The sequence below is a fragment of the Nicotiana tomentosiformis genome, chromosome 5 (assembly GCF_000390325.3).
Source record: "Nicotiana tomentosiformis chromosome 5, ASM39032v3, whole genome shotgun sequence".
Taxonomy (NCBI): Eukaryota; Viridiplantae; Streptophyta; class Magnoliopsida; order Solanales; family Solanaceae; genus Nicotiana; species Nicotiana tomentosiformis.
Window position 1 is genome coordinate 13,997,824 of NC_090816.1, and position 67,264 is coordinate 14,065,087.

General features: G+C 39.7%; 2 protein-coding genes, 1 long non-coding RNA gene and 1 other non-coding gene across 6 annotated transcripts; 1 reads left to right on the top strand and 3 right to left on the bottom strand.

Annotated features, from left to right (window-relative positions):
- Nucleotides 1–47,465: 47,465 nt before the first annotated feature.
- On the bottom strand, nt 47,466–48,357 carry LOC104098113 (uncharacterized). The gene is made up of 3 exons (XR_686698.4): nt 48,186–48,357; nt 47,982–48,021; nt 47,466–47,741 (listed from the first exon to the last, which is right to left on the bottom strand). It is a non-coding gene; the product is annotated as an uncharacterized lncRNA (long non-coding RNA).
- A 3,113-nt stretch (nt 48,358–51,470) lies between these two features.
- Nucleotides 51,471–53,747, bottom strand: LOC104098112 (protein MIZU-KUSSEI 1-like). The gene is made up of 2 exons (XM_009604775.4): nt 53,187–53,747; nt 51,471–52,041 (listed from the first exon to the last, which is right to left on the bottom strand). The coding sequence occupies exons 1-2, from the start codon at nt 53,595–53,597 to the stop codon at nt 51,697–51,699; spliced, it is 756 nt and encodes a 251-aa protein (XP_009603070.1). The 5' UTR covers nt 53,598–53,747; the 3' UTR covers nt 51,471–51,696.
- A 467-nt stretch (nt 53,748–54,214) lies between these two features.
- On the top strand, nt 54,215–54,286 carry TRNAW-CCA (transfer RNA tryptophan (anticodon CCA)). Its single transcript has one exon. It is a non-coding gene; the product is annotated as a tRNA-Trp (tRNA).
- A 1,018-nt stretch (nt 54,287–55,304) lies between these two features.
- LOC104098111 (uncharacterized) lies at nt 55,305–60,234 on the bottom strand. 3 transcript variants are annotated; one of them, XM_009604773.4, is made up of 5 exons: nt 59,873–60,232; nt 56,368–56,418; nt 55,974–56,107; nt 55,785–55,876; nt 55,305–55,686 (listed from the first exon to the last, which is right to left on the bottom strand). In XM_009604773.4, exons 1-5 carry the CDS (start codon nt 60,146–60,148, stop codon nt 55,637–55,639), a joined length of 603 nt encoding a protein of 200 aa, XP_009603068.1. In that variant the 5' UTR covers nt 60,149–60,232; the 3' UTR covers nt 55,305–55,636. The 3 variants fall into 3 exon arrangements, with proteins under 3 accessions (XP_009603068.1, XP_009603067.1, XP_070058108.1); XM_009604772.4 differs by having other exon boundaries at nt 55,305–55,697; XM_070202007.1 differs by lacking the exon at nt 56,368–56,418 and having other exon boundaries at nt 55,305–55,697; nt 59,873–60,234.
- Between the last annotated feature and the right edge of the window lie 7,030 nt (nt 60,235–67,264).

Here is a 67,264-nt window from a genome sequence, read left to right on the forward strand (position 1 = left end):
GAATTGGGGTGTAATTCGTGGTTTTAGCGTTGTTTGAGGTGATTTGAGGATTTGACTAAGTTCGTATGATGTTTTAGAACTTGTTGGTATATTTGGTTGAGGTCTCGAGGGCCTTGGGTGAGTTTCGGATGGTTAACGGATCAAAAATTGAACTAGAACAACTGCTGCAATTTCCTTCTGTTGGAAATTGCTTCTGCCCAGAAATCGAAGCCCAGATCGAGCTCAGGGTCGAGGGCCACGATCGAATCCCAGATCAAGCTCAGGGTCAGGGGCATGATCGAAGCTTAGATCGAGCTCTGGGTCGAGGGCCACGATCGAAGCCCAGATCGAGCTCATGGTCGAGGGGCATGATCGAGCCCAGAGTCGAGGGCCACGATCGAAGCCATGATCGAAGCCATGATCGAGCCCAGGATCGAGAACCAGGATCGAGGGGCAGGACCGAGGACCAGGATCGAGGACCTCGATCGAAGACCAAGATCGAGGGCCAAGATCGGGGCAGAACCGAGGATGTCTGGGCAGAATTATAAAAATAGGGACTTCGTCCCATTTGCCATTTTTGACAAATTGGAGCTTGGGGAGAGGCGATTTTTGATATATTTTCAAGGAAAACTTGAGGTAAGTCCCTTGTGATTATTTCTACTCCATAATATTGAATTATCATCGAGTAATCCGACTAGATTACATGATTTTGAGGTGTAAATCAGAAATTGAAACTTAGAAATTTGGAAATAAGATTTGTAGATTTGAGGGTCGAGTTGAGGTCGGATTTTGGTAAAATTGGTATGGGTAGACTCGTGGTTGGATGGGCTTTCGAATTTTGTAACTTTTGTCGGGTTTCGAGATGTGGGCCCAACAGGCAATTTTTGAGCCAATTTCGGGTTTTGGTCTAATTTTGAAGCTTTTCTTGTGGAATTCATTCCATTAGCGTATATTGATGGTATTATACTGATTATGAATAGATTTGGAGCATTTGGAGGTAGAGTCCAGAGGCAAGAGCATTGCGGGGTAGAGATTTGACCGGTTTGAGGTAAGTAACGATTGTAAATCTAGTCCTGAGGGTATGAAACCCCAGATTTCGTATCATTCTATTATTTTGAAGTGACGCACATGCTAGGTGACGGCCGTGTGGACGTGCACTGTTGGGGATTTGTGACTTGGTTCGTCCCGTAGCAACTGTAAAGTTGCATACTTTGTTGAAACCATTTGATACTTATATGTTTTAGAAAGAATTTCTATAAATTGGGCTGAATGCCATGTTTGGGCCTTGTGCCAATGCTATTTGGACCCTTAGGGGCTATTTCTTACCATCCTCTCACTGTTTTTGATTGAAAATCTATACTCAGTCATGTTTATATTTGTTTACCGCATAACTCAGTTTTATGACTCTATTTTGATGCATATAAATGTTTTGGGCCGAATGCCCTGTTTTACTAAAATGTTCCAAGGCCTGATTTGTGAGGATGAGTGTGGATCGGGGCTACCCGCTTGCAGCATGCTTTATGACTGAGTAAGGCCGAGGGCCTGATTTGTGAGGATGAGTGTGGATCGGGGCTGCCCGCCTGCAGCATACTTTATTATTATCGCACGTGAGTTTTCCGTGCAGATTATAGTGCTTGGGCTGAAGGAGCCCCTCCGGAGTCTGTACACACCCCCAATGAGCGCAGGTACCTACTGAGTGCGAGTGCCGAGTGCCGAGTGCTGAGTAAATGGGAGGCAAGAGTGATTTGTGAGGCATGCCCGAGTGGCAAGAGTGATTGTGAGGTATGCCCGAGTGGCAAGAGTGATTGTGAGGTATGCCCGAGTGGCACGAGTGACTGTGAGGTTTGCCCGAGGGGCTTTTTATGATTTCATTATTTTTGCTCACCTTTGCATTGAGCCTTTGTTTGAAAAACTGTTGGAAAAATGTCTTTGAATGATTTTTACTACAACTGGGTTTAAACGAGATGTTTGATTCAAATCCTGATTTTTTTAAGAGCATGTGGTATTTTACTGAGATTTCCTGATATGAACGTTATATGCTTTATTGCTCGTCACTACTGATCAGTCTTTATTTATTGTTGTTACTTACTGAGTTGGCGTGCTCACGTTACTCCCTGCACCTTATGTGCTGATCCAGGTGTAGCTGGACACGGTAGCGGTTATTGAGTGTTCTGGTTGCAGATGTTTTTGGAGATAGCAAGGTAGTTGTTTGGCGATCGCAGCCCCTGCTCTTCTCCCTCTTATCTTCCTCTAGTAGTATTTAGCTATTTTTCTAGGCTGAGTTAGCCTTGATATTGTTAGATAGATTATAGTAGATGTTTATGACTAGTGACACCCCGATGTCGGGCTTTTCTTTTCCGCACTTCTATTTTTTTTTATTTGAACTCTTTAATGGAGATTTTATGTTAAATAACCTTGAAATTATCTTTGAAATAAAAATATCATTTTGTTTTGGAAATGAGTCGGCTTGCCTAGTTCCACGACAGGCGCCATCACGACAGGAGGTTAGTTTTGGGTCGTGACAGATTGGTATCAGAGCCTAGGTTACATAGGTCTCACGAGTCATGAGCGGGTTTAGTAGAGTCTTGCGGATCGGTACGGAGACGTCTGTACTTATCTTCAGGAGGCTGCAGAACCTTTAGGAAACTCCACATTCTTGAATTCTTGTCGTGCGAATCTGTTGATTCTAGTAACTAAACATCTATTGTTTCATTCTCTCACAGATGGTGAGGACTCGTGCTACCGGTCAGGAGGGCCGGCTACCAGTACCACTAGCCAGGGCCGCGAGAGGCCGAGGCCGTGGTAGAGGCTGTGGTAGGGGCAGAGGTGCAGCCCGTACAACAGTTGGGGCAGTACCTACAGATCCACCGGTTGTCCCAGATCACGACCAAGTTCCAGTTATTGATGCACTAGTTCAAGCACCACTTGTGCCTATTATGATTCCAGGCCTTCAGGAGGCCCTAGCTCAGATTCTAACAGCATGTACTGGCCTTGCTTAGGCGGTCTCTATTTTGACGGCCGCAACCACTTCTCAGGCAAGGGGAGGCACTCAAACTCCCGTCGCTCGCATACCCGAGCAGGTTATTCAGGGACTTCATACACCAGAGGCACCACCAGCCCATCCGGTTGCTGTTGCTCGGGATTATGTGTTTCCTGCTATGCTTGAGGATGATCAGCGTAGGTTGGAGAGGTTCGGGAGACTTCAGCCACTACCTTTCAGTGGCACAGAGAGAGAGGATGCTCAGGACTTTTTGGACAGGTGTTAGAGAATACTCCATACTGGTGGTATTTTGGAGACTTGTGGGGTCTCATTCACTACCTTTCAGTTTTCTGGGCTGCACTCAGATGGTAGGAGACTTAGGAGAGGCGTAGGCCTGTTGGCGCAACACCCCTTACTTGGCACCGGTTCTCCGTGGTCTTTCTGGAGAAGTTTGTGCCTCGATCCCGCAGAGAGGAGCTGTGTAGACAGTTTGAGCGGCTACGCCAGGGTGATATGTCTGTGACGCAGTATGTGATGCGGTTCTCCGAGTTGGCCCGTCATGCTATCTGGTTGGTTCCCACGGACAGAGAGAGGATCATGAGGTTTATTGATGGCCTCACTTATCAGCTACAGTTGCTCATAACCAGGGAGCGAGTTTTGGGTGCTACCTTTGATGAGGTTGTCGACATTGCTCGGCATATTGAAATGGTTTGCGGTCAGGAGAGGGTTGATCAGGAGGCCAAGAGGCCTCGTGGTCAGGGTGGATTCAGCGGTTCTCCTTTTGGGGGTCAATTCCTGCACGGTAGAGGTTGTCATTTCAGACAGGCTCAGTCAGCTCGGCAATTTCATCGGGGTGCATCATCTGGCCATGGTTCTCACAGTTCTCATCAGGGCCACTCATCACTTAGTGCCCTTCCAGTTCAGAGTTTGTCCCGTGCTTCACCTGTTCAGGGCTCTTCCATGCCAGGTTCTTCTACCAGTTATCCTGGTGCTAGGGGTTCCTTTTAGTTTCCGCCGCCAGCACCAGGGAGTTGTTTTGAGTGTGGGGAGTTTGGGCATATGTGGAGGCAGTGTCCTCGTCATCATGGAGGTCTATCTTAGTAGAGGAGTCAGCCTCCGACTACAGCACCAGCTACCTCACCATCCGCCCAGTCAGCTCGGGGTGGAGGTCAGTCAGCTAGGGCGCCCTAGAGGGAGAGGCAGATCAGGGGGTGGTCAGGCCCGTTTCTATGCTCTCCCTTCCAGACCAGATGCTATTACTTCAGATGCTGTGATTACAGGTATTATCTCAGTTTGCAACAGAGATGCCTCAGTATTATTTGACCCTGGTTCCACGTATTCATATGCTTTCTCGTATTTCGCCCATTTTCTGGATACGCCCCGTAAGTCTTTAGTTTCATCTGTACATGTATCTACTCCTGTGGGCGATACTATTATTGTGGACCGCGTATATCGGTCATGTGTAGTGACTATTGGGGGTCTAGAGACCCGAGTAGATCTATTGTTGCTCAGTATGGTTGACTTTGATGTGATATTGGGTATGGATTGGTTATCTCCATGTCATGTTGTTCTAGATTGTCACGCTAAGATGGTGACGTTGGCTATGCCGGGAATTTCGAGGGTTGAGTGGAGCGGTTCTGTAGATTATGTACCAAGTAGGGTGATTTCATATTTGAAGGCTCAGCGCATGGTTGAGAAGGGTTGCCTAACTTATTTGGCTTTTGTGAGGGATGTTAGTACAGAGACTCCTGTCATTTATTCTGTTCCGGTGGTACGTGATTTTCCGGATGTGTTTCCTGCAGACTTACCGGGCATGCTGCCTGATAGGGATATTGACTTTGGTATTGATTTGGTGCCGGGCACTCAGCCCATTTCTATTCCACCATATCATATGGCACCGGTGGAGTTGAAGGAATTGAAAGAACAGCTTTAGGAACTCCTTGATAAGGGGTTTATTCGGCCTAGTGTGTCGCCTTGGGGTGCACAGGTTCTATTTGTGAAAAAGAAGGATGGTTCCATGAGAATGTGTATTGATTACAGGCAGTAGAACAAGGTCACAGTCAAGAACAAGTATCCTTTGCCTCGTATTGATGATTTATTCGACCAGCTTCAAGGAGCGAGGGTGTTCTCCAAGATTTATTTGAGGTCCGGTTATCACCAACTGAAGATTCGGGATTCAGATATTCTCAAGACAGCCTTCAGAACCCGATATAGCCATTATGAGTTTTTGGTGATGTCTTTTGGGTTGACCAATGCCCCAGCAGCGTTCATGCATCTGATGAACAGTGTATTCCATCCCTATTTGGACTCATTCGTCGTTGTATTCATTGACGACATCTTGGTGTACTCTCGTAGCCAGGAAGAGCACTCTCAGCATTTGAGGGCTGTATTGCAGAGATTGAAGGAGGAGAAGCTTTATGCAAAGTTCTCTAAATGTGAGTTTTGGCTCAGTTCAGTAACATTCTTGGGGCACATGGTGTCCAGTGAGGGTATTTAGGTGGATCCGAAGAAGATAGAGGCGGTGTAGAGTTGGCCCAGACTGTCCTCAGCCACGGAGATTAGGAGCTTTCTTGGTTTGGCGGGTTACTACTATCGCTTTGTGGAGGGATTTTCATCTATTGCATCGCCCTTGATCAAATTGACCCAAAAGGGTGCTCCATTCAGGTGGTCGGATGAATGTGAGGAGAGAGAAGCTCAAGACTACTTTGACAACAGCTCTAGTGTTAGTTTTGCCATTAGCTTCGGGTTTTTACACCGTGTATTGTAATGCCTCGAGGATAGGCACTGGTTTTGTTTTGATGCAGAAGGGTAGGGTGATTGCCTATGCCTCGCACCAGTTGAAGACCCATGAGAAGAACTATCCTATATATGATCTTGAGTTAGCAGCCATTGTTCATACCTTAAAGATTTGGCATCATTATTTGTATGGGGTTCATTTTGAGATCTATACTGATCACCAAAGTCTGCACTATCTGTTAAAGCAGAAGGATCTTAATTTGTGTCAACGGAGATGGTTGGAGCTTTTTAAGGACTATGATATCACTATCTTGTACCATCCGGGGAAGGCCAATATGGTGGCCGATGCTTTGAGTCGCCGGGCAGAAAGTTTGGGGAGTTTAGCCTATCTTCCAGCAGCAGAGAGACCTTTGGCATTAGATGTTCAGACCTTGGCAAGCCAGCTTGTCAGATTGGATATTTCGGAGCCTAGTCGGGTATTGGCTTGTATGGTCTCCAGGTCTTCTCTTTATGACCGTATCAGGGAGCGTCAGTATGATAACCCTCACTTGTTCGTTCTTCAGGACAGGGTTCGGAGAGGTGATGCTAGGGATGTGACTATTGGTGATGATGGGGTGCTGAGAATGCAGGGTCGGATATGTATGCCTAATGTAGATGGGCTTCGAGAGCTGATTCTTGAAGAGGCCCACAGCTCGCGGTATTCCATCCATCCGGGTGCCGCAAAGATGTACCAGGATTTGAGGCAGCACTATTGGTGGAGGCGGATGAAGAAGGATATAGTTGGGTTTGTGGCTCGGTGTCTAAACTGTCAGCAGGTTAAGTATGATCATCAGAGACCGGGTGGCTTGCTTCATAGGTTAGAGATCCCAGAGTGGAAGTGGGAGTGGATCACTATGGACTTTGAGTCCTGAGGGTATGAAACCCCGAATTTTGTATCATTCTACTATTTTGAGGTAACACACATGCTAGGTGACGGGCGTGTGGGCGTGTACTGTTGGGGATTGTGACTTGGTCCGTCCCATAGCAACTGTAAAGTTGCATATTTTGTTGAAACTATATGACACTTATATGTTTTAGAAAGAGTTTCCGTAAATTTGGGCTGAATGCCATGCTTGGGCCTTGTGACAGTGCTCTTTGGACCCTTAGGGGCCTTTGCTTATTATCCTCTTATTGTTTTCGATTTAAAATCTATACTCAGTCATGGTTATACTTGTTTACTGCATAACTCAGCTTTATTACTCTATTTTGATGCATATAAATGTTGTTTTTAGCCGAATACCCTGTTTTTACTGAAATGCCCGAGTGGCTTGAGAGGTTTATGACTGAGTGAGGCCGAGGGCCTGATTTGTGGTACGCCGCAGCATGTTCGACATAGGCCGAGGGCCTGAGTGATTTATGCCATGATTTGGCTCGATATAGCACTTGGGCTGAAGGAGCCCCTCCGGAGTCTGTACACACCGCCAGTGAGCGCAAGTACCTACTGAGTGCGAGTGCCGAGTGCTGAGTAACTGTGAAGCATGAGTTATTTTGAGGTATGCCCGAGTGGCAAGAGTGATGGTGAGGTATGCCCGAGTGGCAAGAGTGATTGTGAGATATGCCCGAGTGGCACGAGTGACTGTGAGGTTTGCCCGAGGGGCTGTTTATGATTTCATCATTTATTTTGCTCACCTTTTCATTGAGCCTTTGTTTGAAAAACTGTTGAAAAATTATCTTTAAATGATTTTTACTGGAACCGGGTTTATACGAGATGTTTTGATTCAAATCCTAATTTTTAAAGCATGTGGTATTTTACTGAGATTTCATGATATGAACGTTATATATTTTATTGCTCGTCACTACTGCTCAGTCTTTATTTATTGTTGTTACTTACTGAGTTGGCGTACTTATGTTACTCCCTGCACCTTGTGTGCGAATCTAGGTGTAGCTGGACACGGTAGCAGTTATTGATTATTCTAGTTGCAGATCTTCTCGGGGATAACAAGGTAGCTGTTTGGCGATCATAGCCCCTGCTCTTCTCCCTCTTATCTTCCTTTAGTTGTATTTAGCTATTTTCCAGACTATGTTAGTCTTGATATTGTCAGATAAATGGTAGTAGATGCTCATGACTAGTGTCACCCTGATGTCGGGCTTTTCTTTCCGTACTTTTGTTTTGATTTAAAATCCTTTACGAAGGTTTTTATGTTAAATGGCCTTAAATTTATCCTTGAAATAAATAAAAAAAATATCAGTTTGTTTGGAAATGAGTCGGTTTGCCTAGTTCCACGATAGGCGCCATCACGGCAGGGTTAGTTTGGGTCGTGACAGAATGGTATCAGAGCCTAGGTTACAAAGGTCTCACGAGTCTGTACTTATCTTCGAGAGGCTGTAGAACCTTTAGGAAACTCCACATTCTTGAATTCTTGTCGTGCGAATCTGTTGATTCTAGTAACTAAACATTTGTTGTTTCATTCTCTCACAGATGGTGAGCACTCGTGCTACCGGTCAAGAGTGCTAACCATCAGTACCACCAGCTAGGGCCGCGAGAGACCGAGGCAGCGGTAGAGGCCGTGGTAGGGGAATAGGTGCAACCCGTACAACAGTTGGGGCAGTACCTGTAGATCCACCAGTTGTCCTAGATCAGTACCAAATTCCAATTGTTGATGCACCAGCTCAGGCACCACCTGTGCCTATTGTGATTCCAGGCCTTCAGGAGGCCCTAGCTCAGATTATGACAATGTGTGTTGGCCTTGCTCAGGAGGTCTCTATCTCGACGGCCGCAACCACTTCTTAAGCCAGGGGAGGCACAGGCACTCAGACTCCCGTCACTCACACACCTGAGCAGGTTGTTCAGGGACTCCAGACACCGGGGGTGCCACCAGCCCATCCGGTTATAGTTGCTCAGGATTATATGGTTCTTGTTATGCCTGAGGATGATCAACATAGGTTGGAGAGGTTTGGGAGACTCTAGCCACCACCTTTCAGTGGCACACAGAGAGAGGATGCTCAGGACTTTTTGGACAGATGTCAGAGGATACTCCGAACTGCTGGTATTCTGGAGACTTGTGGGGTCTCCTTCACTACTTTTCAGGTTTTCGGGGCTGCACTCAGATGGTGGGAGACTTATGAGAGGTGTAGGCCTGTTGGTGCAGCACCCCTTACTTGGCAGCAGTTCTCCGTGGTCTTTTTGGAGAAGTTCGTGCCTCGATCCCGCAGAGAGGAGCTGCGCAGACAGTTTGAGCGGCTTTGCCAGGGTGATATATGTGTGACACAGTATGAGATGCGATTCTCTGAGTTGGCTCGTCATGCTATCTGGTTGGTTCCCACAGACAGGGAGAGGATCATGAGGTTTATTGATGGTCTCACTTATCAGCTACAGTTGCTCATGACCATAGAGAGGGTTTCGGGTGCTACTTTTGATGAGGTTGTCGAATTGCTCGGCAGATTGAGATGGTTTGCAGTCAGGAGAGGGTTGAGAGGGAGGCAAAGAGGCCTTGTGGTCAGGATGGATTCAACGGTGCTCCTTTTGGGTGTCAGTTCCAGCAGGGTAGAGGTCATCATTTCAGACAGGCTCAGTCAGCTTGGCCATTTCACCGTGGTGCATCATCTATCCATGGTTCTCACAGTTCTCATCAGGGCCACTCATCATTAGGGGCCTTCCAGCTCAGAGTTCATCCCGTTCTCCACCTGTTCAGGGCTCTTCCATGCCAGGTTCTTATACCAGTTATTCTGGTGCTAGGGGTTCCCTTCAGTTCCGGCCAAAAGCATCCGAGAGTTATTTTGAGTGTGGGGAGTTTGGGCATATGTGGAGGCATTGTCCTTGTCGTCATGGAGGTCTATCTCAGCAGATGAGTCAGCCTCCGACTTTAGCACCAGTTACCTCACCACTCGGACAGTCAGCTCGGGGTGGAGGTCAGTAAGCTAAGGGTCGCCCTAGAAGGGGAGGCAGATCAGGGGGGTAGACATGCCCATTTCTATGCAATCCCTGCCATACCAGATGCTATTTCTTCAGATGCTGTGATTACAAGTATTGCCTCAATTTGTCACAGAGATGCCTCAGTATTATTTTACCTCGGTTCCACGTATTCATATGTTTCCTCGTATTTTGCCTATTTTCTGGATTTGCCTCGTGAGTCTTTAGTTTCATCTATTCATGTATCTACTCTTGTGGGCGATACTATTATTGTAGACCGCGTATATCGGTCATGTGTGGTGAATTGGGGGTCTGGAGACCCAAGTGGACATTTTGTTGCTCAGTATGGTCGACTTTGATGTGATATTGGGTATGGATTGGTTATCTCCATATCATGTTATTCTAGATTGTCATGCTAAGATGGTGACGTTGGTTATGCCAGGAATTCCGAGGGTTGAGTGGAGCGGTTATGTAGATTATGTACCAAGTAGGGTGATTTCATATTTCAAGGCTCAGCACATGGTTGAGAAGGGTTGCCTATCTTATTTGGCTTTTGTGAGGGATGTTAGTGCAGAGACTCCTATTATTGATTCTGTTCTGGTGGTATGTGATTTTCCGAATGTGTTTCCTGCAGACCTGTCAGGCATGCCGCCTGATAGGGATATTGACTTCGATATTGATTTGGTGCCAGGCACTCAGCCCATTTCTATTCTACCATATCGTATGGCACCGGCGGAGGTGAAGGAATTGAAAGAACAGCTTCAGGAACTCCTTGCTAAGGGGTTTATTCGGCCTAGTGTGTCACCTTGGGGTGTACCAGTTCTATTTGTGAAGAAGAAGGATGGTTCCATGAGAATGTGTATTGATTATAGGCAGTTGAACAGGGTCACAGTCAAGAACAAGTATCCTTTGCCTCGTATTGATGATTTATTCGACCAGCTTCAGGGAGCGAGGGTGTTCTCCAAGATTTATTTGAGGTCCGGTTATCACCAAATGAAGATTCGGGATTCAAATATTCTTAAGACAGCTTTCAGGACCCGATATGGCCATTATGAGTTTTTAGTGATGTCTTTTGGGCTGACCAATGCCCCAGCAGCGTTCATGCATTTGATGAATAATGTATTCCAGCCCTATTTGGACTCATTCATTGTTGTATTCATTGAGGACATCCTGGTGTACTCTCGTAGCCAGGAGGAGCACGCTCAGCATTTGAGGAATGTATTACAGAGATTGAGGGAGGAGAAGCTTTATGCAAAGTTCTCCAAGTGTGAGTTTTGGCTCAATTCAGTAGCATTCTTGGGACACGTGGTGTTCAGTGAGGGTATTCAGGTTGATCCGAAGAAGATAGAGGCGGTTCAGAGTTAGCCCAGACCATCCTCAGCTACAGAGATTTAGAGCTTTCTCGATTTGGCCTGTTATTACCGTCGGTTCGTTCAGGGTTTCTCGTCTATCGCATCGCCCTTGACCAAACTGACCCAAAAGGGTTCTCCATTTAGGTGGTCAGACGAGTGTGAGGAGAGCTTTCAGAAGCTCAAGACTGCCTTGACCACAACTCTAGTGTTAGTTCTGCCATCAGCTTCAGGTTCTTACACCGCGTATTGTGATGCCTCGAGAATAGGCATTGAATGTGTTTTGATGCAGGTTGGTAGGGTGATTTCCTACACCTCGCGCCAGTTGAAGACCCATGAGAATAACTATCATGTCCATGACCTTGAGTTGGCAGCCATTGTTCACGCCTTGAAGATTTGGTATTTGTATAGGGTTTATTGTGAGATCTATACTAATCACCAGAGTCTGCAGCATTTGTTCAAGCAGAAGGATCTTAATTTGCGTTAGCGGAGATGATTGGATGTTCAGGCCTTAGCGGGCCAACTTGTGAGATTGGATATTTTGGAGCCTAGTCGGGTATTGGCTTGTGTGGTCTCCAAGTTTTCTCTTTATGACCGTATCAGGGAGCGTCAGTATGATGACCCCCACTTGCTCGTTCTTCAGGACAGGGTTCGGAGAGGTGATGCTAGGGATGTGACTATTGGCAGTGACAGTGTGTTGAGGATGTAGGGCCGAATTTGTGTGCCTAATACAGATGGGCTTCGGGAGTTGATTCTTGAGGAGGCCCATAACTCGCGGTATTCCATCCATCCAGGTGTCGTGAAGATGTACCAGGATTTGAGGCAGCACTATTGGTGGAGGCGGATGAAGAAGGATATAGTTGGGTTTGTGGCTCGGTGTCTCAACTGTCAGCAAGTTAAGTATGAGCATCAGAGACCGGGTAGCTTGCTTCAGAGATTAGAGATCCCAGAGTGGAAGTAGGAGTAGATCACCATGGACTTTGTAGTTGGGCTCCCACGGACTTCGAGGAAGTTCGATGCTATTTGGGTTATTGTGGATCGACTGACCAAGTCCACGCACTTCATTCCAGTTGGTACTACTTACACTTTAGAGCGGTTGGCTGAGATTTACATCTGAGAGATTGTTCGTCTGTATGGTGTCCCTGTTTCCATCATTTCAGATAGGGGTACTCAGTTCACTTCGCAGTTTTGGAGGGCCGTGCAGCGAGAGTTGGGTACTCAGGTTGAGTTGAGCACAAAGTTTCACCCTCAGAAGGACGGGCAGTCCGAGCGCACTATTCAGATATTGGAGGACATGTTGTGCGCTTGTGTCATTGACTTTGGGGGTTCATGGGACCGGTTTCTGCCACTCACGGAGTTTGCATATAACAACAGTTATCAGTCGAGTATTCAGATGGCTCCGTACGAGGCTTTATATGGGAGGAGGTGTAGATCTCCGGTTGGATGGTTTGAGCCGGGTGAGGCTAGGCTCTTGGGTACAGATTTGGTCCAGGATGCATTAGATAAGGTGAAATTGATTCAGGAGCGGCTTCGCACGGCGCAATCTAGGTAGAAGAGCTATGCGGACAGGAAGGTCCGTGATGTATCTTTCATGGTTGGGGAGAGGGTTTTGCTGAAGGTATCACACATGAAGGGTGTTATGAGGTTTGGGAAGAGGAGCAAGTTGAGCCCCCGATTCATTGGGCCTTTTGGGGTGCTTCAAAGGATAGGGGAGGTGGCTTATAAAGTTGCCTTACCACCCAGATTGTCGAGTGGTCACCCAGTGTTTCATGTTTCCATTCTCCGAAAGTATATTGGAGATCCGTCCAATGTTTTGGATTTCAACACGGTTCAGTTGGAGGGTGATATGACTTATGATGTGGAGCCGATGGCTATTTTGGATCGGCAGGTTCGAAGGTTGAGATCAAAGGATATAACTTCAGTGAAGGTGCAGTGGAGAAGTTAGCATGTGGAGTAGGCCACCTGGGAGAGCGAGCGGAAGATGCGAAGCAGATATCCACACTTATTCGAGACTCCGGTTGGATGATTTGAGCCGGGTGAGGCTAGGATCTTGGGTACAGATTTGGTCCAGGATGCATTAGATAAGGTGAAATTGATTCAGCAGCGGCTTCGCACGGCGCAGTCTAGGCAGAAGAGCTACGTGAATAGGAAGGTCTGTGATGTGTATTTTATGGTTGGGGAGAAGGTTTTGTTGAAGGTATCACCCATGAAGCGTGTTACGAGGTTTGGGAAGAGGGGCAAGTTGAGCCCCCGGTTCATTGGGCCTTTTGAGGTGCTTCAGAGGATAGGAGAGGTGGCTTATTAGCTTGCCTTGCCGCCCAGCTTGTCGAGTGTGCATCCAGTGTTTCATGTTTCCATGCTCCAGAAGTATGTTGGAGATCCATCCCATGTTTTGGATTTCAGCACGGTTCAGTTAGAGGGTGATATGACTTATGATGTGGAGCCGATGGCTATTTTGGATCGGCAGGTTCGAAGGTTGAGGTCAAAGGATATAGCTTCAATGAAGGTGCAATGGAGAGGTCAGCCTGTGGAGGAGGCCACCTGGGAGACCGAGCGGGAGATGCAGAGCAGATATCCACGCCTATTCGAGACTCCATGTATGTTTCTAGACCCGTTCGAGGACGAACAGATGTTTAAGAGGGGGAGGATGTAACGACCCGGCCGGTCGTTTCGAGAGTTATAACCCTGTTTTCCCCCATTCCTACTTCTTTTTGTGTTATTCAGATATATTATGTTATATCGGGTTAGTTGGTTCGAGTCCGGAAGGAACTTGGAGTGAAATGAGACACTTAGTCTCATAATTTAAAATTTTAAGTTAGAAAAGTGGACCGGATATGGACCTATATATAAACGACCTCGGATTTGAATTTTGATGATTCCAATAGCTCCGTATGGTGATTTTGGGCTTAGTAGCATGTCCGGAATATTATTTGGAAGTCCGTAGAGAAATTAGGCTTGAAATGCCGAAAGTTTTATTTTTGAGAAGTTTGACCGAGGGTGTTGACTTTTTGATATCGGGGTCGGAATCCGATTCTGAAAATTGGAATACCTCTATTATGTTATTTAGGACTTGTGTGCAAAATTTGAGGTCAATCGGACGGGATTTGATAGGTTCCGGAGTTGTTTGTAGAAATTAGAAGTTCCAAAGTTCATTAGGCTTGAATTGGGGTGTAATTCATGGTTTTAGCGTTGTTTGAGGTGATTTGAGGATTTGACTAAGTTCGTATGATGTTTTAGGACTTGTTGGTATATTTGGTTGAAGTCCCGAGGGCCTCAACCAAATATTGAACTAGAACAACTGCTGCAATTTCCTTCTATTGGAAATTGCTTCTGCCCAGAAATCGAAGCCCAGATCGAGCTCAGGGTCGAGGGCCACGATCAAAGCCCAGATCAAGCTCAGGGTCGAGGGCCACGATCGAATCCCAAATAGAGATCAGGGTCGAAGGCCACGATCGAAGCCCAGATCAAGCTCATTGTCGAGGGGCACGATCGAAGCCATGATCGAGCCCAGAGTCGAGGGCCACGATCGAAGGCATGATCGAGCTCAGGGTCGAGGGCCACGATCGAAGCCATGATCGAGCCCAGGATCGAGAACCAGGATTGAGGGGCAGGACCGAGGACTAGGATCGAGGACCTCGATCGAAGGCCAAGATCGAGGGCCAAGATCGAGGCAGAACCGAGGATGTCTGGGCAGAATTATAAAAATAGGGACTTCGTCCCATTTGCCATTTTTGACAAATTGGAGCTTGGGGAGAGGCGATTTTTGATATATTTTCAAGGAAAACTTGAGGTAAGTCCCTTGTGATCATTTCTACTCCATAATATTGAATTATCATCGAGTAATCCGACTAGATTACATGATTTTGAGGTGTAAATCAGAGATTGAAACTTAGAAATTTGAAAATAAGATTTGTAGATTTGAGGGTCGAGTTGAGGTTAGATTTTGGTAAAATTGGTATGGGTAGACTCGTGGTTGGATGGGCTTTCGGATTTTGTAACTTTTGTCGGGTTCTGAGATGTGGGCCCCACAGGCGATTTTTGAGCCAATTTCAGGTTTTGGTCTAATTTTGAAGCTTTTCTTGTGGAATTCATTCCATTAGCGTATATTGATGGTATTATACTGATTGTGAATAGATTTGGAGCATTTGGAGGCAGAGTCCAGAGGCAAGAGCATTGCGGGGTAGAGATTTGACCGGTTTGAGGTAAGTAACGATTGTAAATCTAGTCCTGAGGGTATGAAACCCCGGATTTCGTATCATTCTATTATTTTGAAGTGACTCACATGCTAGGTGACGGGCGTGTGGGCGTGCACTATTGGGGATTTGTGACTTGGTCCGTCTCGTAGCAACTATAAAGTTGCATACTTTGTTGAAACCATTTGATACTTATATGTTTTAGAAATAATTTCTATAAATTGGGCTAAATGCCATGTTTGGGCCTTGCGCCAATGCTGTTTGGACCCTTAGGGGCTGTTTCTTACCATCCTCTCACTGGTTTTGATTGAAAATCTATACTCAGTCATGTTTATATTTGTTTACCACATAACTCAGTTTTATGACTCTATTTTGATGCATATAAATGTTTTGGGCCGAATGCCCTATTTTACTGAAATGTCCCAGGCCTGATTTGTGAGGATGAGTGTGGATCGGGGTTGCCCGCCAGCAGCATACTTTATGACTGAGTAAGGCTGAGGGCCTGATTTGTGAGGGTGAGTGTGGATCGGGGCTACCCGCCTGCAGCATACTTTATTATTATCACACATGAGTTTTCCATGCAGATTATAGCGCTTAGACTGAAGGAGCCCCTCCGGAGTCTGTACACACCCCCAGTGAGCGCAGGTACCTACTGAGTGCGAGTGCCGAGTGATGAGTGAATGGGAGGCAAGAGTGATTTGTCAGGCATGCTCGAGTGGCAAGAGTGATTGTGAGGTATGCCCGAGTGGCAAGAGTGATTGTGAGGTATGCCCGAGTGGCACGAGTGACTGTGAGGTTTGCCCGAGGGGTTTTTTATGATTTCATCATTTTTGCTGACCTTTGCATTGAGCCTTTGTTTGAAAAACTGTTGGAAAAATGTCTTTGAATGATTTTTATAGGACTGGGTTTAAACGAGATATTTGATTCAAATCCTGATTTTTTTTAAGAGCATGTGGTGTTTTATTGAGATTTCCTGATATGAACGTTATATGCTTTATTGCTCGCCACTACTGCTCTGTCTTTATTTATTGTTGTTACTTACTGAATTGGCATGCTCACGTTACTCCATACACCTTGTATGCAGATCCAAGTGTAGCTGGACACGGTAGTGGTTATTGAGTATTCTGGTTATAGATTCTTTTGGAGATAGCAAGGTAGCTGTTTGGCGATCGCAACCCCTGCTCTTCTCCCTCTTATCTTCCTCTTGTAGTATTTAGCTATTTTTCCAGGCTGAGTTAGCCTTGATATTGTTAGATAGATTATCATAGATGCTCATGACTAGTGACACCCCGATGTCGGGCTTTTCTTTTCCGCACTTCTATTTTTCTTTGATTTGAACTCTTTAAATGGAGGTTTTTATGTTAAATAACCTTGAAATTATATTTGAAATGAAAATATCATTTTGTTTTGGAAATGAGTCGGCTTGCCTAGTTCCACGATAGGCGCCATCACGACAGGGGGTTAGTTTTGGGTCATGATATTTACCCTCAGACGGACGGACAGTCCAAGCTCACTATCCAAATATTGGAGGATATGCTATGCGCTTGTGTCATTGATTTTGGGATTCTTGGGATCGATTTCTTCCAATGGTGAAGTTTGCATATAATAATAGCTACCAATCGATCATTCAGATGGCTCCGTATGAGGCTTTATATGGGAGACAATGTCGGTCTCTGGTGGGTTGGTTTGAGCTGGGTGATGCTAGTCTATTGGGTACTGATTTGGTTCAGGATGCTTTAGAGAAAGTTAAATTGATTCAGGAGCGGCTTCGCACAACATGGTCTAGACAGAAGAGTTATGCTGACCGGAAGATCTGTAATGTTGCTTACATGGTTAGGGAGAAGGTTCTGCTCAAGATTTCGCACATGAAGGGTGTGTTAAGTTCGTAAAGAAAGGCAAGTTGAGTCCTTGGTATATTGGGCCTTTTGAAATACTTAAGAAGATTAGATAGGTAGCTTATGAACTTGTATTACCGCCTAGTATATCGAATGTTCATCCAGTGTTTCATGTATCTATGCTCCGGAAGTATGTCGGGGATCCGTCTCATGTTTTGGATTTCAGCACAGTGCAGTTGGATGGTAATTTGACTTATGATGTGGAGTCGGTGGCCATTTTAGACCGGCAGGTTCGAAAGTCGAGATCAAAGAACATAACTTCAGTGAAAGTGCAGTGGAGAGCCCAGCCAGTCGGAGAAGCTACTTGGGAGACTGAGCGAGAGATGCGGAGAAAATATCCACACCTATTTGAGACTCAAGGTATAATTCTAAACCCGTTTGAGGACGAATGTTTGTTTAAAAGGGGGAGAATATAACGATCCGGCCGGTCGTTTTGAGTATTACTATCTCATTTCCCCATTTACTACTCAATTTATGATTTACGATTGTTAATTGACTTGCCGGGTAATTGGTTCGGGCCCGGTGAGGTTTTGGAGTAATTTGGAACACTTAGTTCCAAGGTTTAGAACTTAAATTGAAAAGGTTGACCGGATGTTGACTAATGTGTAACAACCCCGGAGAATTTGTGCTAAGGAAAATAAGGTTTTGTGGTGCCAAGGTAGACCAGCTTGGACTTTTTGGGTTGAACAATGCACTGGGAGTAAATGAAAATTTTTGGCACAAGAGGACATTTCTACAGCCTACTATGCGGTCGCATAATCACTCTGCAGACCGCATAATGGCCGCAGAGTGAAGCAGATGCGAGGCAAGATTTGAGAAAATATGTGGTGCATTATGAGACCACAAACCTCTTTTGCGGTGCATTATGTGACCGCAGAACATGTATGCGGGCTGCATAATCACTGTAGACCTATCCAGGCGACCCTCATTTTGGAGCTTCAATTATGCGGTCAGTTTGCGGACCGCATACGTGTTATGAGATCGCAAATTTGTGTCGGGGCTTCAATTCTTTCTAATTTTTTACCCGACCCAACTTTGATTTATAGCCCTTGACGCTCATTTTGGAGCAAAAATCTGACATTTTTAGAGAGAAGGGAGAGTGTTCTAGAGAGAGGAAGAAGCTCAAGTGCTTTGTTCATCAAGATCTTGTTCAAGCTTTGAAATCCAACAAGGAAATATCACAAGAACTTTACCAAAGAGGTAAGGTTCTAACCCCTAGTCTTCAATTTCGAGTTTGGGTAAAGATGGGTGATTAAGAGTATGATTCTTGGGTGTAAGAGTATTTTTATACATATCAATAAGGTTTATGGAAAGATTGTTGAGTTCAAATGGGTAAAGATTGGGTTGAAAATGGTAGAAATATTCATAGACTTTAATTGAAGATTTGAGGATCGAGTTGATGTCGGAGTTTGGTAAAATTTGTATGGTTGGACTCGTGGTTGGATGGGCATTCATACTTTGTAACTTTTGTCGGGTTCCGAGACATGGGCCCCACGGGCAATTGTTTAGTGCAATTTCGGATTTTGTTGGAAAATTTATATTTTCATGGAATTAATTTTTTATAATTCGTATTGATTGAATCGAATTAATTATGACTAGATACGAGGCTTTCGGAGACCAATTTGTGAGGCAAGGGCATAGTGGAGTAAGAAATTGCGCGGTTTAAGGTAAGTAACACTTCTAAACTTTGTTTTGAGAGTATGAATCCCTGAATTTTATGTTGTATGAATTGTTTGGAGATGACGCACATGCTAGATGACGGGCGTGTAAGCGCGCATCATAGGAATTGTGACCTAATTGATTCCGTGGAGTTGCATAATTAAATAAATGTCATTATCCACACATCCTCCACGTGTTAGAGAAATTGAGCTAAGACTCATGTTAAAGATCACGATTTGGCTATGCGCCGATATATTTTGGGACCCACATGTGTCGTATTATTGAACTATTTGTTAAATTTACAATTTTGTACTCACTCACATATATCACTTGCATATCATATCTCAGTCTCTGTTGTCATTCATTGATACTTCATATCATCATGTCGGGTTGATTCTTCATGTTATTGAGAGCCCGAGAGGCTGGAGATTCTGAGTGATAGTTATGTTTATTTATTTATACGTGGATCTGGCTATTATAGCGCTTGGGCTGAAGGATCCCCTCCGGAGTCTTCACCCCCACAGTGAGCATAGTTGATATATATATAGGATGGATCTTCCCTGGCATGGATCTTCCCTGGCATGGATCTTGCGATAGATATATATATTGAGGGATGGATCTTCCCTGAGCATGGATCTTGCCCGAAGTATTTATAGTGAGAGATGAATTTTCCCTGGACATGGATCTTGTCCGAATCATTGATATTTGGGGATGGATCTTCCCCTGGGCTGGATTGGCCTTATACAGTACTGAGTGACTGACTGTCAGTTGATGGATATACATATATATATTGGGATGGATCTTCCCTGGGCTGGATTGGCCATATACAGTACTGAGTGATTGAGTATTTTAGATTGTGAGTACACAGAGTTTCCATTAAGGTGCATCACATCCAGTACGTACATTGGCATATAGATACAGAGATGTCATATTCCTCGTATTGTTCAGAATTGATCTGTTTTATTTGTACTGAAAGAAACTATTAAACTTGAAAGCATGCCTACATTTATGTATTGTTATTATTTATACTAGACTGTACCTGCGGAGCTCGTCACTACTTTCAGCCTAGAGGTTAGTTTTGTTACTTATTGAGTTGGTTGTACTCATACTACACTTTGCACCTCGTGTGCAGATCCAGGTACTTCCGGATACGGCGGTTGCCAGATTTGAGGATTTATCTATTGGAGACTATCAAGGTAGCTGCTCGGTGTCCGCTGACCTTGTCTCTCTTTCCTTCAGTTATTTTATTGTTCTATACTTTGAGATAGTGTTTTATCAGTCAGACTTTGTATTCATATTAGATGCTCATGTACTCAGTGACACCGGATTTTGGGAATGTATGTTTATGTTAGAAATTGTGAGATTTTCTATGAAATTCAATATTATGTTTTCAAGCTTAATGGAAATTGTAGTTTATTGAGGTTGTTGGCTTGCCTAGTATTGAGATAAGTGTCATCACAACAATTGTGATTTTTGGATTGTGATAGTAATCCAATTGGGAATTGGATTTAACGAGAGAGTCCACAAGGACGAGTTCAATCCAATTTGCAATTGGATTAATATAATATTTTAATAGGAAAATATTTTGACAAAGAACTTGCACAAAAAGTCACGGCCTTTATCCTGTTCTTAACCAAGTGGAAAAGGAATTGCTAGCTAAGGTGCGCTATATATATCAATATATATATGCGACAAAGTATGAAAAGAAAGGGGGGTTTTGCGAGCCATACGAATCCAAGATATTATTTTGACAAGAAAGTAGTTTTCTTTGTTGTTTTTCGCCGATAGTTTTGTGAAAAATTCGAGCACACAATTTGTTCAATTTGTTCGTGCGTTTCATGGATCAAAGAGTTGATAGCAAGGATCAGTCTCGGTGTGGATACGCATAGAGTGTTTGCACTATCGAAAAAATATTTGAAACGAGACTCTCTTCACCAGGTATGTCTTAGATCTGATCTTTGACATATAAATAAATTTTAAACACGAAAAGATCTGCCTAGGATTGTTATTCTCTTCCGTTGCGTGTTATGAATATCTATATGCAATCCTTCAGACCTTATGATCTATCATGTTTTAGAGCATTTCCATACATGGTATGAAAATATATGGGGACATCGAGTCTCCTTGTCTAATTCCCCTCGTAGGTGTAAAGGATTCAGATTTTGCTCCATTTATGAGGATAGTCTAGCTAGAGGAAGTAATGCACGACATGATTAATTTAATCGTTTTTGTGGGAATTTGAAGTAACTCATGGTTCTATGAATGAAGGACCATTCTAGTTTATCATACGCTTTTTCGAGGTCTATTTTTAGGATCATATGACTATTCTTGGTTTTTGAGCTCTTGATATATTTTATCACTTCTTGAATAATAATTGCATTATCACAAGCTCTTCTTCCTTTGATTAAACTAGCTTGATGTGGTCCAATTATCTTGGTAAGGTAGGGCTTTATCATGTTGGCTATAATTTTGGTATTTACTTTATAAATAGTATTACAGAGACTAATTGGTCTAAAGTTCCTTAGATTATTGGCATTTTCAAATTTTGGAATTAAGCAAATATAGGTTTCATTAATAACTTTTGGTATAAGACAATCCTTAAATATTTTATGACAAAAGTCATTAACCTTTCCGCTAATGCTCTTCCAATATTTTTGGAAGAAAAAGGGGTGTAGACCGTCTAGGCCTGGGGCTTTATATGGATTAAAGGAGAAGACAACTATTGAAATTTTAGCATCCACCAATGGGTAATCTAGGAACGAAAGTTCAATTGTATGGGAGGGTGATGTCATACTTGTTTTGGTATGCCAAGTAGAGATTGTGTGTGTAACGACCTGATCAGTCATTTTACTTTCTAGATCCCTGTTCTCCTAAATAAGACTCCTCGTATGTACTTTTGCTGTTTTGTAACTTGCAAGGATGGTTAATTCGGGTTTGGAAGGGTTCGGATTGAAATCGGAACACTTAGTTCCTTATTATGGGCTTTAAAGGGTTAAGTTTGACATGGATCAATATTTCTACAAAATGACCTTAGAATCGGGATTTGACGGTCCCAATAGGTTCGTATGATGATTTTGGACTTGGACGAATGTTCGGATATAACGTAGGAGCGTTTTGGCGCCTAAAGTTGAAAGTTGGCTTAGTAAAGATTTTAAAGTTCTTTAAATTTGGATTGGAGTATGTTTTGGTGTTATCAAGGACCGTTTGGGATTTCGACCCCGGAAATAGTTCTGTATGGTGATTTAAGACTTGCACGCAAAATTTAGGATCTTTCTGAGTAGCTTAAGTATGATTCGGCGCGTTCAGAGCAACTTGGAAGAACTTGAAGTTCATAAGTTGATTCGATTTGGTTTGGAGTCTGATTCTTAGTTTAATGTTGTTTTCTGTGTTTAGTGAGGTCGATCAGGTCCGTTTTATGATTTCTAACTTGTTAGTATGTTTGGACGAGGTCTCGAGGGCCTTGGGGGCCTCGGGTGCCACTCAGACGATGCACGAATCGAGTTTGAGCTTGAAAGGGATTGCTGATGCACCAGTTCTGGTGTGTCCACACCTGTGAGCTTTTGGACGCAGAAGAGGCTTTGGGCGAGTGGCCAGTAGTCCGCAGAAGCAAAGGAACTTCCTCAGAAGTGTCCTCGCTTCTGCGATGAAAAGTCCGCAGGTGCGAGAAAAGGCTGGCCAGGCCTGGACTGCAGATGCGCTCCACTTTCCGCAGAAACGGGATAGCAGAAGCGGGAGCCCGTCCGTAGAAGCGGAGTCAGCCATCCTGGTCTAGGACCGCACCTGCGATGGATTTTTCATAGTTGCGGCGCCGCAGATGCGGCCTCGGGTCCGCAGAAGAGAAAATGCTGGAGGTAGTAAGGTACATTTAATACGGGACTTAGGCCATTTTGGTTCATTGATTTCACTTCTTGGGCAATTTTTGGAGTTTCTTAGAGGGGGATTTCCACCTAGATATTAAAGGTAAGTTATTATTACCCAATGTAAGTTAAATACGTAGATTATGAGTAGATTTTAATATGTAAAATTGTGAAAATTATGGGTTTAGTTGAAAAAACCTAAGTTTTGATAAAAATGAGATTCAACCACGAATATTATTATGGAATTGGATGAAAATTATATATTTGAGTTCGTGAGGTTATGGGTAACCACTATCTTTGAAAAAATTTAGAATTCGGGCACGTGGGCCCGGGGTAAATTTTAGGAATCTTCCAATTTGGATAATTACTCTAATAGTTAAATTATGAACTTTTGAACATGTATTGATTAATTTATTATAACATTTGACTAGTTTCGGGTTGTTTCGCACCAAGTTGAGGATTTAAAGTATATTTGTGTATCGGAAGTGAGCTTGAGAACGTGGTAAGTCTATTGCCAAACCTTATAAGAGGGAACTCATCCCCTTAGGTGTATTTTTGTTGTGAATAACTTGTGTGGGGAATTACATACGTACCAGGTGACGAGAGTCTGTGTGTAGCTATATTCCATGAGATGTACGGGTAGTCTTAGATTCACATCATGCCTTGATTGTACTGTTATGTTTATTATGCACATTAAGTGTTTTAAATATAGCTGAGGTTAGGGATTGTAAGGTTTAAATTCTCCAATTTTGATTTCTTATTGTTGGGAAGAATTGAGGAATATATAATAACTCTGACAAATCCCTGTCCACTTGCGTCGCAAGTACTTCCGCGAGTGGGATAAACTTCTCTACTCTCATGGGAGCGGGTCGTTTGCCTCGGCAGGTTAATAGATGCATCTATTATTCATGTCGTTTGCCCCTTGGCAGTGCACATAGTATATGTTTTTGTATCGGGCCGTACGACCTCGGCATAATTCATGCGTGATAATACTCGGAACCTGATTACACTTTATATTATTTCATGGCTTGTGATGATATAATTTATTTAATAACAGAAATTGAATTGGGATTAGTAGGTGTTGGCTAGAGAAATTCTTGGAATTTTATCATCAGTTAAGGAACCATTTATTCACTACTTGTTGTTATGTTATTATTATTATTATTATTATTATTATTATTATTATTATTATTATTATTATTATTATTATTATTATTATTATTATTATTAAAAACCTGTTTATAATTCCTGCATTTTATTATTGGCCTATAGTAAATATCAATGTCGACCCCTCGTCGCTACTTCTTCGAGGTTAGACTAGATACTTACTGGGTACTTATTGTTTATGTACTTACACTACACTTCTGCACTAACCGTGCAGGATCTGAGGCAGGTGCATCTGGTAATCATCCCCGCGCGCACCCCTGATACTTCGAGACTTAGTGGTGAGCTGCTTCTGAGTCCGTTCTGCAGCACCTAAAGTCTCTCTTTTGTATTTACTTTCTGTCTACTCTACTTCAGATAGTAGTTTAGTGTTTTGTATATTCTATTAGTAGTTCATACACTTGTGACACCAGGTCTTCGAATTATGCTAGTAGACATTTGATGATATTTGAGTATTTGATTCATCACACTTCTCCTTATAATTGCTTACACTTTATTTTTATTCAATTTCTCACCACTCACTTATTTAATAATTAAAAATCAACCATTTCTAAAATGTCAGAAAGAATAAGTATATGGCTAGTTCACCGTTGGCTTGCCTAACGGCGACATTGGGCGCCTGTCACGGCCCAAAATCCACCTAATCGTAATGGCACCTAACCCAACCCGTCAGGTAAGCTAATTAGCAATTATTTAATTTAATGAGATTTATTAAGATAAGACATGATAATACACCGCATTTATACAAAAGTTTCCCAAGGACTGGTAGTACAAATCATGAGCTTATAAGATTGGAATTTACAAAACTAGTATGAAATAAAAATATGTTATATGTTTGAAATATACATGAACAGATTAAAATTCTAAAGCTACCACGAACAAGAGGCAGCAATGACTAGAACACCGGTACAACTTCAGATCCAGCTCTCGCCATGTACAGCAGCATCAATATCCAAAATATACACGCAAGGTGTAGAAGTGTAGTATCAGTACAACCGACCCTGTGTACTCAATAATTAACAAACATAACCTTAGATTGAAAGTAGTGACAAGTTGGAACACAGGTCGGGGTCCAACACCAATAGCCGATAACATTTCATAACAACATAATATGATCATTGGTTTACCTTTTTTAAAACTAGACACTAAAGGCTACAACTTTTGTTTTTGAATCATCTCCATATTCCTTATAGATTAAAAGATATAAGCTTCCGAAATCAGACCATCGAACCTCTAGAATCCCCTTTCTGCGGCATCAAGAGGAATTTTGCAGTCCGCATGAGGATTTATGTGGCTGCAAGAAAAATTCTGCAGTCCGCAATTCTTCTTTGTGGTCCACAATTTTCCTTTAAGGTCCACACATGAAGATTTGCCTCAACACTCCAAAATGTGCCCCCTGCATTCCTACTGTTCCCACAACATCATCAGAGTGTCGAAATATCCAAACTCGTTCAAAGCCTCGGAACATACCCGAGCCACTAGAGACCCCATCCGAATACACCAATAGGTTCCATAGCATAACACGGACCTACTCGAGGTCTCAAATCATACCTAACAAAGATAAAAACACGAATCACACATAGAATCAAGAATAAGAACTTATGAACTTCTCAATTCCACATTTGATGCTGAAACCTATCAAAACACGTCTGATTGACCTCAAATTTTGCACACAAGTACTAAATGAGATTATGGACCAGTTCCAAATTACAAATTCAGAATCTGACCCCGATATCAAAAAGTCTACTGCCGGTCAAACTTATGAACCTTCTAAACCTTCAAATTTCCAATTTTCGTCGATTGGTGTCGAAACATTCTTGAAATATCCAAATGACATTGCGGGCATAAACCCAAGTCTAAAATCACCATTCGGGCCTAACGGGATCATCAAAACTCAATTTCGGATTCGTTTACATATAAATTAACACTCGTTCAACATTTCAACTTAAGCGTTAAAACCTAAATTTCATTCTTCCAAACTAACTCCGAAATACCTGAAAACCAAAACCGATAATTCATACAAGTCATAATACATCGTGTAAAGCTATTCAAGACTTCAAATAGTATAAAGGAGCATAAATGCCCAAAACGACCAATCAGGTCGTTACATTCTCCCCCACTTAAACATACGTTTGTCCTCGAATGTGCCAGGAGTTGTTCCTAAACCTTCAAATCTCTATGCCACCTTACCACATACATACCCCGGGGTGATCCCATGCCACCCTATTCCATATAGGCCCGAAAACACAATGCAATTAAAGATCATTACTTTAACCTTAGTCCGTAAAACTTAGAACCGAATTTCTAACATCCAGAATTTCTTACAAGACCCGAGTCTCACATCTATTCATTGTATAAGTTTGAACAAGTTGTATCAAGCCATAAATATAACCCCAGATATAATCATATTGCATACTACACAACTCGCAGCACCATTTCCGATCATAGTAACTACTCAAAACCAACCCGGTACTAGTATTAAACCCCATATCAAACAAAACCTCGTTACCAAACTTTCGTACACTGCTGATAATGAAAGAAACACGTGGAATCTCATAATCACTTATCAGATCAACTAGTCATGGAGCTCTCTCATCCCAACCAGAACCATAATCACTTTCTAAGCCGACTTTTTATATCATCCTCCCTAATATACCATAATCAAATCCGATAGTACACATTATAGATCTGATGACCTTGTATTATCAAACACAACTATTCCACATACACGCCACACAAATATAACTCAAACCACAAACTGCACAATCTGTGTACCCAAAAATGGAAAATGTCTCAAAGAAGAGAACCATTTCACAAGTTCAACAAGCACCACCACAACTGCAATATTATGAGCTCATGATATATATTAGAACAAAGACATACGAATCTAATAACGGTAACCATCTCTCCTAGAGATCACATTAACATCAACCTCACAAACAATTGCCTCGGTGCTGGCACATGGGCTCAAACCCCATACATATGTGCACTTATAGCGCATAGCTATCACAAATACTTAATGCACCTAGTGCCTCCACTGAGTTTAAATAAAATTCTCACCTCAAACAGGCCGCAACCCTGAAATAATATGCTTCTGAGAACTCCTAATATCTAAATTCATAGAACACTTGAATCACCGTAACCCATCCCAACTCCAGCACTCGAATGACTAACACATCTTTCATGCACAATCATCCCACGTGGAATATTTCCATAATTATTCCGTGCCACATAGCAATAATTGGAAAATCATCAGTCTATCAACCAGGTAAGTACCGCAATACCGATGAACATCCGTAAGTCAAATCACAATGCGCCTTTTAAAATGCGCACCCTTCTCAGGGATCATCGAGCAGTTATAACATTCATCTAACTATCTAAAATTGAACATTCTGTCCAGAATTCGTGACCTTCCCTTCAAGAATGAACTGGCACCTTGTACATGTAAATCTTAATCCTGCGCAACACACCGCATCTATCATGCCATAATATGACAAGCACAAGAATCTCATTATCAATTCTGAGTCACCAACTAATTACATACCTGGTTAGTTAGAAACCTTCTATTTACTCCCATCCATGTGGTAAACACAATACATAATATGTTCCTCACAACGGTAGAAAATATCCATTATAAACCATGGTAGAAACCATCAAGAACACTTTGAAATCCATTTGCACATAATCAACTATCAAAACTAAATTCCTCTAACTCAACCAAGCCACGCAGGTCACCAAATCCAAGAATATTGCTGCCAAAAAACCTGTAGATCTGCACCACAGCATAATTATGTCACAACCCAAACTAACCCTGTCGTGATGGCGCCTATCGTGGAACTAGGCAAACCGACTCATTTCCAAACAAACTAATATTTTATTTATTTATTTCAAGGATAAATTTTAAGGCCATTTAACATAAAAACCTTCGTAAAGGAGTTTAAATCAAAACAAAAGTATGGGAAGAAAAGCCCGACATCAGGGTGACACTAGTTATGAGCATCTACTACCATTTGTCTGACAATATCAAGACTAACATAGTCTGAAAAATAGCTAAATACAACTAAAGGAATATAAGAGAGAGAAGAGCAGGGGCTGCGATCGTCAAGCAACTACCTTGCTATCCCCGAGAAGATATGCAACTAGAATTCAACAACTGCTACCGTGTCCAGCTACACCTGGATCTGCACACAAGGTGCAGGGAGTAACGTGAGTACGCCAACTCTGTAAGTAACAATAATAAATAAAGACTGAGCAGTAGTGACGAGCAATAAAACATATAACGTCCATATCATGAAATCTCAGTAAAATACCACATGCTTTAAAAATCAGGATTTGAATCAAAACATGTCGTATAAAACCGGTTCCAGTAAAAATCATTTAAAGATAATTTTTCAACAGTTTTTCAAACAAAGCCTCAATGCAAAGGTGAGCAAAAAAATGATGAAATCATAAACAGCCCCTCAGGCAAAGCATCACTCATATACAGCCCCTCGGGGAAACCTCACACTCACTCGTGCCACTCGGGCATACCTCACCATCACTCTTGCCACTCGGGCATACCTCACAATCACTCATGCCTCACAGTCACTCAGCACTCGACACTCGGCACTCGCACTCAGTAGGTACTCGCGCTCACTAGGGGTGTGTACAGACTCCGGAGGGGCTCCTTCAGCCCAAGCGCTATATCGAGCCAAATCATGGCACAAATCACTCAGGCCCTCGGCTTATATCGAACATGTTGCGGCGTGCAGCCCGATCCCATAACTATCCTCACAAATCAGGCCCTCGGCCTCGCTTAGTCATAAACCTCTTAAGCCACTCGGGCATTTAGTAAAACAGGGTATTCAGCCCAAAACAACATTTATATGCATCAAAATAGAGTAATAAAGCTGAGTTATGCAGTAAACAAGTATAACCATAACTGAGTATAGATTTTAAATCGAAAACAGTGAGAGGATAGTAAGAAAAGGCCCTTAAGGGTCCAAACAGCACTGGCACAAGGCCCAAACATGGCATTCAGTCCAAATTTCCATAAACTCTTTCTAAAACATATAAGTATCATATAGTTTCAACAAAATATGCAACTTTACAGTTGCTACTGGACGGACCAAGTCACAATCCCCAACAGTACACGCCCACACGCCCGTCACCTAGTATGTGCGTCACCTCAAAATAGTAGAATGATACGAAATTCGGGGTTTCATACCCTCGGGACTAGATTTACAATCGTTACTTACCTCAAACCGGTCAAATCTCTACCCTGCAATGATCTTGCCTCAGGACTCGGCCTCCAGATGCTCCAAATCTATTCACAATCAGTACAATACCATCACTATACGCTAATGGAATGAATTTCACAAGAAAAACTATCAAATTAGGCCAAAACCCGAAATTGGCTCAAACCCGGCCCCTGGGCCCACATCTTAAGTCCGACAAAATTTACAAAACTAGAAAGCTCATTCACTCACGAGTCTAACCATACCAAATTCATCAAAATCCAACATCGTTTGGTCCTTCAAATCCTTAAATTACTCTCCAAAACTTTCAAGCCCTAACCCCTCATTTTCACTAATACATGATTAAACAACGGGAAATTACCATAAACACGAGTATTAGGGCTCAAGTAACTTACCTCAATGAAAACCCCCTTGATTCCCTCTTCAAATCTCTCCCAAAAACTCCAAAACTGAATAGAAATGGTGAAGAATACACCTGCGGCCCAGGCTTCTCGCACCTGCGGCCTTTTACTCGCACCCGCGCGACCGCACCTGCGGTCCAAACAACTGCACCTGCGCAAGTCACTTAAACGCCCAGACTCCGCACCTGCGGGCTTGCAGGTGCGGCCAAGCTTGCGCACCTGCGCTCGATCCCCAGCTTCCAACCTCAAATCGGTCAAATCTCTACCCCGCAATGCTCTTTTCTCTAGACTCGGCCTCCAGATGCTTCAAATCTATTCACAATCAGTACAATACCATCACTATACGCTAATGGAATGAATTCCACAAGAAAAACTATCAAATTAGGCCAAAACCCGAAATTGGCTCAAACCCGGCCCACGTCTCGAAGTTCGACAAAATTTACAACACTAGAAAGCACATTCACTCACGAGTCTAACCATACCAAATTCATCAAAATCCGACATCGTTTGGTTCTTCAAATCCTTAAATTACTCTCCAAAACTTCCAAGCCCTAACCCCTCATTTTCACTAATTACATGATAAAACAACGGGAAATTACCATAAACACGAGTATTAGGGCTCAAGTAACTTACCTCAATGAAAACCCCCTTGATTCCCTCTTCAAATCTCTCCCAAAAGCTCCAAAACCGAATAGAAATGGTAAAGCATGCACCAAAATTCGTGAAGTGTGCAATATATACCTTCTGCTCAGGCTTCTCGTACCTGCGGCCTTCTACGCGCACCCGCGCGACCGCACCTGCGGTCCAAACAACCGCACCTGTGCAAGTCACTTAAACGCCCAGACTCCGCACCTGCGCCTTATTCCTCGCACCTACGGGCTCGCAGGTGCAGCCAAGCTTGCGCACCTGCGCTCGATCCCCAGCTTCCAAAATTCCGCATCTGCGACCGCCTTCCGTGCCTGCGACTCTCTCACCTGCGACTCCCCTTTCCGCAGGTGCAGAAACACCAGAAAACTCACACCAGCAGATTTTTAGCAACTCACCAACACCAAAACCAATCCACTAACCATCCGAAACACACCCGAGGCCCTCGGGACCTCAACCAATAATACCAACGAGTCACATATCAATATACGAACTAAGTCGAGCCTTCGGAACACTCAAAACAACATCAAAACACTAAATCCACATCGGATTCAAGTTTAAGGACTTCCAAATTTCGCAAGTGACGCTGAAACCTACCAAACCTTGTCCGAATAATCTCAAATTTTGCACACAAGTCACAAATGACTCTACGACCCTACTCCAATTTCCGGAATTCCATTCCGACCCCGATATCAATTTTTCCACTGCCGACCGAAATTGCCGAATTTCCAACTTTCGCCAATTCAAGCCTAATTCTACCTCGGGCCTCCAAATTACATTTCGGTCATGCTCCTAAGTCCAAAATCACCTAACGAAGCTAATGGAGCCATCAGAATTAAATTTCGAGATTGTTTATACATAGGTCAACATTCGGTTGACTTTTCCAACCTAAGGTTCTAAATAAGAGACTAAGTGTATCATTTCACTCCGAAAACACTCCAAACCCGAACCAACCAACCTGATACATCACAATGCAGGTAAATAACACATAAAGAAGCAAAAATTGGGGAAACAGGGCTATAACTCTCGAAACGACCGGCTGAGTCATTAGAAATTACTCAAAAGAACCGAGCATACCATTACCATACTGGTCTAGCCTAATACCCAGTTGTCCTATTTTCTCCGAGTTTCTTCTGAGTTACCCTCAAGTTGACACTTCTCCTTGTCAAAGCACTATGATCCTTACCCAAAGCTCACTACAAGACATCCTTACATAAAACGATATTGCCCTAAGGCACATAAGCCACTGTATTCTTCTTAAGCACCCCCATAAGTACCACAACCGAAACGCCCACTTTGATAGTACCTTATGTGAATTTAAAATTGTTCTTTTACCTTTCTTATACTGGAATGTAGAATCCATAGCCATACAGAATTACCACAAGTCCCAGCACCATCAAATGCAAATTTCATATTCTATCCATGCACAAGTCCGAAAAAAAAAGATTCTCAATTGTTATATATAAATCTTGAACCCGTTAGAACTTTCTAGAGAATCACCTACTTTGCTCAAATCCAAATTGTACCGCCTGAATGGGCCAAACTACCTATGCTCAATTAGTACAACAACATCACAAAGAAGTAACCCTTCTTTAACGCAGCCGAGCAAATTCATACACCTTGCACACTCCATCCGTCACGAATAACATCTCAATTCATTCCATGATTTCAATATACACATGAAGTGTAACATAACACGTATCCTAAAATTTATTTACTCGAGTCATCCTCGACCTCAACCTCTGCAAGGCATAACTAAACCACAAGTATGCCTCAGACCCAAACTACAATTTAACATATAATCATGAAATTAAATCGTCAGCAGCATGCTCCCCCACTTGGCTCAAAGCCATAGATCATGACATTCAATAACTAAAAATACCCATACCTTATTACTGCCACGATACTATAGTGAGATTCAACTAAATTCTTCTCAAGCGCATGCAACACCAACCATAAAATAGCTAAATCATTCGCTAAGCTTGCATTTATTTCTCTTGACAGTCAAGTCAACTTTATCAACCAGATTCAAATTCAAATCTCAACACATACACCCCGTTGGTAGAAAATAAACTCTCCACTCAACATTATAAGGAGCACACTTTTGTAGATTACTCCGCACGAGATAACCCACATGCTTAGCCTAAAATTGGCATCTTGATATACCCTTTCGCAACCACAATCACTACGCGATCACTTAATCTCCCTAAGTCCGAACTCATCAACAAGACGTGAAAATCAATGTCGCTCCACAATTAAACAACATGAAGATCCTTCAACACATTCATACTCGAGACTATACGTCAAATCAAGACAGAACCAAGCACCCAATGGCCCTCTTTGTTTTTTTACATCTTAATCAAACTATTCTCAGCACAATCAAACCATCTGAACACATTTCGTAGTCACATCATGCTCATCATATAGCTATTCAACCGCTCATCAAGCCACAAATTCCACTCATATGGACACTACCAGACATTTGAGTCCAAATGTACAAGTTCACATAATTGAAGCTATCGAGTCTAAGCTGCGGTCTAAACCCGTCCTTAAGTCCTCCATATTGGCCCATCACCAAAACACAGAATACAAATCTCGAACCTCGTTCATGGATTCACAAGACGGCGATGCACATCTGATACCGAGCGCTCACATGCGCACACGAATGCATGGAAGGAATTCAAAGAGTTATGTTTCAAGCTGAATTAATTTCGCACGATAAGGAAAGAAAGATGGGAAATTATCATAAATGCCTTGTATCCTCTCGAAGATAGATATGGACATCATCATACCGATCCGCAAGACTCTACTAGGCACTTGCTCATGACTTGTAGAACTTATAAACCTAGGGCTCTGATACCACCTTGTCACAACCCAAAATCGACCTAGCCGTGATGGCACCTAACCCAACTCATCTGGTAAGTCAATTAGTAATTATCTAATTTAATGAGATTTATTAAGATAAGAAATGATAATACACCATTTTCATACAAAACTTTCTCAAGCACTGGTAGTACAAATCATGAGCTTCTAAGATTAGAATTTACAAAACTGGTGTGAAATAAAAATATGTCATCTGTTAGAAATATACATGAACAGATTAAAATTCTAAAGCTACCACGAACAAAAGGCAGCAATAACTGGAACGTCTATACAACTTCAGATCCAGCTCACACTGTGTACAGTAGCATCAACATCAAAAATCTGCATGAAATGTGCAAGAATGTAGTATGAGTACAACCGACCCCATGTACTCGATAAGTAACAAACCTAACCTTAGGTTGAAAGTGGTAACGAGCTGGAACACAGGTTGGGGACCAACACTAATAGCCAACAACAATTCATAACAACATAATGGAAGTAATAAAAGAAGTAGCTCGTTCGCAGTTCCAGAAAAATAGTCCTCCTTTTCAAATATATCAGTGAAAAACCAAATCCTTTACCGAAATCACCAATTTATGAGTAAGTTTGAAAAAGTATGATTTTTCCCAAAACAAAAACTATCAATAGGTAAATGTTTCATTTATAAATGGCATGAGAAAAATACATCTTTATGCCTACATGTCAATATGTAGGAGAAGTCATGAATGGCGCAATATCGTACAGCATGAGGAAAATGCATCTCTATGCATGTATGTCAAGTGTGTATGTCATTGTGATGCAACTTAGTGATAAAACCATATGCATACTCTTAGAATATCATTTCACTCAGTCCTCCCAGTCACTCAATACTCCCAATCCCTCGGCACTCAGCACTCGCACTCAGTAGGTACCTACGCTCACTAAGGGTGTGAACAGACTCCGGAAGGGCTCCTTCACCCCAAGCGCTATAATCAGCACGGACAACTCACGTGCTATAGTATCAATATCTGGATCCGGACGGATAACTTACGTGATACACCGATAACTCATGCTATAGTATCAATATCTGGATCCACACGGATAACTCAGGTGCTACACAGACAACTCATGTGCTATAGTTTCAATATCTGGATCCGCACGGACAACTCACATGCTATAGTATCAATAACCTCAAAATCAAGCAGCGGCCTCACTCAGTCATCAATCTCTCCAGTCTCTCTAGCTCATAATGTCATGAAATTAGCCCAAAATGATGATATGATGTATCAATAAATAACAACAGAGACTGAGATATGATATGTAATGAATGAATATGACTGAGTATGAAATTGCAGTTTAAACATATAATTTGACAGCATAAATGACCTTAGTGGGTCCCAATAATACCAACATTTGCCTAGGCATGATTTTTAACATGAGTCATAGATAAGTCTCTCTAACACATAAAAATACATGGAAAGAAACAAGTTAATTGACTATACATCTGTACGGAATCAACCGAGTCTCAATTTCTACGGTGCACGCCCACACGCCCATCACCTAACATGTGTGTCACGTCCAAACAATTCACATAACACTTATAATCAGGGTTCATACCCTCAGCTGCAAGATTAGAGATGTTACTTACCTCGAACTAGTCGAATCCAATGCCGAGCAAGCTAAACAATACTCTGTAAATTCCATTCCGCACGTATCAACCTCAGAATTCCTTCATATCTTCTCAATTCCAAGCCAAATGATTCAAAACTAGTCAAACAATGTGCAAATTAATCAAAATATACTCCAATGGTTACAATTTAACAATTTATAAAAATTCCCAACTCCGCTCGAAAAGTCGGCAGTGGGGGCCACGTCTCGGAATCCGACAAAACTCACAAAATTGCACAACCCATTCAATAACGAGTTCAACCATACTAGTTTCACTCAAATCCAACTTCGAATCGACATTCAAATCTCAAAAGTTCGTTTTATGAATTTTCTATAATTTTCCCTAAATTTTCATCTCAAAATACTGATTAAATGATGAAAACAATGGTATATTCACTTAACCAAATCCGAGTTAGAATCACTTTCCCCGATGAATTTCTTGAAAATTACACGAAAAATTGCCACAACTGAGCTCCCAAAGTCCAAATATGAAATAATACTCTAACCCTCGTTCATATAGTACAAAACATCTAATCCCCCATTTTGCTAACCGTAAAGGTTTTGTGCGGTCCGCACATTCCGGGTTTTGTGGTCGCAATCCAGATTGTGCGGCCGCACTTCAGCAGCCTCTGCACTACCAGGCTTCAGTAAATTGACCATAACTTTCTCTGCCAATGTCCAAATGATGATTGGTTTCCTTCCCGAAAATTAGACTCAAAGAGCAACAACTTTTGTTTTTGAATCATCTCCAAATTCCTTGTAGATTAAAAGATATAAGCTTCTGAAGTCCTGGAGAATCCCCTTTCAACGGGCGCAAGAGGAATTCTGTCGTCCGCAAGAGGATTTCTACGGCCGTAAGAGAAATTCTGCGGTCCGCAATTCTACTATTTGGTCCGCAATTTTTCTTTAAGGTCCGCACATGAGGATTTGCCTCAGCACTCCAAAATGCCCCCCCAACCCCCCCCCCAACCCCCCAACCCCACTCCTACTGTTCCCAGAACATCATCAGAGTGCCAAAATGCCCAAACTCGTTCAAAACTCGCCCCGAAACATACTCGAGCCACTCGGGACCCCATCTGAATATACCAACAAGTCCCTTAACATAACACGGACCTGCTCTAGGTCTCAAATCATACCTAACAAAGATAAAAACAGGAATTGCACATCGATTCACGCATAAGAACTTATGAACTTCTTAATTCCACATTCGATGCTGAAACCTATCAAAATACATCTGATTGACCTCAAATTTTGCACACAAGGCCTAAATGACGTTACGGACCTGTTCCAACTTCCGGAATCGCAATCTGACCCCGATATCAAAAAGTCCACTCCCGATCAAACTTATGAACCTTCCAAACCTTCAAATTTCCAACTTTTGTCGATTGGTGTCGAAACATTCTAGAAATATCCAAATAAAATTTCAGGAATACGCCCAAGTCCAAAATCACCATCTGGACCTAACGAGATCATCAAAACTCAATTTCGAAGTCATTTATATATAAGTCAATATCCGATCAACCTTTTAACTTGAGCTTTAAACCTTGAATTTCATTCTTCCAAACTAACTTCGAAATACCTGATAATCAAACCGACAATTCACACAAGTCATAATACATCGTATGAAGCTATTCAAGACTTCAAATAGTATAAAAGAGCTTAAATTCCCAAAATGACCGGTCGGGTCGTTACTTTCTCCCCCACTTATACATACGTTCATCCTCGAACGTGCCAGGAATTGTACCTAAACCTTCAAATCTCTATGCCACCTTACCACGCACATACCAGGGGGTGATACCACTCCACCCTATTCTATATAGGCCTGAAAACACAACGTAATATAATTACTTTAACCTTAGTCCATAAAACTTAGAACCCAATTTCAAACATCCAGAATTTCTTACAAGACCCGAGTCTCAAATCTACACACTATATAAGTTTAAACAAGCTATATCAAGCCATAACCATAACCCCAGATATAATCATATAACATACTACACAACTCACATACTCGCAACACCATTTCTGATCACAGTAACTACTCAAAACTAACCTGGTACTATTATTAAACCCCATATCAAACAAAACTTTGTTCCCAAACCTTCGTACACTGCTGATAATGAAAGAAACACATGGAATCTCATAACTACTTATCAGATCAACTAGTCATGGAGCTCTCTCGTCCCAACCAGAACCATAATCACTTTTTAAGCCAACTTTCTATATCATCCTCCCTAATATACCGTAATCAAATCCGATAGTACACATTCTAGATCCGATGACCTTATATTATCAAACACAACTATTCCACGTACACGCCACACAAATATAACTCAAGCCACAAACTGCACAATCCGTGTACCCAAAAATGGAAAATGTCTCAAAGAAGAGAACCATTTTGCAAGTTCAACAAGAACCACCCCAACCGCAATCCTATGAGATCATCATATATATTAGAACTAAGACGCACGAATCTAATAACGGTAACCAGCTCTCCTAGAGCTCACATTAACATCAACTGCATGGATAATTGACTCGGTGCTCGCACATAGGCTCAAACCACATACATGTGCGCACTCATAGCGCGTAGCTATCGCAAATACTTAACGCAACTAGTGCCTCCACTGAGTTTAAATAAAATGCTCACCTCAAGCAGGCTGCAACCCTGAAACAATATGCTTCTGAGAACTCCTAATCTCCAAATTCATAGAACACTTGAATCACCGTAACCGATCCCAACTCCAGCACTCGAATGACTAACACATCTTTCATGCACGATCATCCTACGAGGAATACTTCCATAATTCCTTTGTGCCACATAGCAATAATTGGAATATCAGCTATATATCAACCAGGTGAGTACTGCAATACAGATGAACATCTGTAAGTCAAAACATAATGCGCCTTTTGTAGTGCGCACCCTTCTCAAGGATTACCGAGCAGTTATAACATTCATCTAAATATCTGAAACTGACCATTTTGTCCTGAATTCGTGACCTTCCCTTCAAGAATGAACTGCCACCTTGTACATGTAAATCTTAATCCTGCACAACACACCACATCTATCATGCCATCATGTGACAAGCACAAGAATCTCATTATCAATTCTGAGTCACCAGCAAATTACATACTCAGTTAGTTAGAAACCTACCATTTACTCCCATCCATGTGGAAATCACAATACCCAACATGTTCCTCACGTCGGTAGAAAATATCCATCTCAAACTATGATAGAAACCATCAAGAACACTTTGAAATTCATTTGCACATAATCAACTATTAGAACTAACTTCCTCTAACTCGACCAAGCTGTGCAGGTTACCAAACCCAAGAATATTGCCACCAAAACATTTGTAGAGCCTCACCACATCATAATTACCCAAAAGAACCGAGCATACCATTACCAAATTGGTCTAGCCTACTACCCAATTGTCCTATTTTCTTCGAGTTTCTTCTGAATTACCCTCAAGTTGATACTTCTGCTTGCTAGAACACTATGATCCTTACCCAAAGCTCACTACAAGACATCCGAATATAAAACGATACCGCCCTAAGGCCCATAAGACACTGTATTCTTCTTAAGCACCCCCAGAAGTACCACAACCAAAACGCCCACTTTGAAAGTACCTTATGTGAATTAAAATTATTATTTTACCTTTCTTATACTGGAATGTACAATCCATAGCCATACAGAATTACCACAAGTTCCGGCACCATCAAATGCAAATATCATATTCTATCCACGCACAAGTCCGGAAAAAAGATTCCCAATTGTTGTATATAAATCTCGAACCCATTAGAACTTTCTCGAGAGTCACCCACTTTGCTCAATTCCAAATTGCACCGCCCGAATGGGCCGAAGTGCTTATGCTCAATTAGCACAACAACACCCCAAAGAAGTAACCCTGTCTTAAAACAGACGAGAAAATTCATACACTGTGTACACTACATTCGTCACGAATAACAACTCAACTCAATCTATGATTACCATATACACATGAAGTGTAACACAACACATATCCATAAATTCCTTTATTCGAGTCATCCTCGACCTTAACCTCTGCAAGTCATAACTGAACCACAAGTATGCCTCAGACCCAAACTCAAATTTAACATAACCATGAAATTAAACTGTCAACAGCATGCTCCCCCACTTAGCTCAATGCCATAGATCATGACATTCAATAACTGACAATAACCATACCTTATTACAGCCATGATACTACAGTGAGATTAAAATAAATTCTTCACACGCTCATGCAACACCAACCATAAAATACCTAAATCATCCGCTAAACTCATATTTATTTCTCTTGACAGTCAAGTCAACTGTCACGGCCCGAAATTCCCACCTTCAAGACAGTGATGGCGCCTAACATTTCACTTGCTAGGCAAGCCAACGTTAAAATAATCTTAACTATTTTTAAGCAAATTAAATTAAATAGAAGTCAAGAAATAAAGTGCGGAAGACCATAACTACTGAATCATCAAAATACATCCATGAATCTGGTGTCACAAGTGCACGAGCTACTAGAATAATACAAGTAAAGGTCTGATTAAAATTCAAGTTATTTGAAAGATAATACACAGTTAAGATAAGATAGAAGGGGACTTCAGAACTGCGAACGTTGTGCAGTTATACCTCAAGTCTCCTCTGAGTAGCTGAATCCGAGCACGTTTATGATACGCCATTGGGACCAACTCCAAAATCTGTACAAGAAGTGCAGGGGGAATAGTATGAGTACAGGTGACTCCATGTACTCCGTAAGTGTCGAGCCTAACCTCGATGAAGTAGTGACGAGGATATGACAGGACACGTACGTAAACAACCTGTACAAGTATATACAAATACGAAGCAACAATAAAACAATAAATAACACTTTATAAATTTGGGAGGGAACATGCGAAGGGAGTTGATATAATAATTTCAGTAGGAGAATTATCACTTAGCACCCAATTAATTCCTCAACAATAAAATGAGCAACTGATAATATGAAAATGGCACGACACCACCCTTCGTGTTTTTACTCTCATTCCTCTCATAAACTGATAAATAAATAATAATAATAATAATAATAATAATAATAATAATAATAATAATAACTGGTACGGCATCACCCTTCGTGCTTTAACTCTCTTTTGGCACGGCATCACCCTTCGTGCTTTTACACTCTCTGAAAATGACACGGCATCACCCTTCGTGCTTTTACACTCAAAAATGGTACGACAACACCCTTTGTGCTTTTACACTCTTTCTCACCATGACAATGACAGTATAAATAATAAAAATGGCACGGCATCACCCTTCGTGCTTTTACAGTCTTTCTTACCATGAAAATAATAATATAAATTTAGAAAAGTATTTAAATGCGGGGATATATACTTATCAATCAATTCAATACCAGAATACCGACTTCACCTTCCAGAATATTCAACAATAATTAAACTAACAATAATCCCATGAAAAATGATCCAATAAACAATAATAATTTAAGCAAAAAAATCTTAATTAAATATGCAATTATTCATAATAAACAAATTTCACCCGCATGCTTTGACTCAACCACAATGCATAAGTACTCGTCATCTCACATATTCGTTGTACCCACACATTAAATCACGTAGCAAATAGACAAATAAGTCATACTCCCTCAAGTCAAGGTTAACCACGATACTTACCTCGCTTTGCAACCAAATTCAAGAATCCCATAACCCTTTGCCTCGCGAATTCGTGTATGAAATTCTCAAATCTAGTCATAAACAATTCAATATACTCAATACAAATCGTAGGAATTAACTCCATATGAATTTACTAATTTTCTGGACTAAAATTCAAAATTCATCTTAAAACTCAACAGTGGGGACCACGTATCGAATCGCGGAAAAACTTATGAAATCCGAACACCCGTTCCGAGACGAGTCCAACCATACAAAAATTACCAAATTCCGATGTCAAATGGACCTTCAAATCTTAAATTTTCGTTTTTGGAAAGTTCTACAAAAATTCCAATTTCTTCCATCTAAATCTGAAATAAATGATAAATAAAGACATGGATTTATGAAATATAATCACTTTTGGTTATAGAACACTTACCCAATTCAAAGTCGTGAAAATCTCCTTCAAATCGCCCAAATATCGAGGTTTTAAAACCCAAACGAAATGAAGAAAAATGGCCATTTTCGACCCCTTAATGTTCTGCCCGGTCTCGCACCTGCGAGCAAAAGTGCCGCATTTGCGGCCTCGCATTTGAGAGACAAGGGCCGCATTTGCGAAGCCAAGCAGCCAAGCGAGTGGCCGCACCTACGCAAGGAGTGTCGCACCTGCGCCATCGCAGAAGCGACGAACTGACCGCAGACGCGGTCTTCCACCGCAGAAGCGAATGGAATTTGCGCAACATTACTCTTCAGAAGTGGAGTTTCATTCCGGTTCTCAAGTCGCAGAAGTGGGTTCGCACCTGCGCTCCAAGCTTCGCAGGTGTGACGCACCAGAACCAGAACTGGCAATTTTTGCAAAAATGATCTAAAACATGTCTGAAACTAACCCGAGCCACTCGGGACCTCGTCCAATTATACCAACCGGTCCCGTAACATAACACGGACTTACTCGAGGTATAAAATCACATCAAACAATATCGAAATTACAATTCACACCTCGAATCGAACTTTTGAGTTTCACACTTTTCAATTTGCAAAACTCGTGCCAAAACATATTAAACAAATCCGAAATGACTTCAAATTTGGCACACAAGTCATAAATGACATAACGAAGCTATTCCAATTTCCAGAATCGGATTCCGACCCCGATATCAAAAAGTCAAATCTATGGTCAAACTTTTGAAACTCTTTAGCCTTTAAATTACTAGTTTCCATTAAATGGCCATAACTTGAGCTAGAGACCTCCAAATTAAATTTCGGGCATACGCCTAAGTCCCAAATCACGATACGGACCTACCGAAGCTGTCAAAACACTGATCCGGGTCAGTTTTCTCAAAATGTTGACCAAAGCCAACTTAATTAAATTTTAAGGCTCTATTTCATATTTTAATCTATTTTTCATATAAAAACTTTTCAAAAAATTATACGGACTACGCACGCAAGTCGATGAATGATGAATAGTTCTATTTAAGGTCTCAGAACATATAAATAATTATTAAACTTAAAGATGACCTTTTGGATAATCACATCAACTTTCTCAACCAGATTCAAATCTAAATCTCAACACATACACCTCGCTGGTAGAAAAGAAACTCTCCACTCAACATTATAAGGAGCACATCTCTGTAGATTACTCTACACGAGATAACCCATATGCTTAGACTAAAATTAGCATCTTGATATACCCTTTAGCAGCCACAATCACTACGCGATCACTTAATCTCCAGGCTGAACTTATCAACAAGATGTGAAAATCTACTTCTCTCCACAATTAAACAACATGAAATATCCTTCAACACATTCATACTCGAGACTATACGTCAAATCAAGACAGACACCAAGCACCCAATGGCCCTCTTTGTTTCTCATCACAATCAAACTATCTGAACATATTCCACAGTCACATCATGCTCATCATATAGCTATTTAACCACTCATCAAACCACAAATTCCAATCATAGGGACACTACCGGACATATGAGTCCAAATGTACAAGTTCACACAACTGAAGCTACCGAGCCTAAGTTGCGGTCTAAACCCGGCCTCAAGTCCTCCATACTGGCCCATCACCAAAACACAGAATACACATCTCGAACCTCATTCATGGATTCACAAGCCGACGATGCACATCTGATACTGAGCACTCACATGCGCACACGAATGCGTGGAAGGAATTTAAAGATCTATGTTTCAAGCTAAATCAATTATGCACCATAAGAAAAGAAAGATGGGAAATTATCCTAAATGCCTTGTAGCCTCTCGAAGATAGGTATGGACCATCATACCGATCCGCAAGACTCTACTAGACACTTGCTCATGACTAGTAGAACCTATGAACCTAGGGCTCTAATACCACCTTGTCACGACCCAAAATGCACCTAGTCATGATGGCACCTAACCCAACCCGTCAGGTAAGTCAATTAGCAACTATCTAATTTAATGAGATTTATTAAGATAAGAAATGATAATACACCACTTTTATACAAAAACTTTCCAAGGACTAGTAGTACAAATCATGAGCTTCTAAGATTAGAATTTATAAAACTGGTGTGAAATAAAAAATATGTCATCTGTTTGAAATATACATGAACAGATTAAAATTCTAAAGCTACCATGAATAAGAGGCAGCAATGACTGGAATGCCGGTACAACTTCAGATCCAGCTCCCGCCATGTACAGTAGCATCAACATCAAATATCTGCACGCAATGTGCAAAAATATAGTATGAGTACAACTGACCCCATGTACTCAATAAGTAACAAACCTAACCTAAGGTTGAAAGTAGTGACGAGCTGGAACACAAGTCGGGGTCCAACACCAATAGCCAACAATAGTGTATAACAACATAATGGAATTAATAAAACAAGTAGCTCAAAGATAAAATGCTCAGCTCGTTCACAGTTCCAGAAAAATAGTCCTGCTTTTCAAATATATCAGTGAAAACCCAAATCCTTTACCGAAATCACCAATTTATGAGTATTCTTAAAAAACTGTGATTTTTCCCAAAATAACTTTCAACAAGTAAATGTTTCATTTTTAAATGGCATGAGGAAAATACATCTATATGCCTACATGTCAATATGTAGGAGAAGTCATGAATGATGCAATATCGTACATCATGAGAAAAAAATGCATCTCTATGCATGTATGTCAAGTGTGCATGCCAATGCAATGCAACTCAGTGATAAAATCATATGCATACTCTTAGAGTATCATTTCACTTAGTCCTCCCAGTCACTCAATCCTCCCAATCACTTGGCACTCGCACTCGACACTCTGCACTCGCACTCAGTAGGTACATGCGCTCACTGGGGGTGTGTACAAACTCTGGAGGGGCTCCTTCAGCCCAAGCGCTATAATCCGCACGTACAACTCATGTGCTATAGTATCAATATCTAAATCCGTACGGACAACTCACATGCTATAGGACCAATATCTGAATCCGCACGGACAACTCATGTGTTGCACAGACAACTCACATGCTATAGTATCAATAACCTCAAAATCAGGCCCTCGACCTCACTCAGTCATCAATCTCTCCAGTCTCTCGGGCTCAAAATGTCATGAAACTAGGCCAAAATAATGATATGATGTATCAATAAATAACAACAGAAACTGAGATATGATATGCAATGAATGAATATGATTGAGTATGAAATAACAGTTTAAACATATAATTCGACATTAGAAATGACCTCAGTGGGTCCCAATAATACCAATATTTGCCTAAGCATGACTTCTAACACGAGTCACCTCAGTTTCTCTAATACATAAAAATACATGGAAAGATACAAGTTAATTAACTATACGTCTCTACGGAATCAACTGAGTCTCAATTTCTACGGTGCATGCCCACACACCCATCACCTAGCATGTGCGTCACATCCAAACAATTAACATCACACATATAATCAGGGTTCATACCCTCAGCTCCAAGATTAGAGATGTTACTTACCTTGAACAAGCTGAATCCAATGCCGAGCAAGCTAAACAATACTCTAAAAATTCCATTCCGCGCGTATCAACCTCTGAACGCCTTCATATCTCCTCAATTCCAAGCCAAATGATTCGAAACTAGTCAAACAACGTGCAAATTAATCAAAATATACTCCAATGGTTACAATTTAACAATTTACAAAAATTCTCAACTCCACTCGAAAAGTCGGCAGTGGGGACCACATCTCGGAATCCGACGAAACTCTCCAAATCCGACAACCAATTCAATTACAAGTCCAACCATACTAGTTTCACTCAAATCCAACTTCGAATCGACATTCAAATCCCAAAAGTTCATTTTATGAATTTTCTACATTTTCCCCCAAATTTTCATCTCAAAATACTGATTAAATGATGAAAACAATGATATATCCATTTAACCAAATCCGAGTTAGAATCACTTTCCCCGGTGAATTTCTTAAAAATTCTATAAAAAATCGCCACAACCGAGCTCCCAAAGTCCAAATATGAAATAATACTCTAAACCTAGTTCATATAGTACAAAAACTCTAATCCCCCATTTTGCTGACCACAAAAGTTTTGTGCGGTCCGCACATTCCGGGTTCTGCGGTTGCAATCCAGATTGTGCGGCCGTACTTCAGCATCCTCTGCACTACCAGACTTCAGTAAATTGACCATAACTTTCTCTACAAATGTCCAAATGATGATTGGTTTCCTTTCCGAATACTAGACTCAAAGAGCTACAACTTTTGTTTTTGAATCATCTCCAAATTCCTTGTAGATTAAAAGATATAAGCTTCCGAAGTGAGACCATCGAACCTCCAGAATCCCCTTTCTGCGGCGCAAGAGGAATTCTGCGGTCCACAAGAAGATTTCTGCGGCTGCACGAGAAATTTTGTGGTCCGCAATTCACCTCTGTGGTCAGAAATTTTCCTTTAAGGTCCGCACATGAGGATTTGCCTTAGCACTCCAAAATGTGCCCCCGCACTCCTACTGTTCCACAACATCATTAGAGTGCCGAAATGCCCAAACTCATTCAAAACTCGCCCCGGAACATACCTGAGCCACTCGGGACCCCATTTGAATATACCAACAAGTCTCGTTACATATAACATGGACCTACTCAAGGTCTCAAATCACACATAACAAAGATAAAAACACAAATCGCACATCGATTCAAGCATAAGAACTTATGAACTTCTCAATTCCACATTCAATGTCGAAACCTATCAAAACACGTCCGATTGATCTCAAATTTTGCACACAAGTCGTAAATGACATTACGGACCTGTTCCAACTTTTGAAATCAGAATCTGACCCCGATATCAAAAAGTCCACTCCCGGTCAAACTCATGAACCTTCCAACCCTTAAATTTTCCAACTTTCATTGATTGGTGTCGAAACATTCTAGAAATATCTAAATGAAATTTCAGGCATACGCCCAAGTCCAAAATAATCATCCGGACCTAATGGGATCATCAAAACTCAATTCTGGAGTCGTTTACATATAAATCAATATCCGGTCTACCTTTCAACTTAAGCTTTAAACCTTGAATTTTATTCTTCCAAACTAACTTCGCAATACCTAAAAATCAAAACCGACAATTCACACAAGTAATAATGCATCGTATGAAACTATTCAACTTCAAATAGTATAAAGGAGCGTAAATGCATAAAACGATCTGTCGGGTCGTTATAACGCCATCATGACCTATATAGGAAATTGAGTCGTGTTAGTGTGGGATGTTGTAAATAGGTTCGGGAAGAAATTAGTCATATGGGTTATGATAGATTTTTGATCATCTATCCAATTTACCATGTCGTCTTTGAAGAAATTAATTTTGTTTGTTCTTCTCGTATTGTGGCCGAAATGTGGAAGAACTTTGTGTTTGCGTCACCATCATTCATCCACATGACCCTAGACTTGAGTTTCCAATAATCTTGTTCTACTTTGAGGATACCGTTATACTTATGTTGTAAGAATTCCTCTAATTGTCGTAGGAATAAGCTAGTGGGGTAATTTGGACTGTTTTGTATTCCCTTATCCTTGCAAGGATTTGCCTCATTTGTTTATGGATGTTTCCAAAGACCTCCCTACTCCATCCCCTAACTTCATCCTTGAAGTTTGTTGAAGATGTTAGGAGGTCGTCCTAGTTCTTTTTAACTACATTTATGAAATCAGGGTGTGTGCCCCAAATTTACTCTAGTCGGAATGGTATATCTATGTTTGAAGTTTTTTATATTTTTTAGGGGGATAAGTATAGGATTGTGATCAGAGTGGGTTTTTGGTAAATGCACTATTCAAATTGAGTCATTTTATTTGTTCGGCAAGGACTCCGGAAATAAAAGAACTTTCGAAACAGCCAATTGATCATACTGTTAATCATTTCCCTTTATTCCCAAAAGTTGCACCTTCCGAAAGGGGAGTCCTAATTCATGTCTTATGGAAATCGAAAAAATACTCTTTATTCTTTACAAATAAATTAATAAAAAGGAAGTCAAAAAGTAAATCAAAATGAAGAAAATACAACTAACTAACATAATAAGAAGAGTATTAATTGAAGTGTAGTAACCTTTAGGGGTGTACAAACTGAACCGAAAAACTGCACCAAACTAAAAAGTCAAACCAAATCGATTAAAAAACCCAATTAGATTTGGTATTGTATTGAGTAAAAAAACCGAACAAAACCGACATATAAATATATAATTTTTATATATACTTTTAAGACTTTATATACAATTTTCTTTACAAAAATTCTAGAAATATTTGGGATTCCCTTTTGGGTGTAATATTTAATAGAATATGAAGTAGTCCATTTTCATTAACCTTAAGTAATTGGTTATATGATCACTTTCTTATCAAGTGTTAATGAAATGCGTCAATCTCTTTGTTCTCCCATGTTCATATATTAAGATTTATTAAATTCTTATATCTTTTTCGAATTTGAAGTGGTATTTCGACAATCTAAAATTAAATATAACATATCATTAATTAGGTATCATATTGATTTTTACATTTAATTAGTAATTTTATTTAACTTTGAAAATATACATCAACAAAAAATTATTGTTAGACAACTAAAATAGTAACTATCATGTGTTATTAACAAAATTCTCCCATAACATTATTTTAATAGATCATATGTTTGTCAATATTTTTCAATTTGTACTAAACATGTATTTACTTATAAAAAATTAATAAAGTAAGATTGAAATAATATTTATGCAATAAAAAAAAAACCCGATAAAATCGAACAAATCCAAACCGATATAGTTGGCTTGGTTTGTTTTTAAAAAAAATCGAACCAACCCGATCCATGCACACCCTTAGTAACTACATTACTATGGTAGTAGAGGAACTTCACCATTAGAGCAAATCTCACTCATCAACTATTAATTACATTAAAAAAGAGTGCTTCAAAAAGTCATTTTTTTTTTTTAGGTGCTAAAAATCAGAATTGCTAAAGATTATTGAAGTGTAGTAACCACATTACATTCCTTTTTTTCCCTTTTTCTGGGCTAGACATCAGAACTGCCTGTCTGAAAACGGGGAGGTTTAGGTTTTCTTGGAGGTCTTGGACCTCTTGATCTTTGTTCTGGCCTTAATACAGCTCCTTTCTCTTCTTCATCTCTTCCCTGTTATATTTTCAAAAATAATCACTATCCTTAAATCATAGGAGTAAACAATACGTAGAAAAGAAAAAAAAAAAATATATATATATACACACAAAATCTAGGCAAAATTAAACTAATAGATTCAGGTGAACATGTAATTAACCCTCTAGATCTGCCTTTGACTAGCAATGACATTGCCAAATACATATATAATTATATATAAGTTGTGTAAATTAACTGAAAATTCGAAAAAAAAGTTACCTCCTCCTTTCCAACTTTGGTTTTTCATGCTCATCATTTCCTGGAGAATAATATCATGATCAAAGTTTTCAAAAATATTCATGAACTTCTTTAAGATAAAGGGTTTAGTTCTTACTGAAGACACAGATGTATGCAAGTGTGCACGAGACTGTAGATGAAGATGAAAAAGAAGAAAAAAAATACGTAGACAAGAAGAGGTGATACCTTTACCACAGTAAATAAGGAATTTAATCAGATCCACAAATTTATTCTTGATATCTTGGAAGAAAGTCGCCATTGATTCTCTTGGTTTCTTTCAATGGGTCAGACGTTGAGCTTTATATAAACAATATTACTCGGTCCAAAGGCGGATCCATGTTTTAAAGGTTGCGGAGCACATAAGTGAAGTGCTCCACCCGTACTTCCGTCAAACTTTTGATCCTAAGGGTTTAAAGAAAAAAATAATTATAATGATTTTTAAAATATGACAAATATAATCGTTTTCATATATATCCAGGATTTTAATAATGAGGTTAACGGGGTCCAATGATATAAGCTAAATCATTTCCCAAAACTTTGATTATATTAATCAATGATGACTCAGTCCAAATAAAAAACCTGTGTAATAATTTCAGCTTTTGATTATTTGTCGTATATATATGAAACTACTCAAAAGACAATAGAGGATAATGTCCCAGCATAATAAGAAGAAGATAGGATGGTAATTAAACTTTTTAGTATTTGGGAATAAAAAAGTTTCCAACTTGGATACCGACTCAATTTTAAGTTATTTATCTAATGCAAATTGATTATTTGCTAGCTGATTACCACTATTAGTTGTCTGTTAGATATTTCATATGATTTTGATTATTCATAGAAAAATTACTTTAAGCTGCGTATCCAGTACATAAGTATGTACGTAAAAGATATTTTTGGACAAACCTAGAGAGCAACTAAATTTCCTAAAACAATTTTACCAATACATGGATATGTAAAATACTGCAGTCCAACGTTATCTGCATCCACTTAACCAGCGAACTTTCATAATATTACACTTTCCGCCTTAAATTATGTGGCGATATTTGATTTGACACGAAATTTAAGAAAAAAATAAAAAATTTTAAAATTTATAATTTAAAACAAGTCATAAATATTTGTGGGGCTATAAATAATCTCATTAAGGGTAAAGTAAGAAGTTTAAAGTTAAATTATTACTAAATAAGAAAGTATGATATTCTTTTTGGGACAAACTTTAATATATATATATATATATATATATATATATATATATATATATATATATATATATATATATATATATTTGACTAGCAAATATAATGAGAAAACTACCCTCTATATTCCCTCAAAATTTTAATAGCCCATATTTTTTTCCACTGACAAGAAATGGCCCTTCGACCCAAACTTATTGCATCTAATAGCCCGAAATATCTATTTTGTATATTTTTTATATAGTGACAGTCTGTTTTATATATTTATTGTATATTGACAGTCTATTTTATATATTTTTTGTATAGTAATAGTCTATTTAGTATATATTTTGTATAGTGACCGTCTATTTTGTATATATTTTGTATAGTGACAGTCTATTGTATATAAATTATATAGTGACAGTCTATTTAGTATATTTTTATATAGTGACAGCCTATTTTGTATAAATTTTGTATAGTGACATTCTATTTAGTATATTTTTTGTATAATGACAATTTATTTTTGTATATGTTTTGTATAGTGACAGTCTATTGTATATAAATTGTATATATTGACAGTCTATTTTGTATAACTTTTATATAGTGACAGTCTATTATATATAAATTGTATAGTGACAGTCTATTTTGTATAATTTTTGTATAATGACAGTCTATTTTATATATATATTGTAATATACCAATATTCAAATCTATTTTCACCGAAAGAAATACATAAATATCCATGTAAATATATACTAATGGTGGGCCTGAAATTATGATTCCCTTCAAAATCAACTAATGACATACATGTGGAAATGGAAATTTATTTGGTGAAAACCAAAGGATCCCTAGCAAAGAAAATTAGCCCAGAAAAAAAAAATGAGGCAATAACAGAGAGCTTGGGATTTTTATTCAAAAGGTGGTTGTCCCTCTCTCTTTAGCCAACGATTTTTCTTTTTCACTTTTAAAACAAAATCAACGGCCCTTGAATTCCTGGAAATACGTGTTTCTTCCCGTTTGAGGCTTCGGAGATGTTAACACCCTTCTTAGAAGGTGGTTAAATTCTCTACGGTGCTCTTTAGTTGTAAATATTTGATTGTCTATGATAATACTTTACAGTTTTAACCCAAAAAAAAAGTGAGCTTAAGACATACATTATTATGCAGCCATCTAAACATCCATTTACAGTTGGCATATCCTTTCTTTGTAAAATTGCAAGGTCATTTAATCAAATTACCCCAAAAATAAGTGTTTTAGTACCGTATTAAAATTTTAAAATATATTATTAAATTATTTTTTATAATGTAAAAGTAACAAATTTACCTAAGAATCACATTGAAATGCACTAAATAATTTTTTGCAATAAAAAAAAAAAACTAAACAAATTTTTGTCATGAAAAATAATTTCGTGACTTTGTAGCATTAAGACAAAGTTGAGCAAAGATGTTTTAGACACTATCTTATTTAATTTCGTTGTAGAAAATTACAAGAAGGTCTAATTCATTCTTTATCGGATAAATTTATATAATTGAATCGCCTGACGAAGGTAGGTCTAATTTCGAGAAATGGCGGAGGGGGAGGAAGAGAGAGCAGTACTGGAAAGGGAGCTGGAGCTTCAATTGGAAGAGCAGAAAGCAGTATTTTTGGGCTAGCCACTAGAATTACTTTTGGGCTATAAAATATGTATTGTAATTTTGGACTACTGGATGTTATAGGTTTGGCCCGAGTGACTATAAATGATATTTGCTCAAATATAATTATTTATGGCGAACTGGCCAAGTTTGTAACTTGCCCTTCTTTGTTTATAAACTCTTGGGTTTGGGTTTTAACGGGGACGAGATGGCCTCAGTCTAGGTTGGGCTAAATAGACCTGATTCAACCTTATTCAAAAAAATAGCATGGGCTAGCCAGTTTTCGGATTGATAATCGCAAAAAAAATTCAACATTTGCAAAGTCATTAGAAAATAACCACTATTTTATGCGGAGATAAAATTTGGACAAAAATATCCTAGCTGAAATACGGAAAGTTCCAGCATATTATGCTGAAACTTTTTCGGATTTTTTAAGAGTGTTGTCAGATTTTATCTTTACATGAAAAAATGATTAAATTTTAATTTTTTTTGAATTGTGACTATTTTTCAATTAACAATTATAAAGAGGGCTATTTGTGATTTTTTTCACCCCTTATTCTGTTTCGGCCTATTGTGCCACTGACTGGTTGCAGTCTCTCGCTTCAGTTTCTATTGATCTTTAAAAAAATGTTGAAAATGAATCGTGCTTTACATATACGTAATCAATAAAGTATTTAACGTACGATCTTAGAAGATTAATGTTGAACAAATAATGCTGACAGTTGAGAATGTATGATAGTCAAATGACTAATAATTAAAGACCTACAATAATGTAAGTAATTGATTATATCCACATATATGAGTAGTAAATTACCCTCACTAATCATTTTTAGAGGGTTCCAATTAAGTTTAAACTAATAATTAAAGACCCAATCATTGTATAATAACTAAGATCGATCATATCCTTACAAAGAAAATACTCAATTCAGGTCCATCATTTGCATCTGGGCTCAACATGTATAGTGTTTCAGCATCTTTTGATTTAACCACACGTTCAAAATGTGCCCTCATATACGTCATCTCGCCGTCCGGTCCTTCCACGTCAGATTTTCCGGGCAACACGCCGGCGCCCATGGATACCGGCTTGAGAATCTCCATTACATTGAGATCTTCTTCTGTAGCTTCTCTTTTCACACCATAGCCACTTTTTTTGCCATTACAATACATGCTCCATAATGGCTCTTCAAGAAGATTTATCTTCTCCTTTTTGTCTCTTTTTTCGCATTCTAAAGCAATCCTGACCTAAACAAGGAAATGTATATAGGTGGTGTCATCAGAAACACTCCGCGACAGATTCAAATTGCCAAAATATATATATATACAAAAAATCGAGGAGAATCAACCTATAGTATATATATGCATATTAAAAAAATTGCGCTACTTATACAATGTATTTTGTCCACGAAGGGTTGTTAGTTGACACCCTTGCTATAAGATGGCTCCGCCGTTGAAACAAACACTAAGGGAGAATGGCTTATATATGGGCTTACAAGAAGCATAAGAAAGGTATCAACTTTGTAAGCGGTGTTATTAGATCTAAAACAAGGACTTATAACGACTGCATTAAACTATAAATTGTCGTACCTTTGGCCCAAACTAGTGCAGGTCAGTACTTTCACATTTTAACTGACTGCAGGTACCGCACATATAGGGAAGGAAATCAAGTTGCAAATTGTTTAGCTAAACGAAACTTAAAGGCTAATACTTTTGAAGATGTTTTGTTGTATGATTCATCGTCCTCTTTTCGAAGAATATCATGTAAAGGGTTTAAGTTATATAGAGTGTCTTGCACTGTTAGGTCACCTTTATATCAGCACGTAATATATATTTTATTTTCAAGATTGCAAATTTTACATTTTAAGGAGGCTTACGAGTAAATTTATCTTAAATGATCTGCTAGTGTGAAAAATTTCTCACACTGTCGATCAGAGTATATAATTTAAACTCTTATATAAAAAACTTAAAAGAGACAAAATATAGGATACAAGAGCCCCTTTATATAATATGATGCAGATATTATATAAAAACAATTATCCCATTTTATCTGATACTATTATTATTCGGGGAGTCAAACAGTTTTTTATTTGACTATAATTTTATCAAACTTTCTTAAATATATATTAGTAACTATTTTAACTTGTACTTTTTATGTTATTTTCAAATAGGAAATTTTTATTTCAAAAACTTTTATGTACCATATTAAGGAATGTAAAAAGGTTCCTGAACAAATGGCAAACCCTCTTTGATTATTTAAAAACGTATGGATAAGGTGAAGAACCTATAGTCAAATTCACATAATAAATTAGGGCCGAATCCCTTCACATAAAATAGGAGGAAGGGAGTATTATCTTTTAAAGCAGGGAAAAAATTAAAAAAACAAGCCTTACCATGCCGAGATTCATTTCCTTCTGCAAAACATTGGTTTGCAAAGCGAGTTCGATAACAACAGTGGGAAGAGTTCTAGGGTTTTCCTGAATAGAGATACTAACACGTCCCTTTCGATATCCAAACAACGTTCCGGTGATTCTTGAACCTGGAATTATACGGCTATTACTGTCCGGTAATCGGCCGCCGGGGAGCGAAGGAAGCTTGCATGCAGGTGTTATAATAGGGAAAGATCGAAAAACATTTCGAAAAACTCGAAAAACCCTAGTTCGATTTTTTTTCTTGGTAGAATTAGCTGGCTCGACAAGGGATAATTGCGGAGTTGGTGGTGGAGGTGGAGTTTTTTTTGAAGAAGACGACGAAGATAATGATGATGAGCTAGCTCTTGGCGTTGATTGTGAATCCTGATCCATTGCTGGTTTCGTTATTAGTGTAACCAGCAATGGATGAGGTAAATTACACAGAGAAGGAAGAAACAAAGATTAAAGACGTTGAATTTTGCATGTAATGGAGATTGGGATAGGGGTGGGAGGGGGGAGGGGAGAGGGGGTTGATTGTATTTTGGTTTCTTGGTGTAGGTGTTTGGAAATGATATTCCTTTGTTTTTCTTCGGCTTGAGTTTAGTTCCTCAGTATTCGGAACCTAAAATTGCGGAACTAATTAACCAGTACTATAATTACCTATTTACTTTTTAGATGAAAAGGGGTAGAAATTCATGTTATTGATAAACTAAAATAAATATTTACTTTATTAATAATTTGATGTAAACACATAATACAAATAAGTATTTACTAGCTTAATTTAACAGAGTACCATACCCCCAAAAAAAAAAAGGGACTCTGAAAAATTAGAATTCCGACTCCTTGGAATTTGGATAGGACTATAACTCTAAGATGTTATAGTAGGGAAGTTGTATTTTATGTAATTTTTCTTGAAGAAATTTACCGGAAAGTTCAATAGTATAGACTTTGGAATATCTAATTATGATTCTTGTAATCAATTAATATTTGTTTTGAAGCAGTATCACCTAGGATCCGTGGCGCAATGGTAGCGCGTCTGACTCCAGATCAGAAGGTTGCGTGTTCGATTCACGTCGGGTTCAATCCTCCCGATTCAATATCGGATCCATTCTTTTTGTTCCTCCCATTTTTCAAATACATTTTTGTCGCTTTTCCCACAAATTTCCTCTGAATAGATGGACAAAATCTGAGACTCGGCTAAATTCAAAAATAGCCAGATTTATAAGTAGTAATTGAAAAATAGTCACAGTTTTAAAAGTAATCGAAATTTAGCCACTTTTCATGTAAAGATAAATCTGAATGAAAACACTGTTCAAATTCCGGAAAATATTCCAGCATAATATACTGGAGTTTGAATTTTTTACATGTGAACTTGCAGCATATATTATGCTGGAAGTTCATACACATGTGTACCAATCTCCAGTATATTATGCTGGAACTTTCTGTGTTGTAGCAAAATAGTGACTACTTTTCAATGACTTTGCAAACGCTAGCTATTTTTTAATAACCAGTCCGAAAACTGGCTAACCCGTGCTACTTTTACTCCAAAATCAGTAACTTCACCATGTAACATTATACAAAATTGAAAACACTGTTCAAATTCCGGAAAATATTCCAGCATAATATACTGGAGTTTGAATTTTTTACATGTGAACTTGCAGCATATATTATGCTGGAAGTTCATACACATGTGCACCAATCTCCAGTATATTATGCTGGAACTTTCTGTGTTGTAGCAAAATAGTGACTACTTTTCAATGACTTTGCAAACGCTAGCTATTTTTTAATAACCAGTCCGAAAACTGGCTAACCCGTGCTACTTTTACTCCAAAATCAGTAACTTCACCATGTAACATTATACAAAATTGCAAATTATGAAACTTTGCGCTTAAAAGCTAATTTGCACATTAATTTTAATTCAAGTATTTGGTATTGTAATTCTATTTTAAAGGGGCGGCATAACGGTTAAAGAGTTGGAGTAACATCTTAAAAAGGGGGCGGAACTCAACAAAAATAACACTAGGTTAATTCTTTCACCTACCTAAGTTTTGTAGGATAGCGTTACTAACATAGCAATAAATTAGTCGAGGTGCTAGCAAGTTAACTCGAATATTACGAACATCTTAATCAACTAAAATATCTGTGAACAATCTCGCTTATAACTCTATGCATAGTTGATATTAGTTGGCTACTTTAAGTTTCATATTCAGAGTGAACATTCAACCACGGCCAATTGAATGACCACAAACATTTAACAAGAAGTATATAACTAAAGGCAGATTTGATTTTCTTGGACCTAATGCTTTTGGCTCTATGCCTATGCCCTGGACCTGAAGAAATTGAGGATCGTCCTGGAATACCGGCTGAGGGTGAAAAGCATTTGCAGAGCAGCACGGCCTTTAACGATCCCCTCCCTTAGGTCCCTTGCCTTTTTAGCTATAGCTGGTCCCGCTGTCCTGGTCTCCGTTGGGACTAGTAGACCCTGCATGTTTGCTAATGAAGTAAAGATGAAGCGAAATTCATCACCTGAAAACATTTCAATGATCATAAAAGAGCAATGACAGCTAAATGTCTAATAACCTGATTGAGCCATGCTTGAAAACTGTCGCAATCTTTCCTCTGCCAAGCGGACAGCTCGAGTTGAGCTTCTAACGCCTTGTGTTAATCCTTGGCTGGAATGACCAAGACGTCAATATTAGCATCATGTCCAAGGATAATTCCACAAATTAATGACATATAACTGAATAAGCACATATGTTTTGTACTAACCCAAGGTCACTGAGCTCCATAGTTAGGTCACTGATCTCCATACCAGAGAGTCGAACTGCAGCCATAGTGTCAGGAAGCTCCTCTCTAGTAACATCCATTAGCTTCTCTAGCGACTCTGCAGCTCGTCTAAAAGCCTAGAGTCAAAATTGAACATTAAGTTATTGAGATATAGAAACATGCACCACATCTGATTATAAGATTCTTCTTGCAAATACATTACACTTTCTTCTGCTTTCAGACTCAAGTCAATATTTCATTTCATAGAAAGGAAAAAAGTTCACAACAGCCTTTAAACTACTTCCACAGTTCTACTGCATAGGTACTTCTTGCACACAGACCTAATAAATAATTACTGGAAAAGTATAATGACTAGGAAGAATTTGTTGACGCATACCAGAAGGGTTGGAATTGCAGAGAAAAACAGCCAGGTTGCAGATATTGCTGCCTGTCAAAGAATACAAACTTGGCATATCATAAAATTGGGATTCTAAGTCAAATACCCACAGAAAGAAACTTAAACTGAAGTATCTCTACCACATGAATGTAGGTGAACTAATTAGCAACCTATCCCCAGTTATGACTTGATGAACACTTAGACCTCCATTTATGACAGTTGATGAAATACGTCATAATAGATGAAGTAAAGTAAGTGTTTGAATCCGCCAGCAAGGGGGAAAAAACAAAAAGAAAAGAAAAGGGAAACATTACTCTTCAGCTAGGAAGGGAAAATAGGAAAATAAAAGAAAAGCCAAATATCAGTCTTTCTTGATCAAGGAGTGGGGCAACAGTAGCAAACGAATGTAGTCAATACGGTCCAAAAAATTTAGCTTTCGATTCAATTTTATCCCTATAAACCAACTTATTTAATTGCATCCTTATTAGTTATTACATAACTCATGCCGATTGGCTCGTGGGCCTCACCAATGGTCTAACTACCTCTCATCCTTCCTATCCAATATTTCAAAGAAGCCTGAGAAAGCAGAGACTTACCTCCATGAGATTGTCCCTAATTGGCCGAGGAGTCAGACATATGATTGCCTTCACATTAACAGTAACTTGACCTTTTTACACCCATCCCCTATATGTTTCATCTATTCAACAATAGAACCAAATGCTTCTAAGAAGACACTTGAACATGTTCTGTCTCGGAGTGTACTCATTTGTTTATTTACTTCACTTGTATTTTTTACAATATGCTATTTCATTAACATAAAAAACAATACTTCATTTATTTTTGTTTACGTTACTCTACTTTATTATCAATCTTTTCTTAACCGAGGGTCTATCGGAAACAATCTCTCTTCCCTTCCAGGGTGGGGGTAAGGTTGCGTACGTCCTACCCTCCCCAGACCTCACTTGTGGGATTACACTGGGTTGTTATTGTTGTTGTTACATTACTCTAGTCAACCCCCTAGCATGCCCTCACTGAACCTTGTTGTGTCCATACATACCCCCAAACTCTCCGCCAACCTTGCAACTGCCTACCCTAACCTGCAATCACATCCCACCCACCCCCAAAATCCTGCACATTAACTTCTTTGGGAGAAAATTTCATTAATTCATGTAAAAAAGGGCAGTCAGGTGCACTAAGTTCCCGCTATGCGCAGGGTCCGAGGAAGGGTCGGACCACAAAGGTCTATTGTACTCAGGCTTACCCTGCATTTCTGCAAGTGGCTATTTCCACGGCTCGAACCCGTGACCTTCTGGTCACATGATAGCAACTTTACTAGTTACGCCAAGGCTCCCCTTCATTAGTTCATGTAAGGTACAATAAAATGAAACTATATTATCTCTAGAGCTCCAATCGTTAATTTACATGTTCAGAGTAAAGCCAATTAATGGTGGCATCACAAGCGATTTCAGGAACCAAATCTGCAAATTACAGGCTTATAAGAGACCCATTCCAGTACCATTACACTAGTATAAAAACAGGTAGTTATAGACCTTTTAAACACAAAATACATTTTTCCAATCTTCGTGAATATGACTCGTTTTAGCAAGTTAAGATTGCAATGGAAATCCTCTTTTCTTTTATATGAGTATCATCTTTTTAAATCTCATTAGGCTTCAATGGAAGGAGAAAAAGAAAGAACGAAAAATGTTTGCACTTATGACGAGCTATGATTATGCACATTATGGGTAGGTAACAAATTTAGGATCATATGACAAATTGCAAACACTGTATATGCTAATTTAACATAATTTAAATGTTGCATGTCAAATTAAATAATGCAAAAAAATTGGGGATTAACTTCCCAACTTAGTCATTCATAATATAGCCACTTTACTAGCTGCATAACTAGTAGCTTCAAATACCAAGGTACAATCTATGGGGTCAAACCGCCACAAACGAGCCAGTAACATTTTCATTGCTACAGCAGGAACTACATATATTAAATTTTTGAAAATTGGAGTAAGGTGGTTGCTTTGTAAAGCTAATACTGTTCGCCCTTATATTATTGCATCAGTCCTCCATGAACGGGAGAAAAGAGATAGAAAGGCGAGAAAGCAATAGTATTTTACTGAGAGCTAACAAACAACAACTAAGTTTCAACCCAAAATAGTTGGGAGGAGCTATACAAATCTTCGATATTCATTCTGCTCTATTTGGCTTGCTTCATTCCAAAATTCCATGGTGTGTCTTTCAAGGCAAATTAGGAGCTTTCTAAAAGTAGATGTCATAAATTGGCTAGTTTACACCGACCGTCTACCTAAGCAACCACTACTCCTTTATCTGGAATTGGAACTGACAATGTGAATCTCGGTAATACAAATCTACATAGGATGTGAAGGTCACACATGCAGTGTTTAGCTTAAACAACAAAACAAAACAAGAAACAAGCACAATACGGAAGAAACCTAAAAAATCCAGTCATCTCCTTATAACTTATTCTAGTCAAGTTATCCACAAGCCAATAGAGAGAAAATTACACAACAGCTAGAATGTCGTAGGAATCACTCAAAACTACACGAATGAACAATGTATGAGAATAAAACTGATATACTAATCCACGCGCGCACACACACTCACATAAATATATAGAGAAGCCAAATATTTCAGATTAACAACAACAACAACAACAACAACAACAACAACCCAGTAAAATCCCACTAATGAGGTCTGGGGAGGGAAGTGTGTACGCAGACCTTACCCCTACCCCGAAGGAGTAGAGAGGCTGTTTCCGAAAGACCCTCGGCTCAAAAAAATAAAAAGACAAAATGACAAAAAGGAAACAATATTAGTATCACAACAACAATGATAGGATAAATAGGAACACCATGAAATCCAGAAGAAAGATGCAAAGCAAAGGGAGACAAATATTTCAGATTAAATGGTTGAAAAACTTGCAGTCAATATTCAACTTATTTACATCTTCCCATATCCCAAGAATCATAGTTCCAAAAATACAACCTGTCCAACTCCTTTCTTTTTTTTTCTAGTGTTCAGTAAATCACTCAAAAAATGCTTGTAATATGACACAATTGGAGGTATATCTTAAACTCAAATACTGTTTTTATTGGTTTGGTTTATCCATAACATGTCATATTATAACGGTGTTAAAGTAAATTACTATCTTTATTTTATCAATGGTATACTGTTCCATTCGACCTACTACCACCCACCCGTACATATACTCGATAACTCTATCCACCAAGAGTAAAATTACTCTCTTTCTTTTCCTCATGCTTGCTTAACAACAAAATCATTCCTTTCCCTAATATTTCTGAGCAGCCAAACAGACTTTAGTAATATTCCAATCTTCCTCACAAAAGATCCAACTTTTAGAAAATAAAGCTCCCAAATTCACATTGCTAATGATAATTAATGATAAATAGACACAATAATGCAAAATCCAAATGGATTTGTATGTAACAGAGTGAAAGGAAAGAGTACATACAGCGCAAGCAATGAAATTGAGGATATGAATATGGCGATGTGTTAGAGTCCATTGAACCACCGAGGAAGAAGAATGTCCAACGGTGGAATTCAGATGAGAGGTAACTAACGGCTCAGATGACGAAGCATTTTCCGATTGGACGGAAAGAGACGCCAATTGCCGTTGTGGCAATCGGATACTAAACCGCCGGCTGATATCCAAGTTCCCGGCGACTCCTTGGTCGGAATTTATGTTGAGCACCGGCGACGGTAGCTGCAATTTGAGCGTACTCAACATTTGTTTCAGTATTCACGCTCAGTGTGTGTCTCTGTGCGTGTGAAATGGCTCGTCGCCGTTTTTGAGCTAAAGGACATTTCTGGCATTTCAAGGGTTGAAAGGTCGCTTTTTCCATATGCGACTTATAATTGCGTTTTTTGGATTTTTCCACGTAAAGCATCTATATTTAATTAGAAAATAAATATTATAATCACAAAATAACATATACTGAATAATATGTAAAAGCACCAGAAAAGAAAATTTATACTGTATGTAAGATTTTATCTGCCCCCAGTGTTCACACAAAATATTATATAGTGCGTTAAATCACAGATATATACGTCAAAATGTGTCCTATAACAATTTAAGTTCACCAATCCTATGTATTAGAGCAAATCTTTCCATTCAAATTTAAACGATATTCCTAAGATGAGGCATGAATTTTACATGAAATATTTTGATGTATACATCTGTGATTTAGTGTAATACATTCTTTTTTTTTGTATATACCTACAAGGTTTTAGCAACGGTTGTGTAATCACTAGGGATTTTGAAAATAGTTACACTAACTACTACTTCCTTCGGTTCACAATAAGTGATCAATTTGCCTTTTTATTTTGGTCAAAAATAAGTGTCAATTTATATAATCAAGAAAAAATTCAAATTATTTTTCCAAAATTACCTTTATGTACGTATCTTTTACTTCACTCATTAATTATGCTACAATATTTAAATAAGTGTAGTTTAGTCACATTAACTATTTTTGTCTAGGATTTTATATTTTCTTAATGGATGTGCCCAAGACGAATTGGTCACTTATTGTGAACCAGAGAGGGTATATTACTTTAATTGATTGATTAATTAATTAATTAAAAATAAGCTGACAAAGCAAAGCATTCTTGTTATTAGAGCCTCCTTTGCTAAGCTCACATGAGAGAGCCGTACGATTCTTCACTTGTTAATTACTTAATTAATTTCATAATTACCCTTCCGTATCCAATAGGTATATCAAGTCTACCAAGAAAATAATGATTTGATAAATATAAAAAATAAAAAAGACAAGGTATGGTTAAACTAATATTTATATTGAATACATTATGACAATTAATGTAATGGTATGGTTAGGATTTCTCCATTCTTATCCATATGTCTTGGGTACTAATCCTAAAATTCTCTTTCAATGAGTCTTATATGCTGCGTGAATCTAGATTAATCGATACCCAAAAAAAATATATGTAATGAATCTCCCAAATTATAATTGTTTGGATATACAAGTTATAAAATGAGATTGTGCTCCTTTTATCCATTATCTAGTTAATAAGATCATTAAATATTGACATAAATTAAATGAATCATTATATGTCAATCTTAGATAACTAAAAATGCCAACTAAATTCAGTTATGATGCTAGTATGAAATTATATTTACTACCTTTTAATTCTCTCTATCATTTTCCTTTCTCCTCTCCACTATATATAAAATAAAAAGTTAAGAAAAAAAAAACCACACAAGAATCTCTCAATTTTCCAATGCCAAAAGAAAAAAAATTGTCTTCACATTGAAACTATATTCACTAAATGTAGCAGTTTGGTCTGATATAAGTTCCTATATACTCCATTCGTATAGAACGTTCAAACAAGAAGATAATTTCCTGGTCATACGTATTGAAATCAAAATATTATATAACTCGAAAAAAATTTATTCGTGCGGAGATAATGTTAATCTGTATTAACTTAGCTCATTTAACTGCCATTTGAAACACTCAGTTGATTATCGTAGCTATTTTGTGTTTTGATTAACGAACACCTAATAGTTATAAAAAATAAAGAAGAATTAACCCTTAAAAACTGCAAAAGGTCATGTAATTCATGTAGAGAATCAACATTTAGTAGACCGTGTAAATATAGTCTTCATTCTCAATGCCTTAATTCTTAATCAGTTTCAGCCAAACAAAAACTAGCTTCATATCCCTTCTCCATCTCTCTCATAAACGGGGTAAAAATATTTATTCATTTGGATCGTTTATAAGGTAAACTATATGTAAATATATGTGATAAATATTAGCTCCGCTTGTGTAAGCTTGCATATTGTTTACCCGAAAAACGGATATAGTTGAATTTGTACGTAGTTCTAAAGATATGTGATATAGCTTGATACAAATCGTAAGGACAAATAGAAATATCAAGTATGGATTACAAAGAATGCAAAATAAGCAAGATTGGAAAGAAGATGATTGTTTAGACTAAGCAAAATGAATCAATCAATAAAGCCTCAAAGGATAGTCTTTTAATATAGGAGAATATGGTGCTTGAATTACAATGTAAGAAAAAGGACTGTCTTGTACAGAAATGTAGACATCCTCTTTATAGTGAAGGATCTTACTTTAGATATAATTAAAAATACATAGTGGAGACTCCATGATAAATCAGTTTTTCCCTTATTTCCGCCTAGATTCTCTCCCTTAGTATGTTTGCAACGGCTCTTGTCTGTGGGCTCGAGTTCGATCGGCCTCGGTGCCAGTCAATAGTGCTTCTAGAGCTCGATACAGACTCGGGATTAGGTGATGATTCGGACTCGGTCCCGGTTGGGCTCTGCCCTTTAAGCTCGAAATTATCTCATCATAGTTCGATCCGGACTCGAACTCGATGATGACTTCGAACTCGGTGTATGACCTATACCTGGAATCCGAAACTTGTTTGTATCATCTTCGGGACCCATCTCGATATTACGAAGTCTTTCTTCGATCCATTATATTTCTACCTTGATCAATCATACGAAGGCCGAAATCTATTTCGACCGTATACAGATAGTCCCCTCGTTTCTCGGGAAGGATATGGTGAGAAACGATACGATTCCTCCATGGCTCGATTAGATTATAGACTGACATTCACATTGGGCTCGATCATGACGCACATGATAGTTGTCCCGTCGATTTAGGTTTTCAAGGCATTTAATGCATGTCAGACGGTGGTCGACCACCGCTGACATTGAACCGTTATTGCTTTAATCTATAAATAGCCCTTCCTTTTACCATTTACCATTTTTACATCTTCATCTTCCAAATTTTCCAGGTTCTTTTTCGCACCCTCTGAGTTTGTTCGCAGATCTGTGATTCCTCTTTGCTAATGCCCTTCATCAAAATTACCAAATCTTTGTCATTTTCTTCTATTCTTGACCTTTAAATTCGAAAAATGGCAAAAACATCACAAACCATTCCTCAGAAAGAGAAAGCTTCATCTTCACAATCTGCCACCGATGGAACACCGGTAGAGCCACGGCCTAAGGAGTGCGTTCATGGGGCGTGTGTTCTTACCTCTGATTTTAAGGTCGATATAGGCTCGTCGGTTCCCGACCGATGTGAGCCAGTATCGATGTACATGTGTTCGATAACCGAGAGGCACCTCAAACAGCTGAAAAATAATTGTAATTGGGAGGTCAAAGAAATAATAATCCCTTCTTCTGACGAAGATATCACCACTTACGTGAAAGGGTTTTTAAGTGTGTATACTTACTCTTTCATGTTAGGTCCCCTCGATTCTGTTATTATTGACTTCTGCCGTCAATACCAAATAACCCTAGGTCAGGTCCATCCCTCTTTTTGGTGGATCGTTATTTTGATTCGATACTTTGTGAACAAAATTGAGGGGATGTCGTTCACCCTCGACCATCTCATTCGATTGTACCGTCCTCGCCTTTTTTGAGGAGGGTTAATAAAACTTCAGCGTTGGGCTACCAAGGCTCTGTTCTCGAGCATTGACGAGGATAGGGATCGATGCTAGATAGGAAGGTTCATTCGAGTAAGGACTTCGGACCTGATTCCGACTGAAAATATGCCTTTTCCCGAGGAGTGGAATATGAAACGTAAGTGTGGTTATGCTGTTACTTCCTTATGTTTTGCCCTTTCATTTCTTTTCTCACTGATATTCCTCTTTCTTTGATGCAGCGGTTCCCTGGATGCCCGGAGCAGTTCCCGATCTCAAGAACTAGGTACGAGCTTTGGTTTCGACCTCCACATACCCCGAGCGCTCATGGCGCGATTTGTCAAAGGGCCGATGGGAGGCAAAAAATCACAGTAAGTCCCTTTCTCGTACCTTTTGGTAGTTTGAACGAGACGATTTCCATATAATTTAATAAAATTTTCCATATGTAGGTGTGGGCAAAGATGCGGTTTTGAGGCTCTCGTCCATCGAGGAAGAAGCTTCAGCCTTTGTCCCAAAGCTGGTAAAAGATAATAAGAGGAAAAGAGCCTCCATTCCGGAAGATCCAAAACCGAAGAAAAGGACGACTCGTAAGCCGAACACGAATACCATTCCTTTGACCGTAGAATCAGTTATGCGTCTAAGGGATGAAGACGAAGAAGAAGAAAACGATGGGTCCACGCTGGAGGCCCGAACGAAGAAGACCACTGACGTTCCATATGCAGCTGGATCGATGGTGGTTCATAAGGCTCCGCCTCGAACTGAGGATATATCGGAGAAGGATTCGGGCATAGTCCCTGAGTTGTTGGAGATCGAAGATGCTTCCCATCGAAGACAACGAATGGGGGATATGTCCGGAGGGGCTCTCCTCGAATCTCTTCGAACCGAAGAGAATGCTCCAAGTGATTCACTTGGGGTAATAGCAATCGAAGACTTGCCCACCTTCTTTGCTTTTTCTGCAGGGTCGATTCTGGAGGCCCAAGCTTTGGGGCCCTCGAACTAGATAGGCCTCATGATGGAGAGGATCCTTTTCATGACCTGTTTACCGGTGTCGAGGACGTTGCCGGTACTAGTGATACATCGGACCTTTTTCACGGGGTGCAGCAGGCTTTGAATCATGTAAGCCTTAAATTATTTTGTTGGTATTACTTTAATGTTTGCTTTTCTTTTCTAACTTCGTTTCTTCTTTCTTTGCAGGCCGCGATAGTTCATCGAGAAGCATGTTCTCGATCCCGAGCCGAGCTACGTCGATATGAGGCCGATCTTCAATGAGTTATTGAGGATAGGAACTCCCTTAAACTCCTCTTAGGGCAAAGGGCAGAGGAAATAAAAGACCTCCGAGTTGAGTTGGCCAAGGCTCTCCAAGATCAAACCGATCTGTCCGAGCAGGTAATGATACTTTTAAAAGCCTATGGGCTCGATACCGGAACGATGGCTAATTTTTCGGTCTCACCGCTGCAGCAGAAAATTGAGATGATCGGAAACTTTGTGAGGAGGTCGATGTGATAAAATCAGAGTCCTTGAAGTGGAAAGAAGGTATGGACCGCTTCACTACAGAGAAAGAAGCTGCCCAAACTCAATTATCAGCGGCCGAAAACCAACTTCAAAGTATGAAGGAGAAAGGCTCGGTTCAAGCAAGAAGAATAAAGGAGCTCGAGGCTCGGTTGGCCTCCAAAATTTCCAAGGCCGAATCTGACGCTGAAAAGGCAAAGGCCGATGCGAAGGCACTAGTGGCCGTCTATCGGGCCGATGCTAAAGCTGCCCAGGTTCAAGCAAGAGAGGCAGCCGAGACCGCCGATACTCGAGCACATTGGGTCACTGAACTTGCTAAGTGCCGATCTTGGAGGGAGACCCTCGAGGAGATCCATGCTAGAGGTTTCGACCTCGCTGAAGAGATAAAAAGGGCCAAAGAACTCAAAGCTGATACTGAAGCCTTAGTTTTTGATGACGATGATGATGATAATGATAATGATGATGGGAGTAATAGTGGGTCCGAGAACGGGGGGGAGCTCGGTGGAGAGGAGACTGCTCCCGGGGATAACCAAGAAGCTTAGCCCTTAGCTTCTATGTTGTAATTAATCATGTAAACAATCTTGTATATAAAAATATCTTTTTCTTCTGCCGACTTGATTCTATTTTGTTTCTTGCTTTGTGAAGATTTTATTCATGCCTTATGAATGTTTTCATAAGGATTTAGGCAATTTGATCGAATTTGGACTTCAAAGCCTTTATAACCGAGTGAGCGCTTATTCAAGCTTTAAATAAGGTAGCCCATAGGCTTAGTAGTCGAGTTTGAGTGATTGTTTGAACTTGAAATAAAAATAGCATATAGGCTTAGTAGCTGGGTGAATGTTTCGAACTCGAAGTAATATAGCCCGTAGGCGTAATGGCCGAGTGACTATTTCGAACTCGAAGTAATGTAGCCCGTAGGCGTAATGGTCGAGTGACTATTTCGAACTTGAAGTAATGTAGCCCGTAGGCTTAATGGTCGAGTGACTGTTTCGAACTCGAAGTAATGTAGCCCGTAGGCTTAATGTTCGAGTGACTGTTTCGAACTCGAAGTAAGAGTAGCTCGTAGGCTTATTAGTCGAGTGAATGTTTCGAACTCGAAGTAATGTAGCCCGTAGGCGTAATGGTCGAGTGACTGTTTCGAACTCAAAGTAAGAGTAGCCCGTAGGCTTATTAGTCGAGTGAATGTTTTGAACTCGAAGTAATGTAGCTCGTAGGCGTAATGGTCGAGTGAATATTTCGAACTCGAAGTAATGTAGCCCGTAGGCGTAATGATCGAGTGAATATTTCGAACTCGAAGTAATGTAGCCCATAGGCTTAATGGTCGAGTGAGTGCTTGCTCGAACTCGGAGAGTTATCTCAATCCTGTTTGCATAATCAATCTTGACATAGAGGAATATTTCTTGGATATAAGATATCGGTAAAGAGGAGAACTTTTTTTGCAAGTCATTATACACGTATTCACGATTTGCGTCAGACCTAGGGCCAACTGCATGAGCATGGTTCGTTTTGACCATTTGGCTCTTACAACTTTTCCTATTGGAACCCTGTTGTTACGAAATAACTTTCTTGCATCAAAACTTGATATATTTGAGGGCTAATGTCCCTCCAGTATTCAAGGTCGATTGTAAAAAGGCCTCGGATACTGTTGAATTGTCTCTAAGTATAGCACGACCATTGGTTGCCTCATTAAAAACCTTGCCGGAAAACCCATTCGGGATAAAGCCGGTCTAAGGGAAAAAGAGTGCAACGGTGCTTCCAGACCTAGGGCTTCGTATTGAAGGATCCATCCTAGCTCCTGATCGGACTCCTGCAGGTGTTAGTTTTGAAATGTAAACGAATATGGGAGGGTCGTACCTTAGCAGTAGTATCATTTTAGGTGTGACACATTTCAATTGCTTGATAGTTGTTTGCCGTTTATAATACCGAG

Coding starts and splice junctions, on each gene's coding strand:
- LOC104098111 (XM_009604772.4), bottom strand. CDS start 60,148: ATGTTGAGTACGCTCAAATTGCAGCTACCGTCGCCGGTGCTCAACATA. Junction 55,877..55,973: donor ATGGAGCTCAGTGACCTTGG/GTTAGTACAAAA, acceptor TGGTCATTCCAG/CCAAGGATTAACACAAGGCG. Junction 55,698..55,784: donor TTCAAGCATGGCTCAATCAG/GTTATTAGACAT, acceptor TTACTTCATTAG/CAAACATGCAGGGTCTACTA.
- LOC104098112 (XM_009604775.4), bottom strand. CDS start 53,597: ATGGATCAGGATTCACAATCAACGCCAAGAGCTAGCTCATCATCATTA. Junction 52,042..53,186: donor AGGAAATGAATCTCGGCATG/GTAAGGCTTGTT, acceptor TTCCTTGTTTAG/GTCAGGATTGCTTTAGAATG.